Here is a 72,089-nt window from a genome sequence, read left to right as displayed (position 1 = left end):
CCACTGCCCAGCTCCTTTGCACCTTTGCTTATGGCCCCCTTTGCCTTGTTCCTGCTGCTGGTGTCTGGGTGGAAGGTCCCAGTCCTCCCAGTCTGACCGGTCCGGCTGCAGACTAAGGTTGGTCTTGATGTTATTCATCTCTAATGCCCAATAATTGCAAACTTGAAAATATTTAATGTCTAGATTTCTAAATCAGATTACTCTACATCATCAATGACAATAAAGTTGGTATTGTCTATATTTTTATATTAAACTAATGGCCCAGTTCACAAAATCTGTGCATGGGGGGGAGATGTCCCTCAGCCTGGCCTGCACCCTCTTCAATCTGGGACCCCTCAGGGGATGTCCAAAGGCCAGTTTAGGCCTGATCCCTGTGGGACATCCCTCTCACAATCTGGGACCACTGGCTCCTAACCGTTCACCTGCCTGCCTGCTTGATCACCCCAAACCACTCTGCCTGCTGGCCTGCTCACCTCCAACTGCCCCTCTACCCGTCCTCTTGCCCCCAACTGCCCCCTCATTGGCCTGATCACCCCCAACTGCCCTCCTGCCAGCATGCTTGCCCCCAACTGCCCCTCCTGCTGGCCTGATCAGGTAAGGGTCCCTGAGGGGGGTGTGGCCGGCCTGGGAGAGAGGCTGATGGCCATTTGCAGGCTGACCACACCTCCATCAGGGTGAGGGTCCCCGCTGAGGAGCGTGGCCAGCCTGGGTGAGGGGCTGAGGGCCATTTGCAGGCTGACCACGCCCCCATTGGGGTGAGGGTCCCCGCTGGGGGGCATGGCCAGCCTGGCCGAGGGGCTGAGGGCCATTTGGGGATGGTTTGCAGGCCGGCCAAGCCCCAGGCTTTGTCCAGAAGGTCTCCAGAAGGTCTCCCGGTCTAATTAGCATATTACTCTTTTTTTAGTATAGATATTTCATGACAGTTTCTGTGGTTATTTTGATAAGTGCTTTAGTTTTCTGTTGCTACTAAATGAATAAAATATGTTTAGTCTCCCTCAATTTCTGGGGATCAGGGGTCAGGGCCTGGCTTAGTGAGGTCTTTTGCTCAGAGTCCCACAAACAAGGTGTCACCCTACAATCGGGGTGTCAGACTCCCATTAGAGGCCCCTCTGTGGCAAACTCTGCTTCCGCACTCCCTTGGCTTATCATCACAATCCATTTCCCTGTAGCTATAGAATTGCTGTGTGTGTGTGTGTGTGTGTGTGTGTGTGTGTGTTTTAAATTCTGTATTTATCTGTTTGATACCTATTCATCATAGGGACAATTATATTTACTGTTTTTTCTAAATTCGTGATATGCTGGCATTTAGAGGCTTTAGAGGGCCCAATAGAGACCCCCTCTCTGCTGCCCCCAGAGCTAGCTGATTCCTAAAGATAATGACAACTTGTCCAGGAGAATACTTTCCATGTGCAAACCAGCAGATCTTGAGCCTTAACCTTCTCCTTCATCTACGTCTCACACACAGACAATATTTCCCCTACTGTCAAGCAACCCAGGACCAGATAGCAACCACTAGGGACAGCACCCATGCCAGCACCAAGGCCCACCAGAATTATTCAAACTAGCCAATCCTCAAAAGTATACTTTGCCTGCCCTGCCTTTCCTGCAGAAACCCCCATAAAGGCTCTGGCCTAGGCCTCCCCTCACTCCTGCTTCTTCCTCCTGACGACCCTGCTGTCTGCCCGTGGTCTGTGTGGCATGGCATGGCATTCACTCTTCTCTCCAAAAGCATAAGTAATAAAAATCTTCCCTCAATGGCATCAGCCTCCCCATGCCCGTAACTGGTCAGACCTCTGTAATTTAAACCACACGGGTTTAATTGTTTTAGAATAAGGATTCATGGCAGCTTACTTATTCAAAGCCAGGAAGAGAGACAGAGACTCTAGAGTGAGTCTGTCAGCAAGATGAGCTTCTCGTGTCGTCATGTCCTCCTGGAAGTGACACCCACAGCCATTGCTGTATTCTATGGTTAGGAGCAAGTCCCAGTCCTGCCCGCACTCGAGGGAAGATAATCTGCACCAGGACAGGGGTCACTGGACCACCTGGAAGTTAGTCCATCCCAGTGGGTGTTTTTAGAAAGATCACATGAGGAGTTGCACTGCCACCAGCCAAGGAACTGCCAAAGCTGGAGGCCTGCAGCAGGTCCTTCCCTGGTGCCTTCAGAGGGAGCACGGCCCTAGCAACACCTTGGTTTTAGACCTCACAGCTTTGACCTCCAAAGCTGTGAGACAATAAATCCCTGTTGCTCTTAAAAAAGGGAAAGAAAGACAGAAAGAAAGAAAAAAACGTGAATTGAGTTGTTTTTTTTTTAAAAGGAAATTGATGTATATGTTTTACTAACTAGCACATTCACTTCTTAATGCTTCTGGCTCAGTAAACATGAGCTCTGAGATACCGTGCATCCCTAATTTGCTGGAAATTTATATAAGCTGAGCAAATGCATGCAGTTGCAGTGATGTGTTTAACTAGGCGGTGTGTCTGGCTCAGTGGGTGTTCACTCTGATTTCGTAGATTAACTGCCTGAATCAGCAGAAAAGTCATGTTGTGTCAACAGGTAAGGAGCACATCTGATTTTGTTCTTGATATGTATGGCTCAACTGGTGATCTGTGTTTTTAGTTGGTGTTTATTTTTCCTATGAATGATTTATCTGGTTTAGAATGAACTGTGTCAACTACTGCACATAGTATATTAATTTCAGTGTGTTATGCAAACAGTTCCCCAGTAATATACCTTATTCCATCTTTATTTGCTCTCACTGGCAACATCATATTCTTTCTATATTTGAATTAAATCACTTTTTCTAAGTAGGCTATTCTCCTTGGGGATGGAGGGGCATATTCAGGACACATAGAGGAGGAGGTTTCATTTAAAAAACATTTTTATTAACTCTCACATGAGAGTGTTTAACACATTAAGCATTTTGCTTAAATATTCTGAAATATGCTGTCTTTTAATTACACAGTACTAGATTATATCTTTCTCTGTAGTTATAATCAAAGATTGCATTATTAAAATGCTAAAGGAGTTTTAAACTATTATAAAATAGCCTCATAACATAGGACATAGCTTAATGAAGCCAGAGGCGGGTGGATAGGATCATTCACATTTCACAGAGGCAAGCCAACACAGGGAGCTGTGGGGTTGCACAGGCAAGGTATCTGATCTGGAACCATCAGGGTACACCAGGCAATCCCTGACCTGTAATGGTCACTGCACAGCAGACAGTCCCTGGGTGGCTTAAGACAGCAGAAATGCATTCTCTCTCCTGGAGGTCAGAAGTCTGAACCCCGGGCGTCTGCAGGGATGCCCTTCTCTGGGATCCTTTTCACGCCTCTTCCAGCTTCTGTGGGCTGCAAGCATTCTTTGGCTCATAGCCACATCCCCCCGTGCTTCTCTACACCTGGCCTTCTCCTCTGGGTGTGTCTGTCTCCTCTGTCTCTTTTATATTAAAACACTAGCAATGACATTGAGAGCCCATCTGAATGATCCAGGATAGGATTCTAATTTCGAAATCCTTAACTTAATCGCATCTTTGCCATATAAGCGAATATTACTGGTTTGGACAAGGGACCACCATTATTCAGCCCACTGTACATACTTGTGCAGAAATATGGGAACATTTATTTCACTCTTTGCTTCTGATAGGAACTGGTGGAATAGGGTTAAGGAAACCTCATTTTATGCTGCTTATGTTACAGCCATGTGTAACACTGAAGATTGGCTTTCCAGGATTACCAGCCATTAGTGAGAAAGCACCAGGCCTCCCAGAGATCAGCTCCAAGTTTGATTTACATTTTTGATGAACTATTTTACCCAGAAAAATGCAAGTTATTAATGAACATATCCGTAACAGAAATAAAGCCACTTCTGACTCATGTGTAAGTCTGTGATGTAAAATACAGAGAAAATAATCAGTCATTGCAAATTGGATTACTCGAAGGCAACACTAGCAGTCTCTAAACTATTATGTCTCAGTCAGTTCCCCATGTCTATACCACTTGGGGTTTTGAGTTGGGTACAGATCTTAAGGTCAACGGACCCTGAATTTGAAACTGCTTCTGGACTCACAATGACCCTGACTTCATTAGTAATGAGATCTAATGACATCATCTTTGACAGTCCTGATCTTTAACCTGGCTTGATCTAAACCAGACTCCCTGGGATGATATCATTTAGGTAAATCCCTGCAAAGAAACCCAGCCACTTCAGCATAAACCACTTGGAGGTATTGAGTTACTAGGAATGACCTCACCCATCCTTCCTTTCTTCCTTTGGCAACGCAGACAATATCAAAACTGCAGAGAAGGACAGCGGATCATTGATGCTGTTTTTAGTGAAAACACTCAAAATCTTACCAGAATTCTAATTATGCATCTGGGCAGACTTATTTAAATGTGGATTCTCTCTTTTTCCAGTAGATAGATGTTAACTCTGAGAGTCCACACTTCTGTGTTTGAAAAGAATGTCTGGCATTAATGCAAAGGTAAGTTTAAATATACTTTCTGTTTGGTGTTCAGGATAAGGTACCAGCCGTCCATATGAATATACCACCTAGCTTTAGGCACACACTGTGAAAATAATCCACAAATAGTATTTATATGAGCCAAGAGCTGTGCATGCAAATGAGTATCTGTGGGTCCATCTCCTCACTTTCTGCCATCATTGCTCCAAATCCTGGCCATGTCATTTGTCTCCTCTGTGACAGCCTCTTCCTGGTCTCCTGGCTTCTACCTGCACCTTCCTAGAAGCATTTCTCTATGGGACCACAGAGTACTGACCTCGATGTGTCTCAGCTCAAACAGAGCTAAAGCTGCCCAATTATGCCAGCCAGTCTCATATTTCTATCAATATTTATATACATACATCTGCAACCACAAAACTTAGCAACAGTATTAGTAAGTAGTGCGATAAACTAATCCAGAAAAAAAATTAACATTATTTTCTTGATCTGACCTAAGTAGTAGACTTTATTTTTTTATTTATTTCTTTTATCTACTTTATGTATTTTCCTCCGCCTTTATCCCTTTTGTCTATTCATGTGATTCTAAATATAGTGACCGAATGACTGGTTGGCATGACATGCACTGACCACCAGGGAGCAGACGCTCAACGCAGGAGCTGCCCCATGGTGGTCAGTGCGCTCCCACAGCCAACCTCTCATGGCTCCTCCCCCGCACTGGTCAGCCCCAATCAGCCCCAATCAGGGCCACTGGCCAACCTCCCATGGTCCCTCCCCCTGGCCGGCTTCTAATATATATATATCAGCCATCTCTTAAGGAGAGAAACCCAATAGATCTCAAATCACTGGAAGAAGTGCTTAATACTCGAGGTAGATGTGGACTTAGACTATAAAGATAGTTTTGAACTTGAGGTAGATTCTCATTCACCTTTGCAAAGCTTCTGAAAAGTAATATGCTAATTGGGCAGGACAGACCCCTGGACCACTTGGCTGCTGCAAAAATCAATGTGTGAGCTTGCAGTAGGCATGGCACCAGCACGGGTATTTGTACCCCCAGTAATCTTGTCAATGAGATTCTCTGCCTCTCTCACCGCAGTTTGCACTGTGTCCTCACTCAGGCTCTGTGCCTTGGGAAGAAGATGTAGAACCTCCCATCACTGGTTCGGAGATGAGGACACAGCCAGAGCTCCCCCGAGGAGCCCACTAATTTTCCTCCTTGGTTGGTTCTGATTTGGTCCCAGCCCATTTCCAAGTAAATAGCCAGTGTAGCCAGAACTGTCCTATGCCTGGTCCATGCAGGGAACTTCTTGGTGAGTGGGTGAGCCTCATGGGCCAGGAACTGGTGTCTGGAGCAGTGAGCCCCGACCAGTGAAATCAGCAGCTCTGCCAGGTATTCCCAGCAGGGAAAAGCCCACCTATCCATGACCCTGTAAGGGTAGCATGCAATCCTGTGGTATTCCCTGGCTCCACGGGCAGAAGATTGGGATCTATCCAAGGCCCTGTCCACAGCTCCCAGTTAGGTGAGGTGGTGTAAGCCGCCAAGCCTCTCCTGACTCAGTTTCTTCCTCTGTGAAATGAGAATGATGACAATGGTCTCTCCTCCAGGGGCTATGCAGCTCAGGGAGCCCAGTCCAGGAATCCTACTTGAACACTGTAAATTAATCACTGCCAGGGCTTCCTCCCTGGTGACTGAGACAGAGTCTGGGCATAGGGAGGTGGGAGGAGAAGGGGTAATATCTGCGTGCGAGGCTTTGTCCATGGCGGCTCCTGCTGCTGCAACCCAAGCTTGCTGTGTTTATAAAAGCCCCTCTGTAAAGCCAGGAGCTGCCAACCCTTTAACACAGTGTAATGGGAGGTAACTTAATAATGTGTGATTTATGCAGCCATCAGAAGGAGTATCAACATCTCCATCCTGGAAACAAATCAAAGTTCAGATATGGGTGCAAACACTAATTACTTTTAACAAGTGCAAGGGAAAGGGGAGGGCAGGGCAGGGCTGCATTGGGCTTGCCAGACAGCCTGGCGATAACCAGAGTTTGCAACACCCAGCCCCGGAGAGCTCGCCTATGCTCGGGAAGTTTCAGGAAGCTCCCCGTCAGCTGGCCCCAAACCACCCTTTGAAGTCCCCAATGTGAGAAGTGACGAACATCCATCTTTAAAGTGTGCTGAGCCCCTCGGGCTGCTTTGGGTTAGAGAAGGAATGTGCACTTATTTGAAACCTGACCCCAGGGCCCCCAAAAAGTTGGGTTTAGGCAGGTTGAGGATTGACCTTGTAAATTTAGACAGCTGCTAGGCCACAGCCAGGAGCAAATTATTACAGCAGTGATGACTTTCCTGACAGAGAACCAAAGGGCACCTCCCTCAGCCCTGCCGGGTCAGCTTTCACCTTAAAGACCAGTGTGAGAACCAGGGCCTCGGGGGACCCAGGGCTGATGTGGATGTACTGTGAGGTGAGATTCCAGGAGGAGCTGCTGGAGCTGCTGGCAGGGGAAGGCAACTTAGAAACAGATACACCTTAAGGACTTCAACACCCCCACTCCTATCTATTCAGGTACCAGTGTCCTAGGAGAGGCCTGCTTTAAGGAAATTCTCAGCTCGCATGGAATTTAAGAAGCAGTTTAATCATGTTGCTTTTGCAACACATGATGGGTCACTCCATTTAAAAACCATCCATTCTGGCCCTGCAGACGCCACAGCCCAGAAGCCACCCATGCCCAGCCATGGTGAACCCCACCGTGTTCTTCAACATCATCATAGACGGCAAGTCCTTGGGCCATGTCTCCTTTGAGCTGTTTTGTGCTCTGAGCACTGGAGAGAAAGGATTTGGTTATAAAGTTTCCTGCTTTCACAGAATTATTCTGGGATTTATGTGCCAGGGTGGTGACTTTAAGCGCCATAATGGCACAGGTGGCAAGTCCATCTATGGGGAGAAGTTTGATGATGAGAATTTCATCCTGAAGCATATGGGTCGTGGCATCTTGCCACAGCAAATGCTGGACCCAAGACAAACGGCTCCCAGTTTCTCATCGGCACTGCCAAGCCTAAGAGGTTGGATGGCAAGCATATGGCCTTCGGCCAGGTGAGTGGCAGCATGGATATTGTGGCAGTCACAGAGTGCTTTGGGTCCAGGATGGCAGGACCAGCTGGAACAGCGGTTCTCAACCTGTGAGTCGCAACCCCTTTGGGGATCGAACGACCCTTTCACAGGGGTCGCCTAAGACCATCGGGAAACACATATATAATTACATATTGTTTTTGTGATTAATCACTATGCTTTAATTATGTTCAATTTGTAACAATGAAATTGGGAGTCACCACAACATGAGGAACTATATTAAAGGGTCTCGGCATTAAGAAGGTTGAGAACCACTGAGCTAGAAGATCACCAATGCTGACTGTGGACAATGCTAATAAATGTGACTTGTGCTTTATTCTACCTACTAGATCATTCCCTTTGTCCCTCAGGAGAACACCTCTTCACCCCCATTGCTTGGAATGTTCTATTTATCACCTTAGTGCTCTTGCCACAGTTCATTGGGTTCATATTTCCTTGCCCCTTCCAAGTCTAGCTGAATTGCAGAGTTAAATTTATGATAATGAAATAAAAACTAAACAACAACAAACCCTCCTGTGCCCGCTTCAATGAGCCAGCACCCCTGTGCTTGGAAAACGTTGTTGCACAAATGTTAGTGCAGGTTTCACCCACACTTTCACAAGTGAGCCACCTCAAATGGGTTGTGAATAAACGTTTTTCTTTCTCTATTTAAGGTTAGTCAATGAGGAACAAGTAGGATTTTCCAGGAATACTTTAAAGATGTAAGAGTTTAGTAATGGAAAAGGCTGGCTTTTCAGGGAAGCCCAAATTGAAGCCAGTGCATGCAGGGCTCTTGGATCCATCATCGTAGGCTGCTCATGGTAGTCAGGCCATGCGTAGGTGCCTGGGGTAGTCAGGGTCATCACTGATGCCCCCCAGCCCTCCCACCCTGCATCCCAGTGGACAAAGTTGGTGCTTCTCAGGCTGGAGTTTGCATGGGACAGGCTCTAGGCCGGGTGTCAGGTTGGCTCCACCAGGGACCCAGGGTGGAGAAGGAAGTCACCAGCCTCCTATACAGAATGGCATATGTGTGCAAAAGAGGTCCCACTTCTTGAGTTGTCCTAGTGTATGGAGGCATCTCCTCCCAACACCTGGGTGTTGTCAGCAGGGTCTTGCTCCCCTTCTGCCCTTTATACCTACATCTCATTTAAAACCCTTTTCATTGCAGGCATGAAAGGCTGTGGCAGTGGCACACCTTCCTTGTCTGCAACTCCACTTTGCACCTCACATGGGGCCTTTGTGCTCTTCTCTGAAGTGCAAGGTAGGGCTCCTGCTAGGGCTCCGAGTGGAGATGAGCGCCAGCCCTGGAAAAAATGTCCCTGAAGTGGCAGTCGGCAAATAATTGACATCGGACACAAGTCCTTATCTGTCAGAGCTGTAAGGCAGGGAATCAGAAAACAAATCCTCTCAAATGTCACCCACACCTGTTCCCTGTGGGCGCCAAACACACACAGGGGCTGAAGGTGATATAGGGCACAGGCCAGGCTTGGCACCATCCAGTGGGTGTCCTGAAGGATGACACAAGCATTTCATTTTTGTGACCACTGAGCACATGGAGTTCTCGGGAAAGGAAGATTTTAGATGCTCTAATAGGTATATTTGCATAGTCCTCGCTCCAGGAGAATGACTCTTCGGTTACAGGGAACATTTTTTCTGTGCACTACAGAGAAAAGGCTCTTAGCAGATCCATCCCTGGTGACACATGCCTTTTCAGTCATCCCAAAGCAGCTTCCATGTGCTGTCCCATTACCACTGTTGGGCTCTGTCGACTCCTGGGGAGTGGAGTTGCCTTTCACTCCAAGTGAGAATTCATGGCCCCTGTGTGCCCCCTTCCACTATGTCCTGGTGGGTGGCTGGGTGGGGAGATGGGTGAATGCCCCAGGAGCATCCTAGTGGAGCTGGTCTCATACCTGGGGGAGAGCCTGAATCCTAAATGCTTCAGTGTTGTGGTTCTGAGGCCAGATGGCCCGAGTTTGGATCCTAGCCCTGTTCCTCATCTGGACGTGTTCTGTTTACCTGTCAGTGCCTCAGCTCCTCACCTGTAAAATGGGACAGTGACAGTACCTTCCCGTCAGGTGGCTGCAGTGATTGTCGATGGCAGTACTAGTACAGACAGAGGCAGCTGGAGAGGTGGGTAGATCAGAACAAGAGGAAGAGCAGAGAGCTGTAACTGTGACTGGAAGGTGACCTGCACCTGGGGAATGGGGGCAGTGGTTCTTTCTGGGAGGTGACATGTATGCCGTGTCATCAGGGGACAATGAGTAATTCAGAAGAGAAACATCAGGACTGCACTCAATGCCTGGCTTCTGGGTTTTATTTTCTGGAGTGAGTTTATGGAATTCATCACCTCTTATTGTCTCAGATTCTTGTGACAAATAATAGCTGCCTTACCCTGATAAGAAAATGATAAAGTGGATGAAAAGTCTAATGGAGAATTTCAAAACATTATATAAATTCCTACCATAAATTTACAATCATAAATCAAAACTTTAAACAAAACATGCAATCATCCATGGAGTGAAGCTCTGGAACATGTCTCCCCCCCCCCCCCCCAACCTCAGGCTCTCTCACGAGGGAAGGGGTCGTCCTTCCTCTGAGAAGTCCTGTCTTGTAGGCAGCAAAACAGACACCAGATGGGTCACCCTTCTCCGAGTTATGTGCTCCTGACTGCTCCTCATGAAAAACTGTGATGTGCTTAGCTGCTTCCAATGTCCCCAGAGCCTTGGGAACATAGGACAGCATTGGAGGAAGAGGGGAGAATAGGGTGAGAAGACTTGCTCATCTTCTGAGGGCCACCATGGGAAGGGGTCAGCTCCTACCTATCCTTAGGACCTGAGAGTGTGGGCAGATATTTCTTTAGGGGAAGTGGAGGCTGGGAGCAGCCCAGAGCAGGGGGACAGGATCCATAACTATGATTGTTAGAAGGGGTGTGGGAGAATGGGACTCTCCATATATTGTGTGGATGGGGCACATGAAACCCAGACACCTAGAGTTTATGATAGGTTCTCTGACCAAGGATGGTTCACCCACTAATGATTGTACAGGAATTTATAAGGTGTGTGGAAGATGAAAGGAGACCTGAGGCTGGCCAGTGCAGGATTCAAAGACGAAAACAATGTGTGGACAGAGCAGTAGAGGAGATGTTAAGAGGTAATCCAACCAATAAGACTCCAAGGAAGAATGTGGCCAAGTTCATGAGAAATTATTTTCTAAAATATTGCTGTCTGCTGGTGAGAAAGCAAAATGATACAGCCACTTTGGAAGTCAGTTTAGTAGTTTCTTACAGAACTAAAGATACTCTTACTGTACAATCTGGCAATCACACTCCTTGATATTTACCCAAACAAATTATAAATTATGTCCACATGAAAACCTGCACATGGATGTTTATAGCAGCTTTATTCATAATGGCCAAACTTAGAAACAACCGAGATATCCTTTAGTAGGTGGATGGATAAATAAACTGTGGTCCATCCAGACAATGGAATATTATTCAGCACTAAAAAGAAATGAACTATCAAGCCATGAAAAGACGTGGAGGAATCTTAAATGCATATTACTAAATGAAAGAAGCCAATCTAAACAAGTTACATGCAGTATGATGTTAACTCTGATAGTTCATTTTAAGTGTCAATGTGACTGGACAATTAGATGCTCAGACACTTGGTCAAACATTCAGGTGTGTCTGTGAGAGTGTTCTGGATGACACTGACATTTGAATGGGTATACTGAGTAAAGCCTCCTCCCCAGTGTGGGTGGACCCCATCCAATCAGTTGAGGCCTGATAGGAACAAAAAGGCTGAGTAAGAGGAAACTCCTCCTGCCTAATTGCTTTGATGTGGGACATTAGTCTTTTTCTGGCCTTTAGACTCAAACAGAAACATCTGTTTTTCCTGGGTCTCAAGCCTGCTAACATTCAGAGTGGAACCACACTATGGATAATCCGTCTTCAGCTTGTAGATGGCAGATCTTGGGACTTTTCAGCCTCCATAATCACATGAGCCAATTTTTTATAATAAATAAATATATAATATAATCCTATCTAATAAAGAGGGAATATGCTAATTGACCCTCATGCCATCACAAAGATGGTGGTGCCCACAGCCAATAAGGAGGGAATATGCTAATTGACTGCCCCACCCTCAAAGATGGCAGCACCCACAGCCACAAGATGGAGGTGCCCAGTCCCCTTGCCCCCCCAGCCGCCCAGGGCCGGCCTGAGAAGCAGGTAACCAGGGCTGGCCAAGGCTTGCGCTGCCAGCAGTGGCAGCAGCGGAGGTGTGATGGGGCATCACCTTCCCCTGATAACCAGGTCACCTCCCACCCCTGAGGGCTCCCAGACTGTGAGAGGGGGCTGGCCAGGCTGAGGAACTCCCCCTCCAGTGCATGAATTTTCATGCACTGGGCCTATAGTGTATAAATAAATATCTTCCTTGCCGAAACCGGTTTGGCTCAGTGGATAGAGCGTTGGCCTGCGGACTGAAGGGTCCTAGGTTCGATTCCGGTCAAGGGCATGTACTTGGGTTGCGGGCACATCCCCAGTAGGAGATGTGTAGGAGGCAGCTGATCGATGTTTCTCTCTCATCGATGTTTCTAACTCTGTATCTCTCTCCCTTCCTCTCTGTAAAAAATCAATAAAATATATCTAAAAAAAAAAAAAAAAAAAAAAAAAAAAAAAAAAAAAAATTTAAAAAAAAAAAAAATAAAAAAAAATAAATATCTTCCACACACACATCCTATTGGTTCTGCTTCTTTGGAGAGCACTGGCTAATACACCACTGTGTGACATTCTGAAAAAGGCAAAGGTATGAAGATAGAAAATAGATCAGTAGTTTCTGGGAGTTAGGTGAGAGGGAAAGATGAATGGGTGGACCACAGAGAATGTTTAGGGTAGTGAAAAGACTCTACAATGGTGGGTACATGTCATTCATTACACATTTGTCTTGTGGACCCTGAGAAAGAAGATATCTACTAAGAAGGGTTCCTGGTGGCTAACTGGGCTAAAATTTAAAAAAAACAACTAGCAGCCATTTCTCCACAGGAGCTTCTCACCCAAAATGCACTTCAAGAAGAAGCCTGTACTGAACTTTCTGCCTCCTATGCTGAACAGCTTTCCTGCACTGTGTTCCTAAGCCAGCCCTTACAGAGGTTTTTCTAAAATCCTAATTCAACCAATAGGGCTGAGCGTTTCCTCATCCAATCAGAGCTGTGCAGCTATATTTCCATCAACATTTTCACCAACCAATCAGAGCATCTCCATTCTGACTAATCAGAATAGTATTTTTTGGGGGGCAGGAGGGGAGCGATGAATCAAACTAGAGAATTTGGAGTCCTTATTTGCTTGTGGTCAGGGACTAGGGGTGGGGACTTTCATCTAAGTCAGCTGCCTTCTGGATAGAGGAGTGCACTTCCCCTTTCCAATGAAGACTGAGGACCATGTTTCCCTGGCTGGGACTGAAACACAGAAGAAGTCTCACCAGAACAGAGTGGAGCAGAATGGTGTGGGGCAGAGCTGTCTAGACAGAGAGAAGCCTGACCAGGATGTGCTTGCCCCAGGGCCGCCTCACAGCCCTGCTGGTCCATAGCATGCAGTATCTCAACTGAAAAAATCTTTCCTCCTGCACCACACCCCAAATTGGGGGTTCTCATTGTTGAATTAGCACCTATGGCCACTGGTTGACAGTCCAAACCCACAGATTGTACAACACCAAGATGAGCCCTAGTGTGAGGTGTGAACTCTTGGTGATGATGATGTGTTCCTGTAGGCTCATTGATTTTTAACAAGTGTCTCACACAGATGGAAGATGTATATGGGGAGAGGGGCGCAGCTGTGCTTGAGAGAGGGTAGTGAGTATTTCAGAGCTCTCTGTGCTTTACACCCAATTCTCCTGTGAACCTCAAATACACTAAAAAAAATAGTCTTTGTCTTTAATGTTGCTGCCTCCAGACATTAGGGTCATGGACATCTCCATGGGTCCTGTGACGAGAGGGCAGCCCTCGTGTAGGAAGTAGGCTGGAGAGGTTTCAGGCTCAACCTCTGGTCTGGTTTAGATCAAGACAGAAACAATGAAACATCTTCAGTTTTCTTAAGAGAAATTGGGATTCTTCAGGCTTCTCTTTGATCTTTGAAATTTGGACAAAACCAGAGACTCATTTTTATATTAATCTAAATTCATTTAAGCATTTTATCCTCAAAGTACTTTCCTATTTGTGTTTGGCACCTAAGTGCATGAGCAGTCACGGAAGGAGTGAAGGTAATATTTTGGAAATTTGTTTGAGTAATTTTAAGATGGATTTGGCTTATTTTCTTCCCAGGAAGTCAAGACCCCAAGTTTTGCACTTGAATTTGCTTTGGCTTCCAAATTCTTCAGCTGTTAATCATCCCCTGTCAGACTGGTGGAGCAGAGCTGTGCTGTGTGCTGTGACTGTGATACTTCACACCCTTTTAATTGGGCACACAGTGGCAATCCTACACTTTAGCTTGGTGGCTCCTCTTGCCAGAGGTGTTTGGCTATAATTTATGTGTAAAGAATGGAGCTCTGACTGAATCCACCCTGTGCCATGAATTTGCATTTCCTACACTCCCTTTTCTTTGGGGTGCAGACGGGGCTAGAAAAGCATTTGTTTTTAGCTTTCCATAGTCAGGGCAAAATAAATATTCAGTTTTATCAACTAATGTCTCTTGTAAGTGGTGCTGAAGAAAATGGAGGAAATAATTGGACATTGAGAGTGGACACAGCATGGATGGCGGTGGCTCATCATACACTTCAGCACACGTGCGCCTGCCAGGAATTGCTGTTCTCATTCCCCCATTTCAACAGTTTGGCTCCGTCAGTACATTGTGCATTGAAATAAAAATTTTTTTACTGCCATCTTCAAATTGATTTTGCATAGTAAATCTTAACAAAAGGCATCACGGCACTGTTTCTTGCTATGTTCATGGGTTGTAGTGCCTGTGTTACTGTTGTAACTGGAGCTGACACTTGCCAGGTTGGAAGGCTACAGCAGGCCCACCGCAGCCTGGCCCTCCTGGCCTCTTCCAGCTACGAAGGGGCTGCCACCAGAGCTGTCTCATTGCAGACCACGTTCAGCACATCTCTTCACTGGCTCAAAGGTTTCTCCTATTATATTAAACAGCGCTGTTTAACTGGTGGGCCATCTGGATCTCTCTTCCATCAATTATTAGCACCTTGCACATTTGAAGAAGGAATCCACTTCATGGTGTCCCTGGTCACAGAGGCCCCTAAGGAATGCACACCCAGACCCCTCTTAAAGAGGCAGGGAAACATTAGAGCTTGGTTAAGTGCACTTTTCAAACTGCTCCCCACCCACCCAGAAGGATACCCTGGGGCTCTCACTGTGGCTTGAACCTGTGACGGGCTGAGGAGAACAGGCGCACTGCAGAGACGAGCAGCCCCTCTCCCAGGCCACATCTGGCCTTCTGAGGACAGCATCCTTACCACTGTGCACGTCCCATTTGCCAACCAAGAAGATGTTTGTCAATGTGTCTGTGTGGCCTCTTAATCACAAACCAGTGTGCATTCACTAACGAGATCAGAATAATTTCTGAGAAATGTGCCTGACAGTTTCAGATGGAGAATATGCGATGGCCACATAGACAGCGAGGTGGGACTGCTGTGACCTTTCAACTCAAAGTGCAAGGCTTTGAGAGGCATAGACTTGGTCCCCACTTGCAGCTCAGAGAGAGGATGCTGGACTCAGAACCCAAATCGTGCAGGAGAGGGATGCAGCTTGGTGGGGACACAATAAATGTGCTCTGAGTGAATGTATGAGACGCTTTAAAGTACTAATGTCATGCTCAAATAGATAAAACGGCCTTTGATAAAATGGCGTTTGTTAAAGCTGTGGATCTTCTAACCACAACATCTCTTCCTCATTCACCTGTTAGGTTTTACAAACCTGGGATTTACCCTGGGTGCCGGCCAGGCTTTCCAGAACAGTCAGTGATGGCACTAGGTCGTGTTAAGTCCACACCCTGTTTTGGAGGAAACTTGCTCAGCCACATTCCAAGGCTCAGGATGCCTTCTACAACCTGGAATGTCAGATGTCAGTTCTCAGCCACTCTGACATCTTTCTATAAACTCTGGATCACTTAATGTTTTGCTTTTTTAAAATAAAATCTTATTTCAAAATGACTATTAAAAGTGCTTATGATATATTTCAGCCCTTCGGATTCCCTACTGATTCCGGTCAGGGTGGAAAACTTGCTGGGCCTGGGTCCATCGCTGTGCAGGTGGGGCCTTCCCTGCAGGGTGTCAGATCTGGGAGGGTTGCCCATTTGACAAATTATGGGTGGGGCCTTTCGAAACATGGAAAGATATATGTGCCTGTGTTATTGCTGTGATTAGCTAGTTAATTTAATAAAAGGATAGAAAGCAAAAGAGAGGCCAGAAATTATAAGCATGGTCATCTGGGCAGATTTCACCAGGAAGCTACAGCTTTACACTTCCCAGGGAACTGCCAGCCCATTCCCTGCAGATCGGGGTGTGGGGGAGGGGAGGTAATTGAACAGAGGGGGAGATGGGTGCATGCATAGTGAAGTCAGGGTGATGTAGGGGAGGTGCGTGCCTGTCAGTCTAGCCTGGGAAACAAGGGATGGGCTAGGGGGTGGTCCGTATCAGAAGCTTGTGAAATCTAAACTCCTGGTTAAATCCTCAGACAAAGAATTCTCTCACTCTTGTTCACTTGTGTGCTCTCTCTCTTTCTCTTTCTCTTGCTCTGTGACCCACACTCACCCGAGCATTTGCCTGTTCTCTCTCCATAGCCTTGTGGCCTTAAGCAGCCCCATGGCCATAGCCATGTGACCCCACATGCAATGGACTGCTGCTGGAAACACAAGCTAAAGTAGTTAAATTCTGGACTGGACTGTGCTTTAATATGGAACAAAAACTATAGGAATAGCCTTAAACTTGGCCCTGCTGAAGACATGGTTGGACTTCTTCCATGGCAAGATGGACAGAGAAGGGACCTTGGAGGGGAACCCTCTTAATTTTACATCATTAATAAAGCTTTCCACAAAACCTCATCCTCCTGGGGGCTGGGGGCGGCCTCAGGAAATTCTTTTCCTCATGGTACCCCAAGAACTCCACCCATGACTCCTGGGGTCTCACAGTTTACTGACTCCTGTGATGGTTGGCCTTGTGTGTCACCTTGGCAATGCCGATTCAATCAGGCACCAGGCCAAGTGTGGTTGTGAAGCTGCTTGAAGGTGTGTTGATACCTGGAATCAGTGAGCTTTAAGTGCAGGAGATGCCCTCATGATGTGGGTGGGCTTTGTTCAATCAGCTGAAAGGCCTTACATGCAAAGTGAGGGTTCCTCCAGAAAGAAAAGATTCTGCCTCAAGACTGTAGCATCAGCTCCTGCCCAGAATATTCCACCCTGCCCTTCTGCTGGCCTGCCCTGTGGATTTCAGACTTTGCAGCCCCCATGATGGCCAAAGCTGATTCCTTAAATAAATCTCTAAAAATCTCTATCTAGCCTGGCTAGTGTTGCTCAGTGGTTGATCATTGACCCATGAACCAGGAGGTCATGGTTCGATTCCCAGTCAGGGCACATGCCCAGGTTGTGGGCTCAATCCTGGGTGGAGGGCATGCAGGAGGCAGCCGATCAATGATTCTCTCTCATCAATGATGTTTCTATCTCTCTCTTCTCCCTTCCTCTCTGAAATAAATAAAAATATAAATAAGTAAATAAATAAATGCCTCTATCTATCTATCTATCTATAGTTAACCCTTGAACAACACAGGTTTAAACTTCATGGGTCCACTTATACACAGGTATTTTTCAATAAAAGTTTTAAAAACATTTTTGCAGATTTGCAATTATTTGAATAAACTCACAGACAAACCTAATGATTTCCTTAATATTTTCTTTTCTCTAGCTTACTTTATTGTAAGAATACAGAATATAAATGTGTTATTCAACTGTTTATGTTATCAGTAAGGCTTCGTTATCAGTAGGCTATCAGTAGGGACATTTTGCAGTGTCAGAAGTTATATATGGATTTTCAACTGAAGGTCCTATGGCTGTGTCTAGGCACCATCTGGATGTGGGTTTCGAGGGAAGAACAACTTAATACCCCAACCTTCTTGCTTGAGCAATAAAGTGGCCAGTGCTCAGAGAACAACATGCCACGAGGAGTTGCTCTGGGCACTGTAGAATTGGGAGTCACTGGTGACTGAGGGCATCAGGAACAATTACAGTTGCTGTGAGTCCATTCAGTGGTAGGGCCTTGGACTATGTTTGGGGGATGTCAGAATAAGATAGATAGAACCAAAACCATGAGTCCTTGAAGATCACCAGGTTGGTCAGAGATGGAGGAGAGGTACCTCTGATTAGTTCTTCATATGAAAGCTTGAGAAACAAAATAGAACTGGAGCAGACTTTGAAAGTGTTATTCTTGACAGACTGACCTAAACAGGAAGGATCACCAGTTGGTTAAAGTGACAGGAAGTTGGAAGTTCTTAGGACAAATGTTAGAGCCACTATGGTTTCTGCTCCTGGACCTGGTCACAGATGCTTCCCTGTTGATCATGCACCTTTGACAGGCAGCCATGTCCACTCACCTCTGCATGATGGAAAGCTCAGACTGTCCAAGAGCCCGCCCAGGCCAGAGAACATCTTAGGGGGAAAGAATGAGAAGCAGTATTACATGTCCCTGAGCAAGGTCTGATTTAGGATAATAAAAGGGGAAACTAGGAGAGGAAGAAAATTGATTATGCTGCATCCTCAGAATAGTTTAGTTTTCTTTTTTTGATGACCTATTGCTGGAATATCTGTTTTATGTAGCGTCATACCGGCTGACATATCTTAGCATCTTATAAAATGCTGAGGCACCATGAAACTTCCCACCACATCTGCAGGGACAGTGCATGCTGAAAATGCCTAAAATGTGTCTGGTGCTGTTAATTAAAGATGGAACCACTTGGAAGGAATCACTCACTGAAGCAAGAATATGTGTTCCCACACGGGGTAATTTCCCTGTAACTCTCTTTATTATTTATTTGCTGATAGGAAGAAACTGTTGATGAATACTTATGGGGCACTTCAGGCTTGAGTAGGGTTAATCTCTTTAGTTCAGGTGAGTTCATTTTAGCCGTGATTCTCTTCATTGGCTATCTATAATGATTATTAACAAGCTTAAAGACCTCTGGGAGATTGTGGATAAAAAATGCAGCACCAGGGAAGTAGGCTATCATTATGCTAATAGGGTTGGAATAATAATTATCAGGCAGGCACAGTTTTCATAGGAATCCTTGGGACTGGAATGGGTCACAAGGTTAGACAATCTTTCACTGGCTTCACATCCCAGCGGATGCGTGCACATGTGTGCGTGGGCACACACACACACACACACACACACACACACACCAACATCTATTCTTACAGAGAGGCATATTCAATATATATTCACATGCACTGCTTTGCCATTACACCTAAATGAATTCATAGTCATAGGAAGATGCAAAGAAAGAACATTTATGGTTTTCATGCATCAGTGACACTATTTAATAGCCTTAACTGTGATTCCATTTAATATTTTTAAACATTTTTTCAGATTTATCGCATGTATGCCAGTTGCTTATTTCATGAAAGTATTTTAGTGGTATCCTATAACAACAGGATGAAATGCACCCGCAACCTTTGTTTTGCTTATGGGAGATTCTCCTCCATGTGTATTTTTCCCTTCCCTGTCTCTCTCACACGTGTACGGACATCGTCATGCCTCCCTCTGCATTATTCTCCACACAAGGTGGCTCTCCTCCTTCTGTCCTTTTCTGAGCACCCACCCCTTTGCAGAAATTGTGTTTTAATCACCTCTCTGTTTTCTTTCCTGCACTATACACAGATACTTAATATGAAGACATGTTTTAAACTACAGGATGGTGGTTTGGGACATTCAGTTAGCTAATGTCTAGGTCACCCAAACCAAACCCTGACCCTTCTCAGAGCCCACCAACATCTATCCTGGGCCAACCTGGGGTCAGTGAGGAACTGACGCTCACCCAGGCTCTGTGAGGCCCGAGGGAGGATGCTGCATTCTTGTACACATTGTCCCAGTTAGCTTGGCATCTGCTCTTGGTGTGGAGAGGCCTCCCCATCCGTGGGTGGCACAGGTGGCTCTCGTGTGCATGAGTGAAGATGTGAAAGGGGTCGAGGAACAATGGAAGAAGAGCAAGGTGGGCACCTCTGGTCCTGATGGGCTCCTTGAGTGCACGAGCAGTTTGCTCAGCTGGAGAAGATGATGAGGGGACTGTCCCCACCTGGAAGGGGTTCTTGCGTAGCCACTGTGAGGACAGCACCGGGAACCTGTGTCCCTCCAATGGTGTTTGTCAAAGGAGCAGCATCAATGTGTTTCAGCTTTACAGAGCCTCTGGCATTCAGGTCTTAAATGGCATTAATTTCAACAGTAAGATTTAGTTTATAGTTGGCAAAAAAGAAAGCTCCCTCTTGTGTTGGGACGCTGTCTCATTTTTCACCACCTGGACTGTTGGCAGGTTTGGGATAGGCAGCTGAGGAGCACCTGCTTCTGGATTCTGGATACTTATCAGGGGCACAGCTGCCTCCCTGGCCACAGAACGTGAGGGGCATGCAAGCATCAGCCACCATTGCAGAGGCCAGTGGTCCAGGCAGGTACGACAATCCGTGCCAACCTGAGGCTGTGGCCCCTTCAAGGAAGGACAGCATCGAGGTGGCTGAGATGCCCTGGCCTCCTCAGGGCCCTTTCTCTCTCTCTGGCAGAGACCTGAGCAAAGGATGCCAGAGGTCAGTGTTCTCCCCTCTCTCTGCTTCCCTGTGGCAGGAGAGAAGCACTCAGCCGGGAAGCCGATTGCTCCGGTGCTGCAGGTGCTCAGGGAAGAAAGAGCTTTCTTTCTGCCTGAGCACCTTACCTCTGTGAAGTTCACGAGGGTGGCAGTCACCTGGAGGGGAAAGTTTCTGCCCCACCACTGGGGCACTCCACCCCTGGGGAGCTGCACAGCTCTTGCGTAAGACCAGGCTCCAGGTGAGGGCAGGTCCTTATGTGGCAGAGACAGCCTGGCCTGCATAGGGCCACCCCTGGGGGGTGGTAGACCCTCCGGTGGCCTGGAGCCGAAGAGGGTGTGAGTGTGGCTGAGCAGGTCTGTGGCTGCTCTGATAGTGGTCTGTGGTGTCCTTCACAGAGGATTTGTTTCTGATCTTAAGACCCAGACGTGACCACTAAAACCTAGACAAAGGTGAGGAGAACAGGGGCTGCCTTCAAGGCTGACTTTTATGTTTTATGAATAATACCTTTTATCTCAATTTTGGGACTTTAGCAATCAGTTTCATTGCTGCTCCCCCAAAAGGTCCAGTGAACGCATTAATGCAGATTAGTGGCCAACTATTGTTTTGGTCATAATACAAAATGTTAATACCCAGCAAGCTACTTTGATCCATAAGTCATATAAATGTGTGTGTGTCACCTATTAAGAATTATTGGTGCGGATATTGAAACCAGAAATCAGACTCCCAGCTGCTCCTCACGATGGCAATTTCTTGCACATTCACAACTCAGATTTTCTTTAAATCAGCTCTGACAATGGTGACATGGAGTTAACTTCTTGCCTAATTTTTGCTTAAACAGTCTAAGTTAGGACTCCCCATGAATTATTCTTATTTTTGTTCTCATTCCAAATTGGGAGAAAAGTACTGATTTCTGACTCAGGAGCCCTGGGTTCCCGTTGGGTGGAGGATGGGAATGTGGTGGCACCTGGGGTGGGCCAGGCAGATGTCCTGGAAACTTGGTCCTGTCTGCCCAGCACGTGTGGGCTCTATTTTTAGCACACCCTAAAGTGCAGGATTTTCAATGTGTCCAAATCAGGGGCATTGATCCTAACAGAAACCCTTTGCAGAATTCAGAAATGTACATGTCAGCACTGTATGTCATGCCAGAAAAATGCACATAACTGGCAAATTGCTGGGGGGTTTTCAGTGCGACAGGGAAGTGTAAACGTGGCTTTGTCGTTAGAGCAGGCTCATCAGATTCCATTGTTTTGGACCCCGAAAAATAGTTTGCCCTCCAAAAAACAAATTGCAAACATACTGCTTGTTAATGTTGGAATAAATTCTTCATGGGAGATGTTTCAATACATACTTAGAAGTTTTGCCTAAAAGCTTTCATTGAAAAATTAATACATTGGATCAAAAGGTCGTGAAGTTTCTTTTTGAGTAAGTTTATATGTTACCGATCAGGGCACATATAAGCATGTATTGTTTTAATTATGTCTACTTTGCACAAATACATGGATATATAGACCTTCATCTTTACCTCTAGACATAAAAATTCCACTGTGGGGTGGAAAATTTAAAAACATATCATTTTAATGTATTTTTCTTATCATCATGTACATCTCAGAACTCGCTTTGGACTCACAGCAGATTGAGAGAAGAAAGGTTTGTGCAGGGGGCGGCGTGGCAAAGCTGAGAAATGTGGGAGGAAGATTGTCAAAACCTTTTTCTCCCCTTTCTCCATATCTGAGTAATAATGGATCAATCGGTGAATATTTTTCATAAATTTGTTCCTTATGTGTTTTATTGCTCCCTGGTATAAGCGAGTCCTCTTGACTGAGTGACAAGAGTCTTAAATTGCACGCCCGCCTGCCTCTGACATCTCCAAAGGTATGCTCCTTCCTTTAAAAGCTTTCTCCCCACATCACAGCTATGATAAATTTCTCCTCTAATAGAGAGTTGCAGGGAAAAGTTGAACAAGATGAAGATGATTTTAAGTGTATATTCGTTATATTCAAATGGTGCTCCGTCTCCCCATCTGGCAACCATCTTCCATGAAGATCAAAAGGCTGCCGAACCTTCCTGTGTTCATCCTCGAGGTTCATTCCTGTGAGATGGGTCAGCGGAAGGCGGTGGTCCTCCACCACAGGAGTGCCAGGCAGGAGCTGCCACCACCCCTGCCTCACCCGCAGTCACACGCCAATCTGCAGAGAAGTCAGAACTAGGTTCTTGCATTCCCAGGACCTGCTCGGTGCCACCCGCACACTTTCCTTCATCACATCTTCTGAGCTGTGTGAAATCACCAGGCAGGCGTGTGTCTTGCTCCTAACAACTGTTCTCTGTGAACGTCCCTCGGTGGGCGAGGAGAGCAGGAAGCCACCACCACACTCCAGAGAGGAGCCAGCTCCCTGAAGGCTGGCCTCTACACAGCCCCTCCTTAGGTCTCTAGGGGGCTAGCCACATGCTCACGAGCAATGTATGTATTTTTACAATGTTAGGAGCAAATGTGTATGAATAGTATTTGTTATCTTGAACCATCTCCACTTTTAGACAGTGTTGTGTTGTTCTTTAAATGATTGCACTGTATTATGTTGTTTTAATTTAAGGAATTTGTCCATATGCTGTTTATAACCTAAAACACACACAAACTCACATACATGTGCATGCTAGTGTTGGATGTCCGAGGGGCTGGTGTAATATGTGTCCAGAGAAGCCACCTCATCACCACGCCCGTCTGGTGGGATTGCAAGAAACGAGAGAGGCTGAGCTCAAAGAGAGAAAGTCTTCTCCAGGGGGCTCTGGAGCTCGAGGCCCAGGTGTCTGCCCCCGGAGGTCTTAACACCCCTCCTACAGGAGGTAGGACTGAGCACAGAATATTAGAGTGAGGAGCAACAGTGACAACTGGGACAAAAACCACTGGGTGCAATATGTGTCATGCAAATGAGAAGCCAGATTAATACTTTTTATCGTGTGATATCCAAAAATGCATTATTGAGAGCTGTGAACCTACACATATTCAGAGAGGCCACATTATAAACGCCCCCTTTGCTTGTTACTAGTTTGCACATTTTTTAGTTTGCTCCATTTCCAAATAACTCAAGAGTGAATATTCCATGATTATTATTATTATTTTTTTTACTGATGAGTAAGTACCTGCTGTTCTTATTAGGAACAGAGAGAGGTTCCCTGTCAATTAAAAACTAAATATAAAATTGAGTTATATTCTACGTCTGGCCATGTTTAAGAGAGTGCTTTTCATCTGCTGTAGGAAATTCTTGGAATGCTGGGGAAACAATCGATCTTGATGATCAATTATAAGCAGCCCACAGGCATGTGTTCCTGTGAACGGCCCTGCCTGTCCAGCGCATGTTTATAAAAGCTGTCCGAAAGGCTACAGCCCAGAACGACTGTGTGAAGTGCAGCTGGAACCTTGGGGGTCCTCAATGCTGGGATAAAAGCACCAAAATTATAATATCACATTCAATTATCCCAGGGCAGTTCTCACCAGATGGTGTTCATGTGTCAGACTTGGAAAACTTGCTTTGTTCAGGCTGTGTGGTGGGATTCAGGGTTTGCAGAAGACTGGGCAGAGAGTCAGGGTTCTGGGCACTCTAGACCCTCCCTGAATGGGAACACTGGTGCGGGGCCATGTTCAGGTCTGGGTGCATGACTCCACAGGCAGCCACATTGCTTCAGGAGCTCAGGTCCTTATGCTGCTCCAGATGGAGACCTTCCCTGGAGTGCTGGCTGCTCGGCCTTAGGAGGCACCCAGAGTCACCTCCATGACTCAGACTTTGCCTGTAGAGCTGTGCCTTTATTCCCACACCCCTTCAAAAAAAAACTGCCTGGCTTCTACCTCACTCCTCAAATGTCTTCCTGAATACCGGTGCCAACACAGACACCCTGATAGGCAGGCTCCTTGGTTTATGATGAGAAATTGTTAGTACGATCAAGTTCTTTCTCCCAATGCCACCACCTTTAGAACTTCGAATTGTGTAGGGACACCTGTAGCCCATCTGACTCAAGAAGTGGGATCAGGACAAGAAGAGGGAAGCCCAGCGGGACACACAGCAGACTTCCAGATTTATAACCAAGATTTCAAGATAGCTCTGTTAGGGCCTCTAGTCCACCAGGCACTCAAACTCCACATCCTCACCTGTCAGGTGGAAATAGCAATAACTGATGCATCCCATAGTCGATGCAACACTTAAGGCATGGTGGGCACGGGATGCCCGTTGTTCGAGTAGATGTTCTTCATGTGGGGCTCTTGCTGCATGCCCCTCCCTTGGGACAGGGGACCGGAGACTAAAGCACCTGAGCTCTGGTTTCTAGTGTCACCTCTTCCCAGAATACTAGACTCTTACCAAGTAGCCAAACAATATTATTAGTAATGATGACAATAAAATAAAAGTTACTCTATAAAAACAGAGGAGAAGGGAACTTGTGAGAATAGGGAAAATCATCTTCCACACGCTTTATGTAGAAGCTGAGTGAAATTGATAGGGCTTGATGAAGAGCCATGGGAATATAATAATGGAAGCAAACTGAAAAGTTTTCAAAACCTGCATTTCTGACAGTTTCTAGAACACATATGATGCTCATGGGACTGAAGAAGAAAGTAATAAGACAATGAGTTTAGAGTTATTTAAAGCCTTGATTTCAAATACATTGTTGGTAGGGCATACTGGTAGCTGCGCTCTCCTGCTAGAACTTCCAAACAAGCTCTCAAATACATTGTTAAAGTGGTGATTTGGTGTGGGGGGAGGCGGTGGCATGTTTTCACAGTAACTGTTGGCAAGGCCATTGTTGTCTTAACAGTGCCTGCACAATAGTGTCTCTGTAACATGCTCTGGAGAAAGCTAACTAACCAGCCTGCCCCCCGGGCACAGGTCCTAGCCCTCCACAGTGGACACAGAAGGACTAGAGACAAGGACTTGGTTGGACCACTGTCCCAACAGGAAGCCTTGTCCTGCCAAGCTTGACACAGCCTTCCTGAGAGCCAGGGAGAGAGAGGAAATGTGAAGTGAGAGAGGCTCAGGACCCCGGGAAGACCCTATTCTCACACCAGCAGTGGTTACTCAGGAGTATGGTCCCCAAACTCTCCTGACCCCTGCCTCCTAAAATCACATTTCATAATCTCGCTTTCCCTCCCACATCTTTATGTTGACATTTAAAATGTTTTATCTTATTTAAGTAGTTGCAAAGTATGCAATTTTTTGGTGAATTATAAATGTTAATATCTTCAAATGAAATTGTCATGTTATTCTTTTGCTTCATTGGGTTACTCACCAACATCTATGTAAAAACCAAGGAGCCATCCTGAAACGTCAGTGCAGGGCTAAATCAGCACCACCTCCTCTGTGCAAGAGCACAGCAGCAACCTCTGCTTTAACACCAGAGAAGAGTGCTTGTCTTCACTGTCAAAGACTTCTAGTTCCATTGTATCTACAACCCTATTGTACCTCCAAGTATATACTGTAGCTCTTAGGTCTTGTATTGATCAGTCACTCCTTCTTCTTTGTAATGGAAGTATACATGAAGTTGAAAATTTATCTTCTTACAGCACTTTAGTACAGGCTTTTCTTTTACACTGAGTTATCATTGGGAATATTGTCTGCTAAAAATAGAGCAAAAATAAGAACACATTGTACTTTTAAAAGTTATTAAGCATAAACAAATTATGAGTGATGAATCTCTAAAGTAAGTGGATGTACAATTATAATATTATTTTTGCTAGAATTAAATATGGTTCAAATGTATTTATTTTGTTGTGGTGGTTATTGAAAGCACACATAAGTAGTTCTAGGGGACTAGAATAAGTTTTGGGTTAAAATAGTCCTCAGTTCTCTAAAATCCTGAGTTATAAGCCAACCTTCGCTTAGTGACCAATGATGAAGAATTATTCTTAATGACCACCTGACCACACAATTCATTCTTCCTCTGCATTTGGTCACTACAAGGTGGACACCACCAGACTTGAAGAAGACTTTGTACCCACTTACCTTCTCCACCTCGATCTCTTGTCCAGTGCCCTGGCATTCCTAGGAGGGGGCAAGGTGCCACAGTTAGGTTCTCCATGGCAGGGCTCCTCCCTTTTGAGGAGTGGGGAAAGAGCAATCAGAAAGGGAGGGAAAGGCACACAGCAGGCAGGTCTCTGCCAGATTGGTTTTAGGAAAGATACGCATGGAAGCTGAGTCTAGAAGTCATGTCTTGACCCCCATGTGAGCTGTGTTCTCCTTGGAAGCCTTCTTTTTTTTTCTGGGTTGAAGAATTTGGCTCTCGATGGTCTGGAATAAGTTCAAGGCATTTAGCTTTTCTATATTAATTTGGGGAGGACCCAAGATAGTAGACTCAAAGGAAGAATCTGGCTATGTAGAAACTCTCAACACCTCACAGACTTTGGACAGCTGCAGGGAAAGTGAACTGACCTACCACACATGAAGCTGCCCACTGACAAACACCATCAATGTGCAACTGTAATGATGCTTAGGATGTAAGCACCACACCTGTGTGGCCATGAAGGAAACAACATCAAAGGGCTTACATGGTTGACTCCAACCTCTGCTCCCATCTACACAAAATTAAATTAAGCAAAAGTCTAAGCACTTTGCACCAAATGCGTTCAACTGACTCACACAGTTTGTGGCTATTTAAGCTATAGCAGGGCTTCTCACTGAGGATTCCATAGTCCTTTATATATATTTTTTTAAAAAATAATAAAGAAATTAATTTAAATAAAATATTTTTAAATTATTGTGTAGCTTTCCAACAGGGAAAGTAGACTCAGTGTAGTTTTCACTACCCATTATATTTGGATGTTCCCTTCTGCACTTGTAGAGTGGACTTACATTTCCACAGATCATTACTAGTAGCAAATGACATGGAATCCAAAATATTCTCTAGAAGGGAAAGAAATATTTTGGTGAGCTGAAATGTCACATGTTTCAATGTCACATGTCTGCATTCCAGGAGCAAAGTGGTGAAGCCTTTCCAACCATCACCACCACTGTACAGAAGCAAACAGACATGAAGCACATCCCATGCCCTGTCATTTATAGTGACTCAGGCTTCTAGAAGATTCTTGTTTATTTGATCTTTTAACCTTCTTTATTTTAGAATAATTTTAAAAGTTTCAAAGATAGTTGAGAGAGCTCCTTTCCCCCAGCTTCCCCAGACGTTAGCATCTGAAATAACCAGGATACATTTGCCAAAACTAAGAAATTAACACTAGGGCAACACTGTTAGCTAAACACCGACTTTGTGTGGATGTCACCGGTGTCTCCACTAATGACCTTTCTCCAATTCAGGATCCAGTCCTGGAACCCCCGTTTCATTATTTCTCTTCTCTCCTTGGGCTCCTGTAACCTGGGGCAGTTTCTAAGGCTTTCCTTATTTGACATGACTTTGACAGTTCAAAGAAAGTTGGTCAGGCATTTTGTAGAATGTTCCTCAATTTGAATTTGTGTGAGGTTTTGTCATGATTAGGCTGGCGCTGTAGGTTTTGTGGAGGAAGACCTCAGAGATGAGTCACCAGCACATCAGGTATCAGGAATCCATAGGACACCATAGATAATATCCACACCATCACCTGGCTCAGCAGGTGTCTCCAGATTTCTGCACTGTAGATGCTGTGTTTTCTTCCCAGTCTGTTGTCTGGACTCGAGTCCACAGTCCAACACTTCCTCAGAGTGTCAGGGGGGCCATGCTGGGGGAGGGGAGAGTTAGGTCCATTTCCTAGAGAGTAGAATATCTACATGTATTGTTTGGAATTACTCTATGAAGTTTTGTCCCCCCTGCCTTTTAAAACACTAGGAGATGTATTCTAGATAAGAAAATCTCTATATATTTCATAGATCAATAAAATAAATGAAGTCCCTTCTACATGTATACTTAGAAAAGGTTACAAAAACCTACATCTTTAGTGCTAATGCATAAGCTACTTTTCACATAAATGAGCTCCTGCTTGCATTTCTTCATCAATGCTCTACTCAGCACAAAGGCGCATGCAGCACTCAGACATCATATTTCTGAAAGAAAAGCAGATTGGCATCACTTAGAGTGAACATGACTGATTATAGTGTTTTCAGTGGGGAGTATTTTTTTTTTTAAGTATGGGAAAGCCCTTTTTGTCCTGAAATGCTTGTTTTAATTTGCAATCCCTCACTGAAATGCAACAACCTGCTCTTACTTCCGGTTAACTCTTGACCAGAGTTGAGTCCTGCTGCTGGAGTGTGGACTCCAAATGGAGGGAATGTGATGGAAATTTTTCTTCACAGCTCCAGGGTTTTGTCGAATGTTGACATCAGCCAGAAACATTTTGTTTAGAGGTCAGTGCGGCCTCATTCTCCTGGCCAAGTGGTGTATTTTACAGTGTTCCTTGGGAGGTGTAAATGAAGCATAAGTGTTAAAAACGTGGATCCCGGCCGGGTGATATTTTAAACAATTGCAGATGGTGCGGGGCTGGCTGTAATTGACAGCAGTATCAGCCCCAGAAAGGGCCTTGACAGGCTGCGTCCTACAATGATTAATTACTGCGGGCTGTCTCTGGGCATTCCAATTTCCTCTCTTGCAGCTCATGGCTCCAGTAAAATCTGTAGCTCTTATTACAGCACACAACACAGGAAATGTCTTTTCATTGCCCTATCGGAGGACCACTCATGCCTGGGAAACTTGCTCAAGCAAGCCTCCCTCTGACAGGTTGGATCTGGAGAAGATTTGGCACGGGGAACCCAGAGGGGCACACACAATAGGGGTGCCCCCCCTTTTAGTTACTTTGTCTAAGTTGACAATGGCTTACAAATTGAGTCAGGCCAATGGACGGCAAACAGACTGGCTCTAACTCAGAAGAGTTGCCTGAGAGGATGATGGCTTCAAAATGAAAATGTTGGGACCATACTCTGTTTAATTGCTTTCATGTCATCAAAACAATGTTTGCAGTAGACTAATGGGTGACACAAGAACTTATACCATGGGCCTGCAGAGGTACTGCTTTCTCTTCTATACCAATTGTTGTTTTCTGCCCTTTGCTTTGGGGGGGCGGGGTACCTCCTGGTGTTTCCTAGTGAAGTGTTGAGTCAAGAGCTCTGCAAGAGTCAGTGCCAGTGGTCATTCTCCACCTTGGTAAACCAATGTGGTGACTTTAGATTGTAGCCTTTGGGCATATGCTCTTTATAACCCGTGAACATTTTAATAAGTGTGGCTACCAAGGTAAGCACCTTACTATTATGTATATTTTTACAGCTATACAAACAGTTATAAAGTATGAAATCCCCAATACCTGGACCCAGTGGGAAGTGGTGTTCCCAAGAAGGACTCTGATGACCAGGGGAGGCCAGAGACCACCTGAGCAATGGTGAAGCAAGGTGCTGGGGAGTATGAGCAGAAGTGCAGTAGACAAAGCCCCCTAAAGAGCAGAACTCACTTGCACAACCATAGAAAATGGACTTTGAAGTGGAACATGGGATATCATCACTGCTCCACCAGGCCCAGGGGAAACAAAGCAGGGAGGAGGCAAAGCTCATCTTTCCACCTGACTTAGGATCTGCACAGTCATGTTCTGGGGTCCTTCTCTGGCCCCTTCCTTCTGCACTAGGCAGGGTCGAGTCCCTTACTTTCTCTCATCAGGCAGCACCTGCAGTGATCCTCCACTATTTCCTTCTGATTGGGATGGCCCTGGTGAGCAGGAGTGAGAAATGCTCAGGTGTCTGGGCGCTAGTACAATAGCTGCCCTTCGTCTGCTCTCTCTGGTGAAATGCATGACTCTAAAGGTCGGGCCTGGAGTGACCATCTGAGCCCTGAGTGGGGGCTCTTGGCCTAGGTGTAACCTTCTCCACCCAAACCACCACATCTGTAAGACAGTGCTCCAGGCAGGACCAGGCCAGGATTCTCACCCATGGACAAGCAGAGGGAGACTCCTGCACGGAGGCCACTTTGGACAGCTCAGCAGAGCCAGCCAAGAACAGCCTGTCTGTGTCAGGCTTCTCCTGTTGCACCTGGAATGTTCTGAAAGTGCAGCCATACAACCAACAATGACTTTACCCACAGGGCTACAAATCCAGCACCCTCTTTAGGGGAGTGACTGATAAAAAAGCTGATCAGACACCTGGGACACTAGGCTCAGAATGCCCAGACTCTGATGGGGAAGGACATGCAGTCCTGTTGTATCAGCATCCTGACAATCAACCCAAGAAACGTGGGGAAAAGTACATTCAAATTGCCAAAAATGCAATAATAAAAGATACTGAATTTCACTGATCAGGGAAACACATTATAATTTCATAGATTTTCAAATAATTTCATATTTGAAAACCCTGATCATGGATGTTGGGGGATATATGAGAAGGCCAGGGATCACGGTCAGGCTGTCACCTGGCCGGCTCCTGAGGGGAGGTGAAGGGAGCCAGGAGCTCAGAGGCCCTGCAGGAGCCAGCAGGAGACCAGGGCTCCCACACACACAGGCCCTGTCTCACAGTGAGGACTTGGGCTCATCGACAGGGTTTGAATAATAATGCAAAGTGACACCTACACACAGGGACACGGTGATATCCAGCGGACATGGGCATCCTTCAGTCTAGACTGCTGAGACACTGGGGATTCCACACTTTTATTACTTTGAGGAAACACACTCCGTCCTAAAGAAAGTCTTTTTTGATCACATTCTAACGTCAAATTCTCCATGGCTCTTTGGTTTTGAACAGCGAGAGTCCTGTTTCCTTTCTCTGACAATTAGCATGCAGACTTTTACATCGGGGTCCCCAGTGTCCCAGGGCAGCGCCGGGCTCTGCTTCGGCAGGAAATGTACAGCTGTCGGCATGTCTGCACTGGGGCCCAGCCTGGACGCTGTGGCAGGGGGACCCAGCCTCCTCCCGGCATCTTCCATTTTAGGGATCCACCTTAGTCCTCAAGACTCTCTGGGATGAAGGTCATCTTATGCCTCCTGGGCCACCTTGTCAGGAAACTGGCCTGAAAGTCCACCCCTGGGGTCTCTGGGAGAAGCATTCCATAGCATTAAAAAAAAAAGGCATTTTTTTGGCCTACTTCCTGCTACGATATGAGCAGAATGACCAGATTTGACCGAATCTTGTGCTTCTTCGTCTGTTTTTTTACAGCTTAGTTTTACTGTTCTTAACTGAAGTGGGAGAAGGAAACTCCTGTTAATGGTTTGTAGATTGCAGACCCCCAGTCCTGTTTAGAAGCTGAAGGGGACAGTTCTGGCCAAGACCCGTGCGTGAGAGGAGCTGAGGGAATTACATTGATTTTCAGAATTGGGACACTATTTGCACCCCCATGTGTGAGAAATGAGAGGCCCCAGCCAGCTTTGGAACCTGTGTCTTCAGCCTCCAGACTGTGGCTCTTTCTATCTAAAACCCCAGCCCATATGTGGTCCTTCTGTTCTGGACACCCCCACAGAGTTGGGGTAGCTGCTTAGTTTATCACCTGTTTTCAACATGATTTACTGGAACTAAACACAACTCACACGTACCTGAACTGGAAATGTCTGGCTGACTCAGCTCATTTGACAAACCAGAAAAATGAGATGAATTTGCAAACCATATGACACTCAGAGTTAATATCCTCAATATATTAAAATAAAAAGAATAAAGAAGAAAAAGCAAATGTTCTACAGGAAAATAGACAAAGACCGTATGCAGATAATCTCCAAGGAGGAAATGCAAACTCCCCTGAAGCATATGAAGAAATGCCTATGTGTTCAAGATTACACTTACACTTTTGCATTTAAACAGAGATGGCATGTTTTCACCTACCAGTTTAGTGAAGGTTTAAGAAATACTCTTTTTTTCTTTTATAAATGCTCTTATATATTATGGTGAAAGGGATAAGAAGAAAAACATGTTCAGATACTTGGTGACTACAACAATTGGCAAAAACTTTCTGGAGAGTAATTTGACAACATTTTTTCAAAGACTTAATGATTTGCATACCTGGCAATAACTCCATCTCCAGAAACTCACCCCAAAAATCATTCACTGCGACATCCTGGCTTTGATAACTGTGCTGTGGTTCTATGAGATGTTTGATCAGGGGAAGCTAGGTGAGAAGTCTACAGGACTCACCATACAATTTTCATAACTTCCCTGTAGGTCTAATACTAGTTCAAAATAACAAGTGGAATATAAAAAAAAAACAAAACACAAAGAAACAGTAGAATTCTATTTATCAGACTGCTCATCAGTTCATGGAGGTTTTCTGAAAAAATCAATTTTCAAAAATGCCTGTCATAATAGACATCCCCACATCCAGGTACTAAGATGAATGGACAGACAGGTGAGAAAGGCATTCTAGAATGAGGAGGTCCAGCAAGCCAGGAATCTGAGGAGAATGACCGATGATGTGGATGGTCAGGAAGCAGGAGGGTAGGGCTTTACTCCTGCGAGAGTTAGGAGCCTGAGCCAGTTACAAACTGGGTGAGGCTGCTGTATATTGATGCGGTAGAACTAAAGGACCTTGTGACCAGTGTATTCTATTTGGGTTTCCGGTCACAGTGGAAATGCTGCTCGTGAAGGTGTTTAAGAAGCCTCCTGGGTTACCTTTGTGTATAACAACCATGTAAATCCAGTAAGGGAGAGTGTGAGCCGAATTTTTATTCTCCTTTCACTATTATTGTCACTAACAGAAGACAAAACACAACAGAGACAAAAGCAATGGCAGCACTAGCAATATTCCTGAACTGCAACTCCAAGTCCACATGTCCAGTCTGGGAGGGCGGGGGGGAGAAGGGTAGGTAATGCTCCCAGAAGACAGGAAACATACCCCCTGGAACTGTGTGTCCTAGGGGTGCTGACAGGATTTGGCTATTACAATTCAATAGTAGAAGGCAGAAGGAGGGGGCGAGGTCAGAGATGCTGGCTATTGGCTGGGTACTTGGGCCTGGTCTTGTTAAAGGGAATCAGAGCCAAACAGTAGTCAGAGCAGTAAAACCAGGTCTTCTTCAGAAACTATTGCGATAAAATAAAAGAGACACCCCAGTATAGAACTGGGCTCAACTCCCAGTGCCACAGGACAAGTGGGGACTTACAGCCAAGGAGCAGGATGGTGGTCAGTGGAGTGAAGTTCTGGGGGTTCTTACTAAGCAACTTGACAGGTTGTTGCTGAGGGCAGCCAGGTGATCAGACATCGGGGTAGGGTTCTCGCTAAACTGACTTAGCAGGATTCCTGCCAGACTGGTGATGCAGATTGAAGACAGGGTCCCTAGGAGGCCTGGTGGAGGAGAGGCCCCAGAGCCTGAGTGATGTTTGGTCCTGGAGGGGTCTCTGTCAGTCTCCAGACACAGACAGGGACAATTGGGGTCATCAGTACTCAGAATCCACCCTTCCTCTCATCTTCAGGCTCTGGCTGCTAAAGGGTTGAGTGAGGCTGGGGAGGAGCTGAATGCCAACTCTCCATCTGGTTAGCATTTCGCTGAAAGATAGCCTGGGAGTCAGAGACTGGAAGGACAGGTCCAGTTATGTCTGCATCTATGCCTAGAGATAGAGCTTTTTAAAAACAAGGGAACAGCCTTGGCCAATGTGGCTCGGTTGGTTGGAGTGTGATCCTGTACACAAGTGGTTGCGGGTTCGAGTCCCCAGTCAGAGCACATATCCAGGTTGTGGGGTTCAATCCCAGGTCAGGGCATGTGCAAGAGCAGCCAATGGATGTTTCTCTCTCACATCAATGTTTTTCTCTCTGTCTCTCTCTCTCCAAAATCAATTTTAAAACAATTTTGTTTTTAAGTTTAAAAAACACACACACAGGAGCAAATTATCCATGAAGAGATAATCACCCAATTTCAATTATTATTTAACAACTTGATTAGTCAATTATCTTCTTTGCTTTTCTAATGAAGGAGTAGTGAAGTTTATTTTTGTTGATCTTAGCATAGAAAGGTATTAATTGCATATGGAAACCTGTGGCGACAGTAGAGGAGCATACAGACAATAACCCAAGGTCAGTGCCAGGCACACTGTCAGCTTCAGCTGACCTGGGAAAACAATGCACCTGCAGTTGTTTCTTACTTCACCTGAGCTCTGCACAGCCTCAGCTTTGATTTATAACTTTTATCTGTAACTAGAGGCCCAGTGCATGAAATTCATGCACTGGGGGGATGTGTCCCTCAGCCCAGCCTGCACCGTCTCCAATCTGGGACCTCTCAGGGGATGTCCCACAGGGATCGGGCCTAAACCGGCAGTCAGACATCCCTCTCACAATATGGGACTGCTAGCTCCTAACTGCTTGCCTGCCTGCCTGATTGCCCCCTAACTGCTCCCCTGCTGGCCCGATCACCCCCAACTTCCCTCCCCTGCTGGCCTGATCACCCTGGTGGAAGCCACACGGAGCAGCAGCCAGGACCCGCCCCCTGGCGGGGCTGAGGGAAGTCCAGGGAAGCTACATGGAGCAGTAGCAAGAACCCACCCCCTGGCAGGGCTGAGGGAACTCTGGTGGCAGGCACACAGAGAGACCACCGGGCCTCCCGCCCTCCGCCCCGTGGGGCCTCAGGAACCGTGGTGGCAGGTGCGTGGAACAGCAGTAGGGACCCACCCCCTGGCGGGGCTGAAGAAACTCTGGGGAAGCCAAGTGGAGCAGCAGCCAGGACCCACCCCGCAGCAGGGAGGAGGGAACTGCGGTGGCAGACGCACAGAAAGGCCAGCCCCAGCCCCGCTGTGTGTGCCACCATCTTGTGATGGTGTTACGGTGTAAGGGTTAATTTGCATATTGCCTCTTTATTATATAGGATTATTCATAATAATACCCAGGAATTATACACTGTCAAACTTGTTCCAATATAATCCAGGGCCATGAGAATTTACATAAGGCTAATATCAGAAGCTTCATTTATTTTGGGGGCAGAGTGCAAAATATTTTCAAATAGGTTTCCATTTAGCTCCAACCTAAATGCCTTTGATGTTCCCTGTTTGGGCACCACACTTTTGTTGATCCCCAAACACTCTAAGTCTTGAAGGGACAATAGTCACACTCATGCTAGAATTAAGAAGAGGACCCATTCTAGCTTTTTTATTTATAAGAAACAGAATGATAAAATTGCTAAAAAACTGAATAAAAAACATACAGGTATAACAATTCTGGAATGAAAAAGGGAAAACACACATATATACAATAATAAAAGGTATTATTTGAAGTTTTCATGATAAAACTCAACCCACAGCACTGCTGGCTGTTAACTGACCACCTGAGCAAATTTGATTTCCTGGAGATTATGCATAAAGTGAGACCAGGTTCTGAATATTTACCCCAAAAAATGACATCATTTGTTATCTTTAATCTTTATCTCTCTTTCAAATCACTTTGTAAATAGTACCATATAATCTCTATTTAATTTCCATAAATTCCAATCCTAGTCATGATAGGTTAATAGACAGGTGGCTGATGATAAGAATTATTGACAACATTTAAAACCAATGAAATAGAAGCACAATGGAATGTGAATCTTTTAAATAACAATAATGACTATATTGAATGCTAATAGTTTTTGGCACTTCCTATGTGCCAGACACTTTGTTAGATGAGTTTTATACACTAGATGAGTTTTATACACTAGATTATCTGTTTAAATCTTTAAATGACAACAAAACTCATTTCTATCTGCAAAGATCAACCTTTAAAAAGCAGGTAAAGTGGGAATTCCATCACCCTGGAACTGTGTCCAAAAAAGTTTCAACATTCCTTCAGTATTGTGGTGGAGTGCTCAGCCCTACTAGAGCCTGCTCCTGGTCCTTCCTGGCATGAGAATATCAACATCATCTCCTATTTCTAGGCTGGGCTATTCTCCACTGCAGTCTTCAGTCCACACATTGGGCTCTGCTAGGGGAGGGGCCTTTGTCAAGTGTGTGGGCCTTGCAGTCCCTCTACATACCTGTCAGCCGTCTCCCAAAGGAATTGTCCCCCCCTCCCCTCCACCTTGTCTTGCTTAGTTTGCATGAAGCACACTCATCACACAAGCACATGGTTTTTAAGCCTGGGTTAGAGTCTGTGCTATTTTGTTTTTTAAATCTTTTATTTGTCAGGTATCAATCTTTGCCACCTCTCCCTAGGAGACTGCCTTCCTTCAACAGCTATCCCCACAAGCCCACATCAAGCTCTTTCCCAGCTTTAAGACCCTATTAGAGCTTCTACTACCTTCCAGCTTTCAATCTGTGTTCAGCGCACTTGCCAAGGAGGCATCTGGTATACCACGCATTTCCTGGCATTGTAACTGAATATCATCATAGGCACTGAACATCTAAGTTACATAATACATAGACTGTTCATAATGCAGTTTTCTATGAAGATTTTCTTTCTCTCTGCCAATCCTTTCTATTAAAGTATTTTCAAAGATCTCTGTAATGAAATTCTTCCAGGAATGTTTGTCTCTTTCTATTTCCTGTCACCCATCAAACATACCTCTTTTCCCTTTGCATGGAATTCCTTGTTTTGTAAAATGTTAAGGGACAGATTCCCATGCTTCCAATAATGGAAGCCAAATGGGGACATTTTTCTTCCACTGCTTCCTGGAAGCCAGAGGTTTGGCATGTTTCCCTCTCACCCAAGACCTTACATTTTTGAGAAATAGCTCAAAAACTGCGTGGCCCTTTGGGGCTTTCCCACAGGGACCAAGGGATGGCCAACAGCAAGGGTTTCATGTATACCCTTGTCAGGAACTGCTGCTCCTTCCTCCCTTTGCCTACTCATGTTTCTCCCTGGTCCTCCAGTTCACCCACTTTTGAGCGCCCTATCTGCTCCTCCCACATTCCTTCCTTGCCTAAGCTAGCAAGAGCTGCTCCCAGTGATCCTGACCACAGGCCCTGGGTGAGAGTCGCATGAATAAATTGAACTAAATGGACTCTCAATCCGGCTATCAGTTTTCCAGTCATTCTATATGTTACCACAGATGTCGGGATTATAAAACCATACCTGTGCATATTGAATTGTAGATCTTAGAGAAAAACAACATGGGAGACGTTATAGAACTAGCCAACTCACAGTCCTCAAGTTTTGAATCACTTTTTAACATTTATGTTAGCAAATTAAAAGTTCTATTAAAAATTTTTCAATAGAAGAATATTCAAGTAGGCATTATTTTTTCCATAAATGTTTACTTGAATATTGTTTCTTGCATCTTAATGGAGGACGGACATTTCAATTTTTTAACTCAAAGGCATCTTGTTGAACAACATTGTCATCATCATTTTCCAATGACAGTTTGTTTAGATCCCATTTCTTCCCCATCTGTGGACTTAAGAGCAGCACATTCACCGCATGAACCTGGAAGTTTTAGAATTTCTTCCCTACATTTGAGTATAAATATTATACTACCTTTTGCCTTAAAATTGTTTTAAAATCTTCCCAATACTATATGGCTACTAGACACAGTCCAGAATTAGTTGGTGAGCTGTTCACCCCTGCTGTTTAGTGTACGTGTCCAATAACATGCTGACCCAATACTGCTATAATGTCCTTTCTCTTTCCAGGTTGGGACCAGAAGCCACTTGTCAGCAGGAGATAGGCATTTCAAATCCTGGGCTCTGAGCCTGCTGCTGGAGAAAAGAGGACCATCGCATTCCAGAGCCCGACCTCCAGGCCTGCTGGGGAGCATTTAGCCACCACGGCAGGAGCTCAAGTTCAAGCAGTCTGCCCGCAAGAACTTGGAATAAGTTTCCCAGTCCTGTCTTTCTGTGCGGAGGGCCCTGAGGGAGCATGGTGTCAAGGATACCATCAAGCTAATAGGTGTAAGGATTTGAAGATTGAAGATGTCCTGAGTGCAAGGAAAATATCCATAATTGACCTCAAGCACTTGTCCTGTTGAGTACACGTGTGGAGATGTTGACAGTCTGCCCAGTGATGGCAAATGCAGCCAAGGGTCTTTTACTCCACAGAAGACATTTTTTTATGACTACTTGTTGCATCGTAGAATACTGTGTCTGACTTGTACTTCTCAAGGAAATGAACAGGGTCAGAGGAATCTACTGTTAACTTCCTGTGTGGACCATAGAGGGGTTCACTTTAAATTGGTTTTTATTCTTTACTAATATTGATGTTTTTGAAAATACATGTTTATTCCCATACTTTAATGACCTGTAAATACTTACTAGCATGATGGAGGCATCTAAGATGGTGTTAATGGACTGACAAATTTGTGTCTACCCAAAATTCATATGTCAAAGCCCTAACTCTCAATGTGGCTGTTTTTGTAGTAAGGAAGCAATTAAGGTTAAATGATGTCATAAAGGTGGGACCTGATCAAGTGATATTAGTTTCCTTATAAGAAGAGATACCAAAATGCTCTCTCTCTCTCTCTTTTTCTCTCTCTCTCTCTCTCCCCTCTCCACCCGCTTCTTCCCTCCCTGGTGTGCACATGCATACTAAGGCCCTGTGAGGACATAGTGAGAAGGTGACCATCTGCAAATCTGGAAGAGGACTTTCACCAGAAGCAGCCTGTTTCAGACTTTGATTTTGGACTTCTGGCCTACAGACTGGGAGAAAATAAATTTTTGTGATTTAATCCACCTACTCTGTGGTACTTCCTTAGGGCAGCCTGAGCAGCCTAACCTGATTGGTCTGTCTATACATGTCACAACTGTTGGGATCTGCCTACAATAAGAGAGATGTCTCTCATTGTATCTGTAAAGAAAGACAATGCGCTTTGCTCACAATTGCTAGGTGTATTCAATACATCTATCAATCAAAATGCAGCTTTAAACCAGTACTTTGAATAAATGTCTTAATAAAAATTTTCCCATTGGCAGTAAGAGTAGGGCCCATCCCTACTCAGATTTTGATGGGGAGTCCCCTGTGTACCTTGCCCTCTATGGGGGTAGCTTCACCACTGCTCCTTGAGTCACTGAGAATGGCTCCGTCAGGATGGTTGTACATTCAGTGGATGATAAGTTAACATGCAGACCAAAGTTTTATTCCAGAAGATTCTGTAAACTCCCCAGAGTGCACTTCCCAGGGTCTAAGGCTCTGCCCTCAACATGAACAGATGGGGTGTCAAATGTTGTGTGGATGTTTTAGATGGATTTTGGCATTGTTCCATCTGCTAGCTATTTCTTCACATTTGAGGGTCTGTGTGCTGTGCTTGGTTTTATTTTCCATCTATCAAGGATAAAGTGAGGTGAAGTTGGACTTGAAAGTAGTTGTCAAGTTCTGGGGGATGCTGTAGGACCACTAGGCTCTCAGGACACGACTCTCTTCCTTCGGTTTTGACTGAATTCCTTAAGCACTTGAATGTGATTTTGGTTAGGGCTTAAATTCATAGGGCACTTCTGCATCTAGTGTTATAAATGTACAATAATTATAGTAAATAGCATGGTGGCCACTGTGCACATAGTCGGCATGTGCAACACCATTTTGCAGGTAAGTTTGACTTTCCGCAGTTTACAGATGAGGAAATGGAGTCACAGGGAAGTCACCATTCACCATGGCTACAAGTGGGACATGGAAACAGCAGAGCTATTTCCTGGGCAGAGCTACAAAACCCAGGCTCTAGTAAATCAGTTTAAAATTTTACCTGCTTTTAAGCTTCATTTATTCTACATATTTGTGATATTCTACACATAGGAGGAAAATATATATCTTCTGTGAGTACCATCTCTCTAACAAAACCTGTCTATTTACACAGAAAAATAATTGTTAAATTTACTTAAAAGCAAAATTTTTGACAAATTAGGTGAACGTGGGATAAATTTTTTTCTGGTATGTCTATCCTGGAGTCCCAGGTCAGAGATCATATCGCTGGCTCTTACCTTTTCCCACCCGAGGGTGCCCCACAGCAGGTGTAGGAGAATGTCAAGGAGAGCAAACGCTGTAGGGAGAGCTCCCTCCACAAGTGGCTGACAACTCCCGTGCACTCTTGCACACCCTCCCCACTGGGAATCGCTGAATTATAAGTACATGCCCTTCCTTTATGTCAGGTCTTCTGGCTTCTGAGTTATCACGTCAAACCTTGCAATGTCTGTCCCAGACCTCAACTGTACTCATGGTTGAACAGTTCAGAAAAGCAAATGGACTGTGAATGTCAGATGTAGCTGTTCATCATTTACTTACCCACAACTTCCAGGAAACAATATTCTAGGCTTCTTAAATGAAGGTTTTACTCTGACAATGGATTGCTGACTGGACAATGGACCTGGCAGGTGTCCCAGCCCATACAGCCTCCTCTGTCTGCCCTCTGCATCCTAAACACATGTGAAAAGTCATAGAGCCCCCAGGACGTCTGAGCAATCAAGGGGACACCAGAAAATGGAATGTTGAAGTTACAGAGAACCTTACATAACCTTCAAGTAACAATCTGCTTCAAATTACTTTGGAAAGCTCGGGTGAATGCATCTTGTATTGGGCTAATAGAAGAAGAATGAAGAAACTTGGGGATACAGTTTTTTGTGATAACCACACAAGACGACCTTGAAGATGCCAATCCCTGCTAATGTCAGAGAGAACGCCTCTTTACTCCCAATTTATGAATCAAGGTCACCCTGTTAATACACAATCATATAATAAAGTCAATGTGAGGCCTAGCAAAATAAGCATTCAGTGTCGAGCATCTTCCTCTAGAACTCTCTGAAGCCCTTTGCCCGGAGGGCCTGTGGTTTGGGAAGTTGTCCACCTGATTAATTCTCTTGGTTTGTTCCCATTACTTGGACCCTAAAGGTTTTCTGTTCCTTTGTTGTTGTTGTTTTTTAATAAAGTACAACATGTATTGCTCTCAAATTAGGCATTTATTATTTTAATGGGTATTTTATGTTGTTTCCATTTTATTGAGAAATAATTGCCATATATCACGTCATTTCATCGTACATGTATCTAAAATGACACCAAAATCCTGGGGTGCTCAGGAAGATTTTTCTAAATGAGAGACAGTATGCTTTAAGTCATGAATTTTATTATTTAGAAAATATTTCAAGAGATCTTTTAATTGAATTTTTGGAATAAAAGCAGTGAGAAACTAATTTTGTACATTGATATACCCTCCCAGCTGCTGGTGCCTACACGGAAACATGCAGTGTTTCCTTTAGATTCAAGATAGAAAGGTACTGAATCTTATCATCTCCAAAAGTTAAGCAAGAACACATTTTATGACCCTCAACTCTTATTATATACATGTGTATATTTTATTTCATGACAATAAAGGTAAAGCATTTTAAAAAGCAAAAAATAGATATCCAAACTGAATAAAAATACAAATTACATGAAAAATATGTGTTGCTTCATGTCACAGAAGCAAGTTGAAAATGATGAAGAACTGTTTTTTTGTTTGTTTGAAATATATTTTTATTGATTTCAGAGAGGAAAAGAGAGGGAGAGATAGAAACATCAGTGATGAGAGAGAATCATCGGTTGGCTACTGGGGATCGAGCCCACAACCTTAGCAGGTGCCCTTGACCGGAACTGAACCTAGGACCCTTGAGTTTGCAGGCCAATGATCTATCCACTGAGCCAAACCAGCTAGGGCTGAAGAACTGTTTGAGCATCTTGTACTCTCTATCCCATGATTGGGAAACACAGGGTCCACAATAATCACAACTCTGGATGCCTCACTCTGACTGTTCAAATCCCACTTCTTCAGACAGTGACAGCCTCTGTATCTAAAAAGAAATTGCACATCGTGCCAAGCGCTAGTCATGTCTAAGCAACATTGTCTCCTCAAGAAAATCTCTATAGACTTGTAGGTAGGGAGGAGACTGTGACTTAAAGCTCTTCATACCAATGCATCCTGGATCTCACAGCTTTTCATAGAGACTTGGGCTGGACCAGGAACCAAGTCTTTGGCTGGAGATCTTAGAAGGGGTGCTGACCTTCACCCAACTGCATACTGAGCAGAACTGTGGTGTTGAAAGCATGGGCTCTGCAAACAACAATGCCACTGACTTTCTGAGCCGTCATGTTATCATATGAGAAACGAAGATCATATTGGTTCTTAATTTACATAATCGTTGCAGAGCTTGAATAAGTTAATGTACATAAACTCCAGTGTTTGGTATATGGTAACCTCTATACAGGTGTCAATTATCATTTTTATTCTTAATCTTAGAATGTGTGTTTTTGTTCTGACTTTCTGTTCTTTCATAGAGGTGATAGCTTCCTAGAGATTATTACAAGCATGCATTTATTTTTATTTTTTAATTCTAGTTTCTGTAATAAATCATTTTCATAGGTTTTTCATATTTATTTTCATAAACCCCATTTAGTATGTTTATTAAACCTTGAGAAATAAGCATTCATTGTCAATAGGAAGGTGCCTACATTGTCCTTGGCCTATTTTTTATGCACTCAAATCCCTTACTGATGGTGAAAGTGTAAGTGTTTACATTTGGAATTGCCCCATTCAGGCACTATTTTAAATCAGAGGTTCTCCTCTGTGAATAAATGTTTATCTTCACACATTATGAGGCATAATCTACATAAAAGCCAATGAGAACTACAGATACTTCCTAACCATCCAATTTAGGACCATCTCATATTACAATATCTAGACATAAACCACTAGCAACCTATTCCACCAGTCATCCATTTTTAGTTGTTTTGACCCCACCCCACCCCATCTCACCCAGTATAGATGACAACCAAACTGTCTTGGGAAGACCACACCCCCCAGTGGGCACTGTGGGAAACTGCGCATCTGTTTCCTCCAACAGCATCCCTCATGACACCTTCAACCAGTGCTTGTCAGGCACGTAGAGCTCTTTCTCATCAGCCACCTTAGCGGACAAGAAGAAGAGCAGTGGAGAGTGTCCTTAAGCGTGTTGTAAGGACTGAGTGAGAAAATGCCTGTAGTGAGCTTAGACTGCCCATCCTAGCATAAATGAGGCAATCAGTGTCATCAATGCTGTTGTTACTGTTATTAGTCACCAGTTTATTAATCTCTGAACTAAACTTAGAAATTGCAAAATGAAAGATAAAACTAAAGACTTCCAAGTATCCACCTGGAGTTTCCATTTATTGTCTTTACTTAATTTTTTTTTAAGAATTTAAAAAATATTTCTAAAGCATTATTCAAGTTTTGAAATTCTATTTTGCTTAGTTTCCAGCACTATAAAGCATTATTTTCTATTTATTACTGGCAACCTATGCTCTTTTATTACGGCTTTAAAGACTGATTTTGAAGACCCAAACCAGGGCGCCTCAGCATGTTTTAACATTGGGAGTTGAAAGAATCTGAGAAAAGTGCAGAAAGGACTCTCTACCCTCCCAGCCCTTCTTCCTGGAAGCAGGTGACATGATTCATGTGAACCATGACCCTCCCCCTCCACACCTGAAGGAAAGGACTTCCTTACCCCCAAGTTCTGAACACACTGACCTCGCTGAACTTCCCCAGCATATTACCCTGAGTTCAAACTCCCTTTGTCTTACCGTTTTCCCATGATTTTCCACTCTTCGTGGCTCTGGTATAAAACTGCTCAGCTTTAACCATTTCTTCAGGACTTCATTTCCTTATGAAGACTCGCATGTCACATAAACCTGATATTACATAAACCTGTATGCTTCTGTCTTGCTCATCTGTCTTTGTTGGTTTCATTTTCAGATCCAGCCAGGGACTTAAGAGAGTTGAGGAAAACTTCTTCCTCTCTATGAAAGTCAGTAATAACAATGTGCCTTGACTGGGGACTACCAAGGTCACTGTCCAATGTATTTTCTGAAAAATAAAAAATTTACTTAGCTTTACTAATTAACAACATTTTATTCCCAAGCATGTAAAGTAATAAGTTGGACAAAAAGCTACAATCATATTAATCTGTCTATAGATAACATGACTCCAAACTCCATGCTGCTGGTGGGGTCCCCATGCTTGGTCTCGCTCTGCTAGAGGACCTCCCGGGGCAGCACTTCATGGGCTGGAGATGAGGAATAGAGAAGGATTGAGTGCAGAACCAGGTTGGCTATGCTTGAGTGCAGACAATGGACTTATAGGGGGCAGGGGGACAGGTAGGGGCAATGAGGAGCAGTGGGGACTGTGGCAAAGAGAGAGAACCATATCCTAGAAGCAGAATCCTGGCTCCTCCTTCAGGTCTTGCCTCTCAGAGATTGGGGGCCCCATGCATAACTTTTACTCTTGTCAAGGTAGCCTGGAATCCACATTTTGGTTTTCAAATTTCTCAGAAAAAATAGTAACAACTTGATTTCTAAAAACACTGTACAGACTCCCAGCCCCCAAAATCCTAAGATGGAATCAGCCACACGCTGCTGGTCTGAGACCTCTGCCTAAAATGGCATCTTTTAGCCTGGACTGACCTAAGATGGACTAACAAAGCACTCAAAGGAAATGTTTCCCCGCATCCTGTAGGTCCCACTGTGACCTATTTGTTTTGTAGATGAAGGAAATGTAGCACCTTGTCCGAGGTTTGGTGACCATCCCTGACCAGGCTCCGTTCCTGGAACCCCTCAGTCATCTTTCATCAACCTGGAGCTACGGTTAGGACTGGACACCAGTCCTGCCAACAAGGCCAGAGGGAAAGTCTGTGCTGTGGGATAAGGGGTGTGAGAGAATTTTGGTGAGAAAAATTTGATAAAAATTCACATTATTTCCTGATGTAAAGCCTTTTGGGAAGTTATATTTTCAGAGGACTGTTACCTAAGGGCCTTATCCTTGAGGAAAATGTGTCCTGGTGCTTCTGTCCACCCTACTTTCTTAAAGACGTCATCTTATTCTTGGTATGCTGGGCCCTTCCTTCCTCCCCCTCCCGATGCAAACAAGCACCAGATAGTCCTGAAGCAAAGCCTATAACAGTGGAATCCAACCAGGTGGGGCCATCCACGCACAAAGACCCCTCATGCCATTTCAGTTCATCGACCTCCTGCCTAAAATAGCATGGAGAGACTGAGAATATTCCAGAACATGCAGGTAGAATGGCACAGGAAGTCCACGTGGCTGGTTTGCACCAAGGAGGGCTAAGGAAGCATAAGAGGAGAGCATTGCTGAGGAATTGCTGAAGAAGCCTGGAGAGGAGAGCCTGGGATGAGGTGTGAGGAGGGAGCTGGGACAGCAGCTGTGAGAAGTACCCATGGGACAGAATCTGGAAGGGAGATCTCGCTGGTCTATATCCAATGACTGAATTGAAGACACACGTCTCCTGTAGCAGGTGATGCCCAGTGTGTCACAGGCTGCAGAGAGGAGCTGCCCTTTCTTCCCAGCAAGGGGATGTTTGGGTTGTTTGTTCATTAACCCTCCACAGTGGATTAATGCTGACATTAAACTTGTGGGCAAACAGATTGGTGAGTGTCACACAGGGGGATAAACAGAGGGGGCAACAGACAGAGGGGTAAGGAGGAGGGGAATGTACCACTTCCCTAAGCTGGCTGGCCTCATAAGAAAAAGCCAATTGATTCATCATGAGGAGCCTCTCTGGGTGGTGCGGTAAAGCTGCCATGCCAAAATAGCCTATACTGAGGAGAAGAATTCACCGGCTAGCATTCCTGACTCCGGCTCTCATTGGCCAGTGTTCACCCTGAGGGATCTTCCCCCTCTGTACTTCCACACCAACTTGTCTGCACCGACTCCGTCCACACCTTTGGGGACCCCTGGACCTGTTGGGGTCAGACCCCAGCATCTGCCCTTCAAGGTGGCTGGTCTAGGACCACTGAGCCAGGGAGGGCAGTCTCTCTTCTGTTTTACACAGGGGTTGGATTTCTATTTCTCTATCTATCTATCTATCTATCTATCTATCTATCTATCTATTTATCTATCTATTGTCTACCTATCTATCCTTCTGTCTCTACTCCATAAACTATCATCTGCCTATTATTGATCTATCATTTATCTGCCTATCTATCCATTCATATATCCATCCACCCATCCACCTACCTACCTACCTACCTACCTACCAATTTACCCATGTTTGCAGATAAGGATTCTGTTGCTTAGGGAGGTTCAATGACCTTCCATGACCCTCCTCTGGGAAAGGGAAGAGCTGGGCTGGCATCCAGTGTGTCTGTTTCCAATGTTCCCTGTTCATTATACCACCTGCTGCTACAGTAAAGATGGATCTTGCCTGAATTTGTCATGAAATGAAAATTTAAGTAAAACAAATTGACTGCTTTTGCCACATGAGCCTTAGTGTTTCTTTTCAAGCTCCAGGATAGGCATGCTTGGGGAAAAAAATAACTTCCAGATGCAGTTACACAGGTGAAGAACAAGGGCTTCTTCTTCTGCCAGGGGTTCGGCAGGTGTCTGATTTTTGTCACAGGCCATTAATGTATGGCTCTGCACCTCTGGGCCACTGTTATGAATTATCCCTCCCTGCATCTCCAGCACCTGGAAAGATGGTTTACTACATAGAATGAAATCATAATTCAGTTATGTATTGACAAGCCAAGCAGTATATACTTACTCCATGTGAAAGGATATGAATATTGCTCAGCATTATTTAAATAATAGGTATCTCAATAGACATACAAATCTAAGTGGACTTAATCCATGTCTATGTGACTGACAAGCATGTAATCCAAGCTGTGTGGCCTCAATTGACCATAGAACAATTGATTCAGTGTTGTTGAATGGCGGATCGATGACACACTCATTGATGGAGTCAGCTGAGCAGTAACTGCTCCTGCCACTGGAGCCTAGTGCCAACGTAGCTCCATTTAAAATAACCAGAGTGGCCATTCTGTCTTGGCTCTGGGAATCCCACCTTAAAAATAGGTCATAAGTTGCCTGGCCAGTGTGGTTCAGTTGGTTGGGTGTCATCCCATGCACTGAAAAGTTGCTGGTTCCATTCCTGGTCAGGGCACATGTCCTGGTTACAGGTTCCATCCCCAGGAGGGAGTATGTTGGAGGCAGCTGATCAATGTTCCACTCTCTCTCACCCCTCTCCCTTCCTCTCTCTTTAAAAATAAATAAAACAAAGCCCTAGCTGGTTTGGCTCACTGGATAGAGTGTCAGCCTATGGACTGAAGGGTCCTGGGTTTGATTCTGGTCACAGGCACATGCCTGGGTTGTAGGCTCAATCCCCAGTAGGGGGCGTGCAGGAGGCAGCTAATCAATGATTCTCTCTCATCATTGATGTCTTTATCTCTCTTTCCCTCTCCTTTCCTCTCTGAATTCAATAAAGATATATTTTTAATAAAAAATAATAATAAATAAATAAAATCTTAATTTTAAAAAATAGATTGTAAGCCCTACAGCCCTGTCTGCCCTCCAATTTAAGTAATAATATAAAATCAGAGCAATTATATCAGAAATAAATCAATCAGATTTTAAATTCTGAAAATTTTAGGAAAAGAATAGTGTATGATGAGAGTTTGGAAATAAGATAAATTTGTAAGCATGTGTGACATGGGTCAATAGAGGCCATCATGTTTATTGCTTTTGTACTGGAGAACAGACTGCCCACCAACAGTAACCCGGGATGGACATTGAATGTTAGCAACATATAAATATGTGTTGTTCTCAAGCACTGAGATTTGGGTACTGTCACTTATTGCATTATACTAGTTCATCCTGACAAATACAGAAATTGTATAGACTTGAGCTGTTACTCAAAAAAAAAAAAAAAAAAAGAGAGAGAGAGAGAGAGAGAGAGAGAACATGAACAAGAGTGAGAGCAAGAAAAGAAATATATGTATATATGTGTGTGTGTGTGTGTGTGTAGATGTATAGATAGAGATATAGAGATAGAGATAGAGATAGAGATAGAGATAGAGATAGAGATAGAGATAGAGATAGAGATGGAGATAGAGATACAAACTCCTCATTGATTCTGAGACTGATTAGTGTGTAATGACTATGCAATTATTAGTGTCAGGAAAGATGATTTTAAGGGGGATAAAATAATTGGAAAACTGTTGCCTGTGGAAACTTGTGAGGTAGTAACAGTTTTGTAGCTCTAGGGAAACAAAACAGAAAATCAGAATGTTTTCATGTATCCTGGTTTTTATTTTTGACGTTGGCAGATTATGAAAAGAAAGACAATCTCAGAGAAGAATTGTTGTCTCTCATACGTCATCCTTAAAGAAATTTGAGGTGCCTAATGCCTACTAGACTTGAGAAAGTCCCACACTTTTCATCTCTTCTCTACTTCTGGTACTCTTCCCAATTTGAAGTATTTGCTGGCTGCCACACCCTCAATTGTCTCACTAAGCTGAAATCCCTTAATCCAAATATAAAAGAAATTGGTTTAATAAAGATTAGAGCAGATTTAACAAATAGAGGATGTAAAACAATAGATAAAATCATCAAAAGCAAGAGTTGGTTCTTTGAAAAGGTCAATAAAACGGACAAAACTTTTGCTAGATTATCCAAGAAAAAAAGAGAAAGAATCTTCAAATAACTGAAGTCAGAAATTAAAGAGGGGGCATTGCAACTGATTTTACAGAAATAAGAAAATTATAAGAGAATACTATGAACAATTATACCCAAACATATTAGAAAACCTAGATGAAATGGGTCAATTTCTAGAAACACACAACTTAGCTGAGTCAAACAAACCAAAACCAAATCATGAAAATATAGAAAATCTAAACAGATTCCTAACTAACAAGGAGATTGAATTAATATAAAACATCTCAACAAAGAAAAGCCCAGTACTATCAGACTTCACTGGTGAATTTTATCAATATTTAAAGAACTAAAACTGATTCTCTACAAACTCTTCCCAAAAATGAAGAGGGATCATTTCTAAGTGTATTCTATGAGGTCATTAACAAAACCAGACACAGACACTTTAAGAAAACTATAGACCAATATCCTTTATGTATATTAATGCAAAATGTTAGGAAACATAATTCGACAGCATATTAACAAGAGTATATACACCATAGAAATAAAATTAAGAAACTCTTGGGTCATCAAGGTCAACTGGAACTTAGCTTTGTGGCAAGGATCAAAACCATAATATGGTTATTTTGCACATTCTAGAATGTTCTGAATCAATTAAGGGGTTTCAGAGTAGTGGAACAATTGAGGGTGTGGTATCCGATAAATACATTAAATTGGAACAGGTAACAAAAGTAGAAAAGAGACCAAAGGTGTGGGCCTTTCTTCAAGCCTGATAGGCATCAGGCACCTAAAATTTCCTTAGGGATGAGGCATAGAGAAGAGAAAGCAAATGTGAAAATTGTGTCAACAGGAACCCTGAGTGTGGCTCTTGGCACATGGAACTGACTGGAATCTGACCTAGATAAAGGAGAAATCAACAAAGTCTGTGAGACAATTCCGCCGTTTAAAAAAATCATACCAGTTTGGACTGAGATTTAGAAGAATCCTTTACTCTGGCTGGTTATGGGCAACAAGTGGGATGAGAAGATGTTCAGCTTCCAAGAAAGTGGTCAAGGATGAAAATGAAAAAAGATAAATATTCCAAGGAATGGTGCCTAGGGTCACAGGGGGAAAAATATGTAGGAAGCTACTACTAAGGAACAGAATCAGGATCTTATCAAGGAAAATCCTTCACTCTAAGGATAGGAAAGTCTCAAAGTATCTGTCTAGAGGAGATTTCAAAATTCCCAAGGTCCAATACTGACTGTGTACCTCCCAGCCTCCCCTTTTCCAAATGGAAGTGTGTATTGTCACTATCCTCTCCCTGTCCCATTGGGCATGTCGGGGGGTGTGGGGGGGGGGCAGGGAGGGCGCGGGAGAGGGTTGATCAGAATGTGAAGAGTCATCATAACTTTCTCTTTAGATTAAATCTCTCAGGACCTGGGACAGAGGCTGCCACTTATCTGCAGCTTGATGCCATGACTGGATTTGAGGATAAACATATTTTGTGTAGGAGGAAAACTAATCAAACATCTGGTAAGCAGAAGGGCATAGTATGTGTTCTGTACTGCTGTTTGCCAATATTTCTCCTTCCCCTCTTCGCTCATGGTAGAATTGTGGGTTCCTATCCTCTCTAAGTCAGGCATATGATTAGCTTGGCCAATGAAATTTGAGCAGAAGCCATCTATGTCCCTTTGAGATAGCCTTTTAAGGAGCCTTTAAAATCTGATGAATGGTTGGCTATGTTTTCTTCCTAGACCATATGATCAGTGATAGACTAGGTGGGGACACCTCCAAGCAACCTCACATGGGCATGCACTGTAATTGAGAAGTAAACCTTTGTTGTCTAAAACCACAGAGATTTGATTGTTGATAGCTACTACAGGATGATTTGGCTCATCTTGATTGAAACCACTATTGAATTTGTTTATGGTGACTTTTGCTATACAAAAGCTTTACATTACTTTCCTATAGTTAATTATATTCATTTTTAAAATTATAACTTCTGGCCTTTCCATTTGCCTGGGAAGATCTCCCATAAGCCAAATTGTTTATAGGTTTCATTCTTGGATCTACCCTAGATTTGCCTCATTTGCCAGTGTTCTTACTGGACCCTCTCTCCATGACTCTTCTAATTCCCCACCACTGTCCTCTTTAGGAAATAGATTAGATTGGTCTTTATCAGGAGAAGGCAGAGTAGATTATATGTAGCAGGCTTTTCACCTAGTAAAACAAGTCTGAAATTGTATGTCTAGGTAAAAGGCCTGGTCCCCAGAAACTTCCATGACTGCCCAACTGGTCTCTGTCTTCCTTCCTCAGAGTGCTAGATGTCCAAAAATTGAATTTTCTTCTTTTCACCTCTAAAACTCATCATTTATTGTTTATTTCTCAAAAGAGCTTTCTAGCCACATGGCTTTATTCAAAAGGTCATTCTTAGCAGGAAGGAACCACTTTAGGAAATATTTATTACACTCTCTTGCTGTCAGGGGTATTGATGTGACATAGGTTGCTTATCATGTGATACAGGCCTCCCTCCCTCCCTCCTTTCCTCCCTCCCTCCTTCCCTCCCTCAATCAGAAAAGATCAAGTACACATTTTAAAAAATTATTGCAATTATATAGCAGATTTTTCAATGTTATAAAATAGCCATAAGTCCGAAGGTTAACTTCCCTATTTATCTTGTTATAAGTGGATGTAAGAGCTTGATCTCCAAATTACTGGAGGATGAGAGGAAAAAACCTGACATGCTGGAAGAGTGAAGAGAAAGATTCCTATAATGTGTTCATAAGTCAGAAACAGCATTCCAGTGCAAGGGCCTGTGAGGGGAAGGATGTGCTGAAGTGTGCTTGGATGTGACCAAAGTGGTTCGTCCTGTGAGACCTGTCACTGTTCTTATTTACACCCCAGTTTATAAAGGAGACTCTTCAATGTGATAAAAAATCTCAGCTTGTCTGGATGCTGTTTGGAAAGTTTGGAAAGAGAGAAGCTGAGTGGCAATAGTTCCTTAATGGTTTTAAAAACAGCAATTGATAATGCAGGGAATTCTGCATTTAATCCCAACCCAGACCCTCTCAATACTTTGTTCTCTCTCACCAGAACCGGGGGTGCAGTGGCACCTGCCCAGACAAGGTGACACTTTTGAGTGAAGCTGGATTATTGAGTTTGTAGGGCTGTTTGTGACAAGATGCTGAGGCTCCAGCTTCAGGTCTCCGAAATTATAGATGTTTTGAAAAAGGAAAGACACCCCCACCCCTTTTTCCCCCGTCCCGCCCCCCCCCACCCCCCCGCCCAAAAAAAAGACAGGAATGGTCAAGATTTGCTTTGGTGACTTTGGTCTCTAAGAAGCCACCCATGGCCTGGCCAGCCCATCAGTATGGACCTCAGTCTGCGAGGAAAGCCAGGTCGGTCAGACCCTCCACCTTCCTGGTTCCTATTCCTGCCGGCTGAACAGAGGCAGTGGCCAACTCCCCAAATCTAATATACGCACCCACATTCTAAGGCTTGTTTTGTGGAGGTGCAACTTCAAAGTCCTGTGGTTTCCTTACTACAAGCAACCGACTATTCTTCTGTAGACATCTTTAGCTGAGCAGTATTTCTGGAGCAAGTGGGCTCAACTTTCTCCATAATCTTTGACAGGTCAGGTGGCAAGAGAGATTATCCACTTTTGCACTGGATTTTGCCTAAAGGGACGCTGTGGCTGAGGGCTCAGGAGTCCATCTATTTTAGGAAGGCTTGTGGCTTCCTCTGGTTATCAGCGCTCACAACATCACACTTGGGTTATCTGGAAGAAGCCGACTGGGGGCAAAGTGTGAAGTGAGGAAGTGCTGCTCACTGGCTGCGGACAGCAACCTCTGACAGCGCGTCAGTTGCAGGGCTGGGTTTCCCAATGGAGCAGGAAGAGGTGGGTCTGATCGCACAGAGGGGGCAGGGATAGAGTTTCCATCTGGTCAGAGCAGCCCAGGCCACGTGGATCTTCCTAGACACAAGAATTTCACATCACCTCCCGGGACCTGCCTGACATTGGGGAAACCAGTGTTGAGAGTTGACATATTTGGAAGGCTTTGAATTTTTAAACATTGAATAATTCTATGGAAATAAAATACTCTGCTTCCAAATGCACACTGTGAAAGAGAACTTTTGCCCCAATTTGTAAAATTATAGTTTATTGCTAAAACAGCCTGAGGGTATAAGTACAAATGAAATGACATTCATTAAAATACAGAAAACAGCAGAAGAGATCATTTTATGATGTAAGTTCAAAGGAACAGGAACAAAAAAAGGAAAGATCTGTCCTTCTACCATGGGGACAACAGGTTTGAAAAGGCTGGAGGCCATGCCCCCTGCTCATTAGGCTGAACCCAGCTACGACCTCCCAGGAAAAAATACCCTGCCTTACTTTTCCAAAATGTTAGTTAGGAGGCAAAAGCCGGCTTTGCTCATTGTCTCAAATGCCATAAGGAAGCAAAGGAAAGTGGCCTCCCTATAGGTTTTGCGGTATACCAATCCAGGTCCTGAAGGCCAGTTAGCCACGCAGACTGATGCAATGTGCTGTTCACCCCCAACTCCCAGGTGTGCTGATAGGGTCCCTGTTACTGGGTTCTATCTGTGGCCTCTGGTTTTGCACCATGGGGGGGGGGGGGGGTGTCCCAGGTGATTGTTGATGGAGCGGGGGCAGCAGGTTGACCCTCTGGCCATGAACATGCCCTGGTGAGGTGCACCCTGACAGTGTTTGCACACAGCAGGCAACTGGCAGAAACATGGCTGAGGGAAGAGGAAAATATTTCTGTTTGTGGAAAATATTCCCACTTGGGAAGCTACTGCAGAGGAGTGCAGATCATGGCAGAAGCCACAGGGGCACTGGGTTCTATGATGTGATGCCAGCCTTTAGGGTGGTGAGATGGATGGGCCTCGGGTTCCTGAAGTCCCAGCCCTACCTGGTCACTGAGCCAAGGACACTCTACTTAGTGCTTTGGCCTAAAATCCCTGGAGCCCCAATGCCCAGTGGACAATAGTGATAGGGTCATGGGGCTGTAGGAAGGCTGTTCTGGAGCTGGTTTCATTCTCATTTCCCTGCGAGGGTCAGCAGAGAAGCCAGGGCCCTCTTGCCCCAGTCTCCCTTCCCTGCACCCACTGTGGCTCCACTCAGCTTCCAAAGACAGTGGTCCTCCCGGTCCTTGGGTCCTCCCCAAGCTTTGTTTCACCCATTTTTGGGACAGGTGGGCAGGGAGAGGTCACAGCAACCTTTTCTGTTGACAAGCTATTCATTTCTCTCACTGAATCACGCTCCTCTGTAGCCACATCCCAGTGTGCCCATGAGCCTCTGTTTGTCTCCTCTGCAGGCGTGAAAGGCAGGTGAGTGTGTGTGATGTGTGTGTGCAGGAGGGCGGGAAGATGGAAAGTAGGAGAATAGAATTTAAAATTGGCAACTAAGTGTGAGATTCAGTACAATATTCAAGACTCACTTTGAGGATTTTTATATCAAATCAAGAAGAAAATGAGTTGGCAGACTTTTCTGAAAGTAGACAAGTTAATGTCTACTGTCAGAAAACTCAAGGAAGTCTGATTGCAAATTACATCACACATAATATATATTTGAAGTTGCAATCACTCTTTTTGTTTTTGTTTAATCTCTTGAAAATTGCATCTCATTACACTTTCACAAGTGGAAGACCTGACCCCAAACATTGGGAGAGCCGCTACCCCCTGTAGAGGAACCAGGGATTGGGGTTCCAGGGCTGGGCTACATGGACACGGAACAGGGTGTCATCTGGAAATGGAAACATTGTTGAAAGCTGACCTGGGGGAGATTGGCCTCTACTGAGAGGGAGGGCTTCTTCAAAGCCCAGCTCAGTCCTAAGCCTCAGCAAAGTGAGGTGATGCCAGCCTTCAACAGAAATCTGGCCGAATTGGGCTCCAGGCCACTGGTATGAGCACATCCATCACCTATGTGAATGTCATTGACCCGTGAGGGTGCATTTCACCTGTGAACTCCCATGGAGTTTGGATGGTGATACTTAGGACAAGAGATGGCTTGGAAAACAGAGACACGAGTCACCCAGAATGCATGGAGGTCAACATAACTCATTCCAGCCCGATGATTTTCAAGGGCTCTTCTTCCACTCTGGTCTCTCTTCCTCCCCATCTGTTTTACTTATTGCCTCAGATTATGCCCATATCTCTATCGAAATCCTCTATACCTACACCAATCTGTATGTCTATATCTATATCATCTATACATATATCTATATCCATTTCTACCTATCATTTTAAATATAATTTAGAAAATATTGAAAAGTATAAAGAAAAAATATACCCTTTAATCTCACATCCAGCAATCAACATTAATAGTTTGAATTTTCTTTTTTACCTACTAGTTACATATTTTAAATAATTAGAATAATATTGGCCTAAATTTCTGTTTTCACAAGTTGTGTGTGTTTTTCTTTTTCATTTAACTTTATGCCATACAAGCATTTTCCAACATTTTCATCACTTGCAAAATGTTTATTCATCTAACTGCAACAAAATGTATAAAGGCATTCTCCAATGGTTGGCTATGTAAAACATAGTGATGGTACTTAGTGCTCCTGCGAACAACTCTATGCGAAAACTTTTCTAGATTTAAAGTTACAATCCAGGATTTCAAGAGTACATGAGAGATATTAAGTTGAGATACATATAAATGTCATTGTCTCCTGAAATTTCTCACCAAATTGCTTCCTGAGAGTTGCTGTCTGTGTGCACAGTAGGTAGAGAGGCGCTTCCAGGGGTTGCGGGTGCACAGAGGCACCGAGTTCTTGGGAAGCAGCTTTCGTCAGACCTCAGTGCTTGTTAGAAAAGGCAGGGTGATGTCCGGAAACTGGACAGGCCTGATTATTTCACTCAAATTTGATGTCCCCAGGGAATTCACGCAAGTCAAAAACATTTTCACAGAAACTGTTGACTTTAGGTGTGTCAAACATCCCATGAACAACAGAAAATCCCTATAATAATGTCCCTCAATGGCAGTTTCCATAGGCTCAATTGGCAGCTATCAACTTCCTCCAAGTGATTGATACTTCAATAACAATCTGCTGTCGCATAAAATTAACCTTGAGTTATCTATCTCAAAATGCATATTTTCCCATTATCAGCTGCTTTTCTTCTGTTGAATTCTTAAGAGAATGCATTCAAATTTTGAGAGCTGCCAACTGCATAAAATTGGTAAAGCCTAGGTGTGAAGAGCTTTGGGTTAGAGATGCAACATTAAACTGGTTGCCACAAACTGGCAGCACAGAGTACCCTATGGGACACTCTCAACAAAGTCAGAGATGCTGTCATGTGGGCCTCAAAGTCTCCAGCTTGGGCAGGAGGGACAAGGGACATCCACATGAGAAGCGTCCGCTGGACATAGCAGAACTTCCCTGCGAGAGAAAAGCTGGATGCCACAATCCCTGTGCAGGGACATACATGCCAGGCCTTGTGCTGAATTCTCCTTGAGAAGCCAAGTGTTGGAAGGCCATGTGACTGCCACACTCCCCTCTTCGGTTCAAATGCATGAACATGATGGAGTCATGGTTGACGGGCTGAGAGCCAGGTGTTCACACTTGACTTTGGTGAGGTGATAACACAGCATTCTTCCGAATGCTTGCAGCCTGAGAGGCCAGCACATTCCAGTGCACAGTGGGACCTATCCTCCTGGCTGCCTGCCAGCCATTGCAATGCCCTCAACAGGCTGCTCCTGACAACAGCTTCCTTCTGGAGCCTCCTCTCCTTCTGAGGATGAGATCTTCTCATCTGTGGCTCTGTGATCCTCCTTCCCCTTACTGACTGGCTCCTTCTCCACTCTCCTGTGCTCCAGGGGTCTCTGCCAGATGCCACCCTGGGCTCCAGAGGATCAGATGGTCAGCAGGTTTGCAAGCCTTTTCCTCTTCCTTGAAAAGCAGTGACTGGGGTGCATTTTGAAATCGCTCCTCACTTCACTTGAAAAAGACGATCGCCTGGAGATTCATTCAGGGTCAGGGTTCCTTGCAGATGGTTCTCCTGGAATGAATTGTTGGTTTCCAGTCCTTGGTTTTCTATAAAACATGTGTGTTTCATTCCTGACCCTTAGCCTTGAGGCAATGATACCTGCAGTGGCATGAGGACACGGGAGTTTTCTTGAGCACCTCAGCTGGGTCTCTGTGGCCATCTGACAGCACGGGTCATCTCTGCCCATGTGATAGGACTCTGCTGTTTCTCCATCAAGGTTCCACTTGTTACTTAGCTCTAATAAGTTGTGTTTTATGTAATCATATGTTGTCTTTTTTTAATCTTGGAATAATATCAAGTATTTTCATTAGGGAAATACTTTGAAAGCCTGGTGGGTGTGCTGTGCTGTGCCTCTGGAGATAAACTGGGCAGGGGGAGGGGAGAATATTGCCCTAAGAATGCTTATCATTCCTTTGTTGTTGGGATCTCTTCTTGGGGAGGGCACAGGATGGGGAAGCTTGGCCTTGTGTCTTCCTCAATAAACTCTTCATTTACACAAAATGAATAAATAAATAAATAAATAAATAAAGCATAGTGTTTCTGAAACCTCAAAAAACAAAGCCACATTGAGTAGTTGATATAGGAAACATTTATCAGAATCCCCAGAGCAGTGGTTCTCAACCTTCCTAATGCTGCGACCCTTTAATACAGTTCCTCATGTTGTGGTGACCCCCAATTTCATTGTTACAAATTGAACATAATTAAAACATAGTGATTAATCACAAAAACAATATGTAATTATATATGTGTTTTCCGATGGTCTTAGGCGACCCCTGTGAAAGGGTTGTTCGACCCCCAAAGGGGTCGCGACCCACAGGTTGAGAATCGCTGCCCTAGAGAGTTAAATATCATATTTATTAATGGAAACCTGGTTTGATTTTATTTGTAACTAGAAGCCTGGTGCACAGATTTGTGAACCGGTGGGATCCTTCAGCCTGGCCTGCGGGGATCAGGCCAAAACCAGCTCTCTGACATCCCCCGAGGGGTCCCGGATTGTGAGAGGGTGCAGGCCAGGCTGAGGGACCCCACTGGTGCAAGGGCTCCAGGGTGTATCTGGCCCAATTCACCCAGTCCCAATTGGCCGGACACCAGCAGCAAGCTTATCTACTGGTTGGAGCATCTTCCCCTAGTGGTCAGTGCACATCATAGCTACTGGTTGAACAGTTGAACACTTAGCATATTATTAGGCTTTTATTGTATAGGATGGTTCTCATGATAACAGACAGCATACTTGTGCCTCCATTTCAGCATGCTTATTTTAATTATCTTATAGAGGAAAGAGTGGCACAGGTTGGCTTCTCCCGATACCGGTGTCTTTCTGGCTTCATCCTGTCCCATCTCTTGGGAGCCAACATGAATCTTCCCAGATGCCCGCTCTGCTGCTCTACCACCATGGCCTTCTTGACTTCACTTCTTGGACCTAGGCTGAGCACCTTCTTTGGGGTTGTGATTTCCTGTTTGCATCTGCCCAGGTCCCCAGACAGGCAGCCTTCAGAGCCCTGGGCAGTGGTACCATTGTAACCCTGGACCAGAGTCCCCTCCTATCTTGGCCCAAAGTAAGCAGAAGTCATTTTTATACTGCAACATAAAATGTGATAAACCATGAAGAAATGTCACATGCATTTGTCAAATGAGACCCATATCTGGGTCATTGACCATCTCTGTTTGTTTTCTCTAAAATTACTCAGTTTTAATACTTGAGATATTTATGTGTATTTTTCAAATATATACCCTTATCCTAAAATGATTGCCCTGGAATTTCTTTCAAATTAATATAATATTTCTGAAGCATAAAGACTGATATCCTACATGTTGCTGAGGTTTTTACCTCACAGATGGTGGGCTTCAGGACTGTTGTATTTTTCACAGGAAACTATGAAAATTTGCTGGACTAGGCTCCTAGTCCTGTTGATCTCACATAAAACTCACATTCTCTTCTGACAAATCAACCATGATAGAATATTAAGAGGTATATGTTTAAATATTTATTTCTGAAAGTTCAGAATAAACATTTTCCGTAAACTAAAAACACTTGAAAAGGCATACAAACTAAATGCTGGTTAATGACTATGTGCACAGTGAGCAGACAATTGTCATTAATCTTTAAATTATGTTAATGATTAATCAAAATGACTGTAAGACACATCATCTATCTCACAGTAAGTGTAATAAAATGATTAGATAAAGCACACAAAGTCAAAATATATACTTTTCGTCTTGACCGATCCTGATTAATAAGCACACGAACAGCACTCCGCAGGTGTCCCCAGGGTGGAGCTCATGTCTCCAGTGCCTTGGAGTTCTGGATGAAGATAGCGATGTCTACATTTCGATTGGGGTTTCAAAGGTGCAGTGTCTACCCAGATTAAACTTGGCTGCCGCTCTGTTTCTAGGCATTGCAGGTGTTATTATAAAGCCATCCTTTCAATTCACCTGCTTGCTTACAGGATCTGGAGATGAATGTCAGACCTGGGGAGGTCATTGCCAGCCAATAAGGCCCTGCTGTGGAGTCTGTAGGAATGTGATTATGAAAGTCTCTGTGGGTGGCTAGGGCAAGATGTAATGAAGATTCCCCCACTGATTACCCAAAAGATAAGAAAAAATATAGGTTTAAAATAGAGCTTTGAAATTTGAAACTTTGGTAGTTTTCCAGTGCTGAAGATGAACTCTCTGTTATACAGGAGAATCTCTGTGACATTGAGTGCTGTAGTACCATTCAGCTTGCTAGATGTCTTGTTCTCTCTCTTTCCTGCCACCATCCTTCTCCTCCTCCTCCTTCTCCTCCTCCTCTTCCTCCTCCTCCTCCTCCTTCTCCTCCTCCTCCAGTTTCTTTTTCTTCTTCTTCTTCTCTCTCTCTCCCCCATTTTCCTTCCTTTCCTCTCTCCCTCTCTCACTCTGAGTATTTCTGAGTAAGTAGAGAGATAGCTGGCTGGCTGATTTCTGTGGAGAGCCTGGGCCTTCCCTCTGTGGGCTGTTGGGAAGGCACAGAGAAGTGAATGGGAGACCAGGGAACAGGCTGTGGGTGCCTCTTGGTGAGGGCCTGGGGCTTCCCACCTTTCTGCTACCCACCCCTCATCATTGTGCCTCTGCTGTCCTGGGTGGTAAAGGTAATTGTTGCTCTCAGCAAAGAATTTCTTAGGATAAAACAAAGGTATATAAACACAGTCACACGTCTTGTCAACCCATCCTGGCTCTTATGGTGCAGGCAAAGGCCCCAGCAGGGCCCACAAGGTGTTGGGTGCCCAAGATCTGCTTGCTGACAACAAGGGGGTAGGGCATGCAGAGAGGGCAAGTAAGGCTGGAGCAGCCCCAGGCCCCAGGTACCTGATGCTAACCCTTCTTCCCCTTCCTCCTCCCCCACCACCCCTTGACAATGCACCCCCACGAGGTCTCCAAAGGGTGAAAAAGGTGCTTTTGAGTCACACAGCCACCTCCAACTGGGAGGGCCTGGACTTCGCTTGATCTAACCATTCACATGTGAACTGGGGAGCCTGCCCCTGAGGAAGAGCGGCAGGCTCCTCCCTAAGGATTAGGAATGTGACTTCCAGGCCTTCCCAGACCCCTAAGGATGTCAATTTACACTTGTTTGCTCCCTTTCTCTTAGAAAGCATTTTCATTTTTACTATCCCCAGTGGCCCTGCCCCAGTTTCCAAAGACCCCAGGGCCAAGCCTTCTGCCCCTACCCCCAGCCCCTAAACCCCAGCCCCCAAATGCCAGGGTCCTGCAGTAACCAAGAGAAAAAGGACCCAACCTCTAAGCTGCTGGTGAAGTGCTCTGACCACAGAACCAAATCCAAACAACTTAGCTCCCCTGGGAAAACCTGTCCCTGATAACCGGAGGTGCCTGCCTCTCCTGGAGTCCCAGCCCCTCCTCCAGCACCTGCTCCTGAAGCCCATCCCCTCCTGCCCTATTGGGGACATCTTGGTGTTTATTTTGGACCACTGTCCTGGAAATGCTAGTCAACCCTGGCTTTTGCCTACTCCTGGGAAGTGCGGCCTCGGACGATGGATGTGTTTCTCCCTTTCCTCTTCCATTGTGCTGCCTCCCTCCGTTTCCATCTGGAACAGTAGGGGCAATCACGGAGGAGGTCTAGAAGTTTAAGACAGTGGGCCTGAAGCCCTCTGAGTGAGGTTGGGGAGAGAGATGCATCTGGGCAAACAGACCTCCTCCTCAAATCCTACGTAGATTAATATTTGGTGTGAAAGATATATACGCTTTAAAAGGAGAAGAGGAGGGAGGGGAGAGTTGGAGGCCAAGTTTCAGCAAAGCTAGGGTGGAAGCGGGCAGGAGTGGGAAAGGGCTGAAAGAAGTAACTGCTGCATTTTCTTAGCTTAACTGTCCCAAGAACTGTTCACATGTCTAAGCAGCACAGGGTCTCAGGTGGCTCCTCAGGTTCTGCACCCTCAGGAGCCCGTGTTGGGAGCTGCTTTTGTATGTGAGATTGATCCCCCTCCATCCCTGACCGGGATGCACTCTAAATGCAATCCTGGAAGGCCTGGCTGTCCCCGGAGAGGTGGGGTGGGCTCTCACCACCAGCTTCTAAGAGGACACACTAAAGGCCAAAGGAAAGCGACTCCACAGGAAAACTCTTCGAGTCAGAAGGCAAACAAGAGACCACAGTGGAGGGCTGAGGTGTGCTGACCTCAACGCTGCTTTTCACGTCTGTGTCTGTGTTTGTGTTTGTGGCAAACGCATGTGCCTTTGGGGTAGAGCTGACTAAAAACAGAGAAAGGCCTTTAATAGAGAAAAAGGGAGCAAGCTAGGAAAGGTGTTTCCTTCATCTGCCCCATCCGCGGGGCGGGGAGCTGGGAGCAGCCCTGCCTGGCACAGTGGGGAGCGCTGTAATTTGCCTTAAAGCCCTAATGAGTGCATCATTGCGGGCCAGGTCCGGGAAGAACCCTGGCTCCCAGCGTGGCCTTGCGCCACGGTCGGCTGTGCAGTAACCAGACAGAAGTCACAGCGACATCCAGCCTGCTCCCAGATGAAAACCCTCTCCCTCCACTTCTGCCAAGGTAATGAGGAAGTAACGAGGCTTGACCTGAGCGTCCCAGCCCCATCCCTGCTTCCCTCCCGGCAGGTTCCCACAGGCTGGGCTTTCAGAAAAGCCCTGCCGAGTCGCGGGAGGTGGGGGGCGGGGGGGGGGAGGGGGGGAGTGCTGCTGGGCTAGGAGGCCTCTCGGAGGAGAAGTCCAGATACACACAGGCCTGTCTCAGCACCCTCGTCGCCCTCGGATTGTCTCCGCCGAATAGAGAATTTGACGATGTGCAGGCCCCATCCAGCCGTTGACTGTTTGTTTTGTCACTTGATGGATAGGAGCCCTGACCTTTCCGGCTACCTCCTCTCCACCACCCCATTCCCTCAGCTCGGTCCCCACCCCACCCCCCTTTTTGTCCCTTTGCAAGTGAACCACATTCTACTGTGCAAATAGTCAAAACCAAAAAGGTAGGCAAAGGTAATCATTGAGATCATTAGCTTAATTTGAGCTGAAAGGTCTTTGTTGTAAGTTGGGGAGGGGAGGGACCGAGGGACCTTTGCTAAGTGTTTTGCTGGCAAGCTTGTTGAGATATGATTGCCTTTGTTGTGATAATCTGAAATTAATTTGCACTTGAACCCATCTTCCTTCTGGGCTCCCTTTAAACACTGCTATAATTATGCGCCCTGCATGAAATTGAGCTCGGGCCCTGCTACGACAAAGCTGAATATGTGAATTCCCCAGGCACGGGAGGCTTTTTTCCCCACTTATCTCACAAGGTAATAAAACAAAATGTTCCAGTGCACACGCTCAGGTATTTGCCGGAGGGGAAACAGGGCTAATCAGTGGATTGCTACACATTTTATTATGTACTTTCTCAGTGGGTCAGTCACTCTCTTTTAAAGTGATGTTAAACTTCTGCTACTATTTATACCTGGAACGTTATAAAAAAAAGTGGAAGTGGGATGTTTTATTCCATTTCAGCCGCTCCTCATCTAAGAGGCTTTGTCTCCAACATCCATTTTCTCAGATTTTTTTAAAACACTATTAAAGGCTCCCTCCTAATATGCACTGTTGATCTGAGGGAAGCACCTTTCTTGTTCTCAGTGTGAGCTGTAATATCCTTATCAGCATTCTTTTAGTTTTAACCCAGATTAGTGTTTTTGGCGAGGAATCTCATTAACTCCGGCAGCCCATCTCCTTTTGTGATTGCCTTTGGAATTGTAATGGACTAAAAGGCCAGAGGGGCCTTTCCCCGAGGCACTCATTCTTCTTAAATCAGCCTGGAGCTTAGAATAACTACACAGTCCTCAAAAAGAGACATTTGAGAGGCTGGGGAATGAACTGAGGGTTCCCCTCCGTGGAAGCCATCACTAAGATGGCCTGGGAAAGGGGAACCTGGGGGAGGAAGGCTTCATAGCACCCTGCCCCCCAGCCCTCCCCACCTCCCATCTCCCTCTGCCCCGCTGTCCTCCTCCCCTCCTCCTCCTGACCTCCTGCTTTCCCAACTCTCCCTGGGCTGAGGCTTCAGCCGGACCCCCTCTGAAAAACAGCCTTTCAATTATCGGCATCTTACTCTGGTGCTTATATAAGAAACTGCAATTTCATGGTCACACAAAGCAAAAAACCCATCTGCCCAACAGGAGTGTGGGCAGAACCTAGACCAAGAAGGCAGTGTGGCCAGGAGACCTGTGTGGGCTCAAAAGGAAACCCCTCTCGTCACAGTATCTGCAATGTGATTTGTCAGTGATTAAAACACAGGGTACTTGGCTTATTTTAGGAATAAAGCCTTCAGGGACCAAACTTCACGGTTATTTCAAAACTAAAATAAAATGCCGTCCCTAAGTGTCAGTTTATTTCTATTGCAGTGTAGTAAAATGTCAACAGCGAATTCATGTGACTACTCTCATTTGATAGAAATTTGTTTTGAAAACATACAGATGTCTAATTGGGTACAATATTTTTAACAGAAAAAAATATGTATTCACCACATGGCTTTATCCTCTGAGCAATTATTTTGTGTTATCTCTTACTATTTTGGGAAAAGTGAAAAGTATTTTAATTTTGAGATCAATTGTGGTGGTAACAGGACTATTTTATTTCTTGTGTCCCAAAGCCTCTTAAAACATACACCTATGTTCTTTAATCACTTTTCTTACTACATTATTTTAGACAAAAAAAAATGAGGCAATGCTTCTGAATCTCATGCAATTGCCTCCTTAGAAAGGCCCCATTGTGTGTACCTGTACCAGGTACTGACTACAGGTGTGGGTATGTCTATTGTCTCACAGAAGAGAACTGGGTGCCTACGTTCTAGCTAGGAGATGTGGGTGTATCCACTCACCTAGAGGAGGTTGTGGCCATTTTCCTGCAGGGGAGTTATGGGTGAGCCCATTATCATATAGGAGAGGTGCGTTCCCCTAACATTGCATAGAAGAGGAGTAGGCAACTAGCATCACATCGCACAGGTGTGCATGTTCCACATCATGTAGAGGGCATGTGTGCACTGCCATCACAGAGATGTGTGTGTGTGTGTGTGTGTGTGTGCCCATTATTCACACACACCTAATGTCACATAGTATAAGAGATGTGGGCATGCCTACTGTCACATATCAGAGGAATGGGTGCTTAGCATCCTACAGAGGAAGAGTGAGTGTCCCCATTACCACATTGAATGTGTGTGGGTGTGCCTGTTATTCATAGCAGATTGTGGGTGGCTGCATTGTCATACAGAGAATGTGCCTACTATCTCATAAGAGGATATGTGGGTGTCCCCAATCTGACATAGTCACATGTGGATGCAGCCATTATCACATGGGAGAGGAGTGGGTGCCTACATCATAAGGAAAAGGTGTGAGTCCAGTCCCCTGAAGAGCCCCATACTCTCCCTCCATTGGCACCTCAATTTGCCTCTGCATCACAATCTCCCCATGAAGTGTCCAGGGAAAGACACCCAAGCAATGCACACCATCTTAAAGCGGTGGCGACTCCAGGTGCCTCTGCGGGGATGGGAGGGTGCCGTGGCCTCAGGGCTGCAGTTCACCCCTGAGTGTTTGTGCCTGCTTCCCAGCCCTCCCTCCTGTGGCTTTATCTCCGCACACTCAATCCTGCTGTGCACATCACAGTCAAGGACTGACAAGCAGCCTAGGCGAAACAACCTTCCACAAACAAAGCAGGCAGCCCTGCTTCTCTCAGGATAACATCTCCTGATCTCATTATTGATTATCTGCTTTAGTGGGTCTTGTTTCCTGAAAGTTTGATATGGGGCAACAGAGGTGACAAAAGATTGGCACTGGGCTCTGGAAATTAAGTGGCTGGCCATTAGATCAGCCTCCACTGCGGGAGGATGGAGTGTTTGGCAAACGCATTAGATGCTGTCTTGACTTAATCTCTCCTTCCTTTATCTTGAATCTGTTTTGAACCCTCCCAGGCAATTTACCAGCCTCACCGTTGATTTCTATCACCTAAATGTGCCCCTATGAAGACTACTTTCTGAATGATGAATCAGCTCCTCATTCAAACAATTGTGTGCTTCACCTTAATGTGAAAATAGCTCCGTAAATAACAACAACCAAAATACCGTAAACACCATTACTGTTACATCAGTCTCTGGCCAGGACTCTGTGGTCCTGAAAACTCACCCATCCTGTCCTTCCCCTTGGTGGTCTGTTAGAGCCAAGTGCATCCGGCAGTTGAACTCACACCATGGAACAGGTGTACAGGACTCAAAGCCATACAGGGGCAAACGGGCCATGAAACGCTGCCTGGAAAATCTAATTCAAAGCCTCTCCTGTCATAGGATTGGCTGTGGTACAGGCACGATGTGCTCATCTGATTATCGTAGGGCCTGGTTTTGGCATTTAACAAATTTGCAGGGTACAGTTATTGACAATGAGGTCCCCTTACCACAAATCTTCGATGACAAGCACAGTCTTCCAAGTGCAGTTTCCTTTCTCCAGCTGCCTTCATCCCCTCTCCACACCCTACCTGTGAATCAGTATCAGCTCCCCTTCTTCAAATTCAACTGAGGCCTGGGGGAGGTGACATTTCAGCAGGGTGGGCAAGGCATCACGGGCCCTCTGTGCAGCACATAGTCTCCAGTGTTTAGCTCTGAAAATTCTTGGTTTAACTGGATTTTGGTTTTGGTGGTGATCACAATTATAGACACGCCTATGGTTATTCATACAATGGTAGAGCTTTAGATTGGGCAGGGAGTCGCACTTGGACCCTCTTCACAGTTTCTGCCTCCAAGACCATCTTCTTATTGCCTCCACAGTGGAGGGTAAAACTTCCACACATCCTAGGTTGAATCTTGGAGTCTGGATGGGGCTTTGACATTGGGTTTCTCACAGTTCCTAATGGTGTATGATGTTCTTGGCAGTTTATCTTGGCTTCACAAAGCCCCAGACATTTGCCTCCCCTCTTTATACAGCAGGAACTTTTGGGACATGGAATTCAGTGGGGCATGTGACTTTGACACCAGGTACAACTGATATACAAGCATCTCCAGGTTTTTGAGACAAAAAACAGGTGCAAAGGAAAGCTCCTGTCCATATTCACCTTCCCATTGTTCATACAGATGCTCCAAAATGAAATTGGAGGTCAAAGACATCACCTGTCCACCCCTGAAGTTATGTGGGAATGCCACACAGTTCCAGGAGTGTGAAGGGAGAGCAGGAAGCTGAATCTGTAGTCCTGGTGTTTAATTTTTTATTTTGCAGAAGCCACCTTTCTCACTCTGGCCTCTAACATGCATTTCATTCCCTTCAAATTAAAATTGAGAAGGCGTGTCTCTTTATCAGAGACTGACTTCCATCCCATCTGCTAATTATCACTATGACTAATTTATAGATTCATCCCCCTTGGAGTCCCTGGTGGATATGAACAACCATATCCCAAGGCATCCATTTAGGCCCCCAGTTTAGGAACCAGCCTCAATTCTCACTTGCCTTCACTGTCTGCCCAGCCCCATCCAATCCACTTCAGAAACTCCTGTTGGACTCACTTCCAAAAGGTCTTCAGAATCTGAGCCATTTCACGAGCTCTGCAGCTACCACACCCTCCAACTCTAGTCCACACCCACCTTTCTGCTCCTACTCTCATCTCCATTACCCATTTCACACATCAGCCAGAGGAATCTTGAAAATATCCACCACATCATGTCTCTCCATTGCTCCTGGGAGTCCTCAGAAGTTCCTCATAGTATTGGGATCCAAATTCCCACTTAGGCCTGTAAGGTTTTTGGAATCTGGCCTTGCCCTCTCTGACATCTCCCTCTGTCCCAGTCACGCTGGCCTCTGCTGGCCTACAAAGGTCTAATTCAGTTCATTCCAAGCCCAGTACCTTTGCACTGGATGCAAAGACATCACCACCATCACTTCCTGGCGGAGAGACACCTCCCCTGCCTCTATTAAAGATTCCCTAGGTAGACCATCTTCTACAATAGTCTATGTTCTGAATGAAGTAACAGATGGCAGATGCTGAAGAACACAATAAAGCCTGATTTTATCTAAACCTGGGCTTAGTGTCTATCTTCTCAATGACCATGACAGTTCTTATCTCTTGTTTAGCTCAGTTCTTTGGACTTTAAATCATAAATTAAGTACTTAGCACTTGAAGAAGCCATATGTTTTGATGAAATTTTACAACTTATGATTATGAGGATTTACGGAAACATTCTGCAAAATACAATCCTCCTGGGAGGCTAAATGTCTGAGTGGGGAATTCCCAGTGATGACCTGAGGAAGAGTGTGCTCTTTACGTGTGCTTTACCTCATCATTAGTTCATCCCATCCCTGCCATTTCTTTCCCCATGATTCCATGCAGCTTATGCTTGTTGATCTTTAAGGGTAGGTGCTTATGGGCTTGAAGTCAGGAAATGGAGTAAGACTTTCATGGCCAGTGTTGGGGTCTGGGCAGAGCTGGGCATCAGCCATATGTAGACAAGGCCCCTTAAAACATTCCTACTCACACATAATTGACCAAAACATCTCAATAAAATGGGTTAGTTTCTAATCGAGTTTCATTGTACATGGTTGGAAGAACATTCAAATCATAGATTGCAGAAACTCCAAACAACATCAAAATGTCTTAGAAAACTGGACTATGGATCACAAAAGTGAAGTACTTTTTTTCAAGATTGGCTGGCAGAGGTAAAACAGAGTCCTCCCAGGAACAGCTGACTTCTGCACATAGGCACCCTTTCCTGCTTGCTGACATGCACCCCCCCCCCGCCCCCCCCCCCCCGCTCCGGTCTCATCTTCACTGAGGTGTCATTGCCTATTCTCTCCAGGAGCCAAAATGTGTCAGAGTCTCCTTGCAAGGCTGGCACTTGGTAAGCCCTCCCTACCTATTAACACAAGCACCAAGGACAGAGTCCAGCTAACCCCTACCTGCCAGGTGAATGGTACCTGACAGAATGCATATAGCGTGGAGCAGGATGCCTGGCCCACAGCAGGTAGTCACTAGATTGTGGTGGGTAGTGCATGCTGTTATCTATGTTGTTAACATTATCATTATTACAATAACTCTTATTGTTAATTACCCTTGACTCTCTGTATCTCAGGGGGATTTCCTCATGCGAACTGGGACTGTCACTCCCTGTCACTTAGCACATACCATCTGACTCTATACATGCAAGTCAACATACTGACTCCACACCCTGAATTAGAACATCTTGAGGATGCACCTGAGGAAGATTTACAGTGAGCAGGGCACACCTTCTCCTATTGCACTTTTTAAATAACAATAAAAAGGCCCCAGCCAGGTGACTTGGTTGGTTGGAGTCTCACCCAATTATAGTCACATATGTTTAAGGTCAGAGTTTCACCCTTTCAAATAAATTTTACTCATTGTGCTTGGGAAGAGTCTTGTGCAGATCATTTAAGTGGGTGTACACACATTTTAAAAATTAACCAGATTTTCAAAATAGAGGAAGTATTAGTCCTACCAGATAAAAAGCTTTATCTGTCTATAGGTCCCAGCTTCGATTTCTTTGAATATTTTTGCTCTGACCTTTTGTCCTGAGAAGTGACCAACGCCATACATTTCACTTAACAGTTGACAGCTCCACATTGTGTGGTCAGCATTTGGTGTAAGGCCTGGAGAGGAAGAGTCAGAAACAAGAAAGAAGCCCATCAATACCCAGTTATTGGAGGAAGCATTCACCCCTGAGCATGTGTGGTGCACGCTCTGAACAGACATTCAGTAGTGTGCTAAAATGAAAAGACACGTCTACCTGAAAAACACTCCTAAAACATGATGTTAGAACCTTGAGGGTGTCATGAACTGCAGGTGCTGACTTCAGCTTTTCCTGCTCTTTAACTCCTTTGTTTTGGGGGAAACACACTCTGGAACAGTTCGATTATTTAGAAATAGCTTGATTTTACATTTTGTATAGTCTAGCTTTGCTGTACAATATGATTGCATATAGAATAAAAGACATGTTTGGTTTTTTAGATGGGAAATAACAAGTGTTGGTTGTGATCTAAGATCAGTGAAAACCATATTCTGTTATTAAGTAAACCCAGTGTAATGTAGCCCAATCTTATTTCCATTTGCATGTAGAATAATGTAGACTTTCCATAAAGGATGCGTTGTAAGCTGTTCTCACTGTAAAAGTGAACCATAGTCCTCGCTGATAGTCATTCTGCATGTGCCTTCTAACCCCATGTACATGGCTCCTCTGTTACAAAACTGACAATGCTAATGCTGAGGTTGCAGCTGATCCTTAAGTGTTTTTAAAGGTAGTCATTTTTCTTACTCCTTATATTTGTCATGACTAGACACTTGTAACCTCTGGGAAGGCTGGTCCAGCCTTGGAAGGCCCAGCACAGAGCCTGGATGGACATAGAGTCCAGAACAGCTCCCAGGGTTCCCCTCATCAGGCTTACCATCAGAAGGAGAGTGTGGCGGGGGGGGGGGGGGGGGGGGGGGGGGAGGTAGAGGTTAAAGGTCTTGCTAGGGGTCAAAATAGAGTTCTGCTCAACTCTAAGTCATCCTTTGGTTCTTGTAAGTTGAGACCAGCACAGTGGTTGGCCCCCCCTCTTCGCTACCCTTAACTGGTACCTCATATTAAATATTGAATTTCCAGAACACACTTTTCCCTCCAACACTATTACTCAGTTGCCTCTTCATTTAAACAAGTACCAAAAATTTCCAATAAGGAAAAAGTAGGGAAGCATCCAACTGACCATGTGTTGGCTGAATTAGATCCTCACTTTTGCTTACCTGCTCCCTCCCCACCAAGGTGGCCTAGATTCTTTTTAAGGAGCACTGGTGACCCCACTCTGAAATTGCTTAGGGTAATGTCAACCTCATCGCTGATGGCTCAGGATTGCTCTTTAATGAACAACTTTAAAAATCTGCACTTCCGACACTCGCCTAAGCACTCAATCCTATGTCTGTGATGTCACTTCTAGCTAAAATCTGAGTAAATCAAATGATGTTTGAACAATGCCCTTGAGGGGCATGTACACCATGCATTACCCAAGGTTCCCCGAGGCATATTTTATAATTTATTCAAGTTTTTAACCATTGAAGAAAGTATTTCAATCCCTTTTACCATTTTATTATACCCTTGTATCCGTGCACATGTGGTTTTATTGTAGGTTTGTATAAACTTTAAAGAAGTAAGTGAGCACATGAAAACTCATTGCAAGCCATAGATTGTGGTTTAAAAAACATTTGAAAGCACAAACTAGAAAATAATTACAATATTCTTTGATGTTGGTTACTCTCATTTTTTCAAAAAGTACCTATTTTTTATGAAGTTTGGTCTAATTTTATTTTCTTCTAGCAATTGTGGATTTTAAAATACTTTTCCTGGACTTGTAATATTTCCACACACTTTAGAATTCATCAACTTTTTAAACTTAAAAATAACAGAAGTTGATGATTACTCTGAGTGGCATGAAAATGGCAACTCAGAAAGGGAATGAGGTAAAGGGCACCAGGAAAGTTATGGCTGGGTAGACTTTGTCATGACAGTGCTCTTCATTGGCAGGTGGAGACATGAGGTCCACACAGCTCCCTCTGCTTGTCCAGGGCCCAAGAGGAGTCAAGACTCACACTGAGACATTAGATCAAAACTGATGATGTGACTGCTTGTTGATATACAACATTTACCTGAAAGAACATAAAATTATTTCCAATGCCATAGGATAGCAGAACATTAAAAAATATTCTTCCTTAAAGTGTGTCTTTAAATTAAACTTAATTAACTTTCCACGCTATGAGATATCCATGAAAGAATTCATTAATCCAGTCCTGCATCAAACAGGTCCATGGTAAATAAATTGGTTGTGGAAAAAGTTCCACAATCCCACGGAGCAGCCAAGGCACCTCAAGCCTGCGACTGGTTTTTATTTTTATTTGACCACAATTTTTCCATTCTGAGGCAACTATTTTTGTGTGTGTGACACACTTATAACTTCTTGCCACCTTCACACTGTTTGGGACCTCGTATTAATGTCTTGCAAAATAAAATCCAATATCAATCATGTCCAATGCTTCCAGGATCAGGTCTGTGTCCTAGGGACTTTAATTGTGTGTGCAGGTAGCTCTTGGTATTCCTACCTAGTCCCTGGCAAGTCATTAGTATTTAAATATATGCTAATTTCATCAAGGTGTGAAAAGATCTTTTTCTTGCATATACATGAAAGAATCATATTACTATTCAACTAGATTTCTCTCTCTTTAACCCAAGAAAATCTCACTGTCTTTTAACAAAAAGAAAGACACAAATAATAATTTAAAAATACAATCCAGAGAAAATTAGGGGGAAAACTTGTTTATTTCATGCCATAAACACACATGTAACACAGTGACCTAAGAAATGCCACTTTTGTGTGTGTGTCAATGGAATCACACCTGGCACCTGAAATCCTAGGAGTTCAAAATATCATCCTAAATGTCATTTCCACGTTTTATTACCACTGCCATTTACATGATCTAGGATTTTCTAGATGACAAGATAAAATGATACATGGTGTTCAATAGCATATCCCAACCCTGCTGTCTCATCATTTATCTATTAAGGATTTTTTTTAAATCTAAAAGAAATTGGTCAACACCTTCATGTGTCAAAACAGCATAAAATGAATGTCTAGTCCATGTGTGCTGACTGCAGATGCCAGGAGAGCCATCACCCCATAAACAGATGCTGGTTTAGAAATCCGAGTGCTCCTGCCCAGGGCCAGATAGACGTCAGCCCTACCTTCCCGGCCGGCCTAGTGAGAGCAGCCAGTCTTGGCAAAGACCTCTTAAATGGTTCAACAAGGCACATAATAAAGGCCTTGTCTTGCACTCCCGTCATGATACAGTTTAATCGTGTTATGAGGCGGCCCGGTGTGCGCTTGTCACGAGGGTAGATTGTGGGCCCGTATAGATTTACTGTCATTCTGCAGCCACCTCAGACCTGACAGAGGTTGTGTGGAGTGTAGCAGGAATGAGGGGCTCTCAGGGGTTAAGTGTCCCTGCCTCTTGGCTGGCATCCCGGGCTGGCGGAGGTGCCGGCAGCGTCCCTCACTTTGCTGATGACATGATGGATTACCCGTGTCACTATCGGTACAGTCAGCGTCACTCTGCCACCGATAAGACGGACG

Source organism: Myotis yumanensis, unplaced genomic scaffold, assembly GCF_028538775.1.
Source record: "Myotis yumanensis isolate MYYU_CA2020_CCGP unplaced genomic scaffold, mMyoYum1.0.hap1 SCAF_4, whole genome shotgun sequence".
Lineage (NCBI taxonomy): Eukaryota > Metazoa > Chordata > Mammalia > Chiroptera > Vespertilionidae > Myotis > Myotis yumanensis.
This window is presented reverse-complemented; position numbering follows the sequence as displayed.